The 66,926-nt window shown below is 41.9% G+C and overlaps 1 protein-coding gene and 1 non-coding gene across 2 annotated transcripts; both read right to left on the bottom strand.

Moving 5' to 3' along the window:
* Positions 1-5,566: 5,566 nt before the first annotated feature.
* On the bottom strand, positions 5,567-19,203 carry TMIGD1 (transmembrane and immunoglobulin domain containing 1). The gene is made up of 5 exons (XM_068979191.1): positions 19,122-19,203; positions 17,713-17,991; positions 11,400-11,675; positions 6,515-6,618; positions 5,567-5,611 (listed from the first exon to the last, which is right to left on the bottom strand). The coding sequence occupies exons 1-5, from the start codon at positions 19,201-19,203 to the stop codon at positions 5,567-5,569; spliced, it is 786 nt and encodes a 261-aa protein (XP_068835292.1).
* A 24,241-nt stretch (positions 19,204-43,444) lies between these two features.
* On the bottom strand, positions 43,445-43,600 carry LOC138084874 (small nucleolar RNA SNORA57). The gene has a single exon (XR_011145278.1). It is a non-coding gene; the product is annotated as a small nucleolar RNA SNORA57 (small nucleolar RNA).
* Positions 43,601-66,926: the final 23,326 nt, after the last annotated feature.

The raw sequence follows: 66,926 nt of genomic DNA on the forward strand, positions 1-66,926 counted from the left end.
AACTTTATGTAAACTTAGTTGATAAAGCAGTGGCAGAGTTTGAGAATATTGACTCCAAGTTTGAAAGAAGTTCTACTGCAGGTAAAATGTTATCGAACAGTATTGTATGCTATAGAGAAGTCATTTGTGAAAGGAAGTATAAATTGATGTGGCAAGCTTCATTGTTCATTACTGCCTTATTTTGAGAGATGGCTAAAAGCCACCCCAACTTTTCGGCAACCACCACCCTTATCGGCAGCCATTAACATCGAGGCCAGACCTTTCACCAGCCAAAGGAATATAACTTACCAAGAGTTCAGATGACAGTTAGCATTATTTAGCAATAAAGTATTTTAAAACTAAGGAATGCACATTGTTTTTAGACACAATACTGTTACATACTCAATAGACTACACAGTAGAGTGTAAACATAACTTTTATATGCACCAAAGGCCAAAAAAATTGTGACTCATTTTACTGCAATGTTTGCTTTGTTGCAATGTATCCACAACATCTCTGATGAGGTATTCCTGTACTACTACCTATATTGCTGATCTTGTTCGTGTCATCAGTTGTCTTGCTATTCACACCCTGCACACTGTTCATTGAACCCAGGGTAGGCAAAGCACAAGCTTAGAGGCTGGAGGAAGACACAAAGGGCCATAGGAAGTACGTGCTAAGTGTGCTAAGTCACTTCGGTCATGTCCAACTCTTCGTGACCCTATAGACTGTAGCCCATCAGGCTCCCCTGTCCAAGGGATTCTCCAGGCAAAAATACTGGAGTGGGTTGCCACGCCCTCCTCCAGGGGATCTTCCAACCCAGGGATCGAACCCAGGTCTCCTGCATTGCAGGCGGATTCTTTACCAGCTGAGCCACAAGGGAAGCCCAAGAATACTGGAGTGGGTAGCTTATCCCTTCTCCAGCAGATCTTCCCGACCCAGGAATCAAAGCGGGGTCTCCTGCATTGCAGGTGGATTCTTTACCAACTGAGCTATCAGGGAAGTCTGGAGGAACTGCAGGCATGTTTATTCTCTCCTGGCTGGCACAGCAGCCATACCACAACCTCTCTCCTCTCGTGGCTGACCCAACGGACACAGCCCTGCTGCAGGAGTAACGACCCCGCATAACACGGCCACGACACAACCAGAACACAGCATAACCTCAGTGCCTCAAAGCCTTCTCAGATGGTGCTTATACACGTTTACAGAACAGAAGTAGCCCACGGCCAAGCAAGTACTTCACGAGGCGCATGCACAGTGCTACAAATGCGCTCAACTGTTACGCAGTCGTTACTTATAAAAGGTGGAGTGAGAGAGACTGAACACACCATCCTGGCTAATTTACTCCACAAATAACTAACCACCCTCTGACTTGGTTCTTTGGGATCATGCTTGAGCTCTGGGGGCTAGCAGGCTACGAGTCAAATTTATGAGAGATGTTTCACAAGAATCTCCATGAGACAAGGAAAAACCAATCCATACCAAGCTGTAATAGCTTCCCTAGCAGAGAGCGACATATATTGGGGTGAGAGGATTCTTCTACTCCTTGACATGCATGATTTTAAAAAAGCTTGTAAAATTAGGCGAATTACACATGAAAATCCAGATTTGTGACTTCTCTTAAAGAATAAGATCTGTCCCCAGTGGTGGCGATTAGCCTTCTTTTACACATAGACGTGCTATTTGCCACGGTGTCTACCACTCCCTATTGTTTTACATCTAGCCTGCTTCACCCATTAATCAGCTTGACCCCTGTAAGAATTTGACTTTATGACCCCTGGCGTAAAGGTTCAGTAAAGTGGTCACCAACATGGTGATGACAAGGGTAAAGTTGGCTAGCTATCTGGTAATAGTTGTAAGCTATTTTCAGTGATTCAGAAAGCCTAATTGCAATGCTTATATTGTTAACCTCTAAAAGGTGCACAGGTTAATGATAGTATGGGATTTATTTTCTTTTAAATGGAATTACATCAACTGGGTAGTTGTGTTGCTATAAAAGAAGCTCAGACTGACAAGTAGATATCATTGATAAATGGTGTTTAAATTGAGAAAACTGATGACTATTATTTAATAAATAAAATTTGTTTGATAGGCCAGTTCTTTCAAAATATGGGGCCAAAAAAGAAATAATTATGAAAGGTGTCCTTATTAATAAAAAAGTTAAGAAGACAATGACTGGATTTTTCTGTCACTTTTCCACTGGTGTTTGTAGTCCAAAGGATTAAAATCAGATGAGGAATTGGAATTTCAGGAATCTCATAGTAGATAGAGAAAACATTGGGGAAAGTTTTTGGGACTTCTTTCCTTCTTTTAATTTTTAAATTATTTTTTAAAATTGAAGTATTGTTTATTTACATATGGGGTTTCTGCTGAGTCCTAGAAATTCATGTCTTTCTAAGACAGGCTCTAGGCTAAATTTTAATTGTAAATAATACACATAGTTTTAATACAGCCTCTGTGTTTCTCCAAACTGTAAGGCAAAATGAGAAGCAATGGCCATTTGTAATATTGCTGTGCTGTGTTAACACTAGTTAAGGTTCCCTGTCTGTGCTAATGTACAAGGTCACTGTATTTAATAAGGGTGAAGAAACTCTTTCTTGATGACCTGTAATTCTCAAGGATTGTTATATGTCCTAGTACAAAGCTGATTCATAAATCTACTAGGTGGGGCAAAGCTATTACATTCTCAGTATTACTTGCTAACTCCCTTAAACATTTAACTAAACTATGTATCTTTTGAGGATCATAGAATTTTCAAGCTCAGATGAAAATTAATTTCAATTCTCAATCCAACTTCCTCATTTTCCAGAGGCCCAGTCTCTAATCTTGCAACTTTTCACAATGCTCCTACCTTATCCTTACAGCATTTTCACAGGGCTTCCAAATTCTAGTTTGAGAAATCCTGAATGAAGGCTTCTCCACAAAACCTACTGGGGCCTCCAAGAAGACTGAGAAATCTGTGCACCACAGTCTTTAACAGTGTCTGTCTCTCTCCCCATCTCATGCTGACGTTTCCAAGGAAGCAAAGAGGAGCCTAACAGGAAGATGTGTCTATTTTTCTTAGAAACAAGACTGTGAAGATTTCATACATTCTTCTCATTTCTTCTCTTTACTTATATGTCAATAAAAGGGCTTTTAATCACCATCTGACAGAAGCTCTCTCTCTTTCACTGTGACACATTTAGCTACTGCAACGTTAGACAAAATAGTTTTTTCTAAGTTAGAGTGAGAACACAGCAGAGACCTCAAAGGTGCTTCTGGTCAGGGCTGGCTCTCCCCATGTGCGTGTGCACTGTGTCACTTCAGTCGTGTCCAACTCTTCGCAACTCTATGGACCATAGCCCATCAGGGTCCTTTGTCCATGGGATTCTCCAGGCCAGAATACTGGAGTGGGTAGCCGATCCCTCCTCCAGGGGATCTTCCGGACTCAGGGATTGAACTCGTGTCTCTAACGTCTCCTGCATTGCCTGGCAGGATCTTTACCACCAGGACTACCTGGGAAGCCCTACCTCTCCCCATAACCCACCCCAGTTGTGTGAGAAAGTGAAGCAGAGACGCTTAGGGTGGGGGGAATGAAGAGAGAATGGAAGTGGGAAAAGTCAGCAATAAATGATGAGAGCAGAAATTTTAGACGGAGATAGGGACTTCCCTGGTGGTCAGTGGTCAAGACTCTGTGCTTCTAGTGCAGAGGATGTGGGTTCAGTATGTGGTAAGATCCCATGTGCTATGCAGCCAAAAAATTAAAAATAAATTAAATTGAAGTATATGAGAAGACTGGGGCTTTTCAGGTGGCTCAGTGGTAAAGAATCCTTCTGCCAAGTGGGAGATGCAGGTTTGATCCTTGGGTGGGAAGATCCCCTGGAGAAGGAAACGGCAACCCACTCCAGTATTTTTGCCTGGGAAATGCTATGGACAGAAGAGCCTGGTGGGCTACAGTCTATGGGGTCGTAAGAGTCAGACATAACTTGGCAACTAAACAACAACAACATACGAGAAGAGTACAAGCTGATTCAAAATATTGCTGGATCTATGCAAAAGGGGCAAAGGATACTAGGGAAGCAAACATTCTGGCCAGCCTTTGTCCCTTGTTGTTTTCGTCTTCATCACTACATAAATCTCACAAAGTTTGTGACTGTCAACCACGATAAGATGAGAAAAATAAGGACATCTGTTGAGTTTTTTTTATAATACTGAATTCTTTCGTTTAAAGGAATATCTTATATTCTGAGATTATATCATTCCTTTTTTAGTCCTAGAACATTTCTCTTTTGAAATGACAGTGAAGGTAGATATAATTAATATTACTTATGTGTTTCCTTGGCAAGTTTATAAATTGATCCCTCTATGTTGTGCCCAACTCCTGTATTTTTTGGGGAGCGTACTGATTCGTGAAACCCAAATGTCTATTAATTTCCTACCTAGAAAAATACACAATAAATGTAAATGGTTGCCAACCTTTTCAGGACAAATTTCAATTAATTAACATATGCTTCAAGGAGAAGACTTTTAAAAAATCTTACTTTTCAATCTTAACAGCTTTCTTCCTGAAAGTGTTCTGCATGTATATCAAATTAGTCATAACAACTACTGCTAAGTGATTAATGAAACACTTCTTCAGAACCTCTGACAATTAGACAGGAATGAATTTAATAATAGCAATAAATACAGATGGGACTGCATAAATCAAGGAGGTCCTGATGCAAAACTCTTGCTGTAATAGATGGCATCTCAGTTTCCTCATCTGAAATGAATCAAGAAATTAATCATAAGGATGATCATAGCACTAAAGAAAAAACAAAACAAAACAAAATCATACTCTTGATGAATAGAATGGTAGATTTCTAATTTATATTTGCTCAAAACTTTGATACAGTTCCTTGCATTTTGGCATCTAGTATTACTGCTAAAATTCTAGAAACTTTATTATCTTAGTGATTTTTTAAAATTTGAAAAGTCATACTCTTGGAAAGAATGCCTCCATTCTTTCTACCCACCACTTAACTCAGGTATGCTGGAGCTAACAGACTAAAGAAAGCTCCAAAAAGAAGGCAGTATTTTGGATGAGGAATGTGGCTTCTGACCTGCTTGTGAAGGAGAAGGCAACAGTGGCTTCCCCCAGGCTAAACTCTCTAGGAAGCTTACACTGGATGGCAATAAAAGGCAGATGGACATGCATTAGCCTGAAAGGGCTTAAAGAGAGAGTAAGCTTGAGACCAAAAGTGGGGAGGCTCAGGAGGAAGGGGATATACCTCTACAGATAGCTGATTCACTTTATTGTACAGCAGAAACTAACACAACATTGTAAAACAATTATAGTCCAATAATAAAATTTAAAAAGTAAAACAAAAAACAAACAAACAAAAAGATCAAAGGTGTTCTCCATTCTAAGCAAGATTCCAACCTCGCCTCACCCGTCTTCCTCTAGAGTGAAGGCAGATTCTCCTCCACCCTCCATTCTCCCCTGGACCGCTTCACCTTCCAGCACCTCTCGTCTCTGGAGGAGTTTGCCCGCAATGGGTTTTATGATGCACATTATTGACTGCTATCCATCTGCTTATGGAAAATCATTGACCCCAGCCCGGAGTACTTACAGAGCTGTTCTGCACTGAGGGCCTTGATCCTTTCTGCAGAGCTGAAAGCAAACACAACCAGGGACAATGAATTTGCTGCTGTGCTAAGGGTAATGGATAAACATTTTGAATGCCTCGAGGTGGCTCAAGGGACAGGAAACCCAAATGTCTGTTAATCTTCTATCTAGAAAAATACACACCAATGAGTCTAGGTCTTATTTCTTTGGCCACATTTATCATTTTTGTTTAACCCAAGAAAATATAATTCCACACTGGCGTTTTAGAGATTTTCTGCCACCTTTGCCTTCCTTTGGGACTGGATTGACTGGTGGAGTCAAAGGCATAGCTTTAACCTATGCACTCTGCATCACGTACTATGCATCACTCTAACCAACAAGGTTAACCATTCAGCAATTCAAACTCCAGTGCACTGCAGCCAGGGCCTGCGGCTGTGCCCAAGAGGTGAGCAGCAAGTGCCATCTTTTTCACACAGAGCTCTGAATCCAGAGCTGATGTGCCTCTATATTTATTTCTTGTACCAAAGACACCATAACAACAATCAAGAGAAATTTTAAATGGAGAAAAATCAGCCCCTACTTCTAACATCACAACTATTTTCATTCAGGTCTGGTCCATATGCACTTCTATCCTTTGTACTCATAATATAGGTACAGCTTTTATTCCCTTGAGCCACTTCCAACTGAGATCTCATGGTACAGAGACAGGATTGTTCAAGTATGGTTCCTGACTCTGTAGTCATTTATAGCACCAGTTCTCTGCCTTTATTTAGATGACTTTATGGGAAGATTACCCTGGAGAAGAGCATGGCAACCCACTCCAATATTCTTGCCTGGAGAATCCCACAGACAGAAGAGCCTGATGGGCTACAGTTCATGGGGTCACAAAGAGCTGGACATGACTGAAGCAACTTAGCACGCATGCACATAGCTTAAATACTCAGATACCTTCATTATTTTTTTTCTTCTGGCAATCAATCCAAAGACCAAGGTCAGAAAGACCACAACACATGCAGCAATAATGGGTTCTATTGGTACAGTTGAGGCTTTATCTGTTGGGAATGCAGAGACAGGAAATAAGAAAGTAACATTTATATGCTTCTAATTTATGTACTCCAAGTATGTCCCAGCTATGATGCTTTGCACTTAACATTTTGCATCTTCTTAATTAAATTTCCAAACAATTCCCAAATGTATTATCATCTTTTTTTTACAGGTGAGGAACCAGGGGCTTTGAGAGATTAGAACGCTTGTCCAAGGCCACAGAATTAGTAACTAGCAGAGATAGGTTTTGAATCCATTTCTTTTTGGAAAGATATAATTTATTATCTATATTATTCATATTATTAATATGAGTAACTCCCCCAAAGTCAGATCTTTTTGTGCATGATCCATAACTTTTGCCATGCAGAAAGCAGAAGTAGGCTGAAATCAATGCTTTTTTTTGTCTTTTGCAAAACCCGAATGATATTGTGAGGATTCATTAAGGGAGAGAGAGAGAGGAGGTTTTGAGAGCAAGAAGAGGAAAGGTAAGGAAACTGCTGGACTAAGGAGAGAGAAGTCTGTGAGTCCCAGGAGCAGCAAGACCCTGGTAGCTGTGCTATGATGGTGCCCCAAGCAGGACACAAGACGTTATACAGGGTAGCTGCACGGTGCCCCTAGGGAAGAAGAACTCTGAGCATTAGCCTTCGCAGTCTTGGCAAAGGATTTCATCTCTCTCTCCAGGGCTTCCTGGGTGGTGCAGTAGTAAAGAATCCATCTGCCAATGCAGGAGATGCAAGAGATGTGGGTTCAATCCCTGGATCAGGAAGATCCCCTGGAGTAGGAAATGGCCACCCACTCCAGTATTTTTGCCTGGAGAATCCCATGAACAGAGGAGCCTGACGGGCTACAGTCCATGGGGTCACAAAGATTCAGACATGACTGAGTAGGCATGTGCTCACACACATTACATGATATGGAAGAAGAGAGAGTCTACTTTTAACTAGAACTAGGGCACCAGCTGCCTGAAAGTGAAAGCCCATTCCCTATTTTGTTTTCTGAAGATCTGGTAAACTCAGAGCTCTTCTGTATTATAGTACAGTGCTTGTATACTTTCTAAGAGCTTATGAAACATTTGAGATCTGAAAAAAAAGTATTGGCTCCTAAGTATGAAAATAAAGTGGCAAAATTAATCAGAACTAATAAACATTTGTGTGCTATGTGTGTGGTATGTGTGCTCAGGTGCTCAGTCATGTTCAACTCTGCAATTCCATGGACTGTAACCCACCAGTCTCCTCTGTCCATGGGATTTTCCAGGCAAGAATACATCCAGGGATTAAACCCATGTCTCTTGAGCCTCCTGCATTGGCAGGTCGATTCTTTACCACTGTGCCACCTGGGAAGCCTTTAATAAATGTTTAAGCATTTATAAAATCTAACTTTGCTTCCACTATAACCCAACTGTTAAATAATAATAATGTTTAAACCACAAGAGCCAAATTAATAACTTATTTATAATACAATTCAAAATGTATGCAAGTTTCAAATGCCCTTTCAAATTTTTAGAGCAAAAAAGTATAGTTATTACTTCATTTTAATGTAGTTGATATGGTATGAGATGAAACTTACAAATGCAAGCATGCTTAAAGTCAGCAAAGCTATTTAAATGACTCTGTCTAAGCTCCTGGATTCTGATGCCCACTGTAGGAGGGAGAAGGGCTCCGATCATGGCTGTGATAAAATTTTGGGAATGTGCTATCTACTGTATAATTGAGTTTGTGCAGTGGGTGCTATCAACAGATTTTTGCTAAATGATGACTATGCGCTAGGTGCTGTTCTTAGCCCTGCAAAAAATAGAACAAGTATGGAAGGATCCAGTCTCTGAGGATCTCATATTCTAGGAGGAGAGACAGACATTAAAGAAACAAAAACTAAAGATTGAGATAGTGTTTGTAAAGGACAAAGAGTCAAGAGATAGTACAATACATGAGGGATAAAAGAAAGAGACAAGGGGAAGAAGAGATTTTAGATTAATTCCAAAGTCCAAGCCCTATATGCCTCAAGGTTATGAAATGGGGTTTATCCCTTCATAATTTTATGACACACTATTAATTTTTTAATAATATTTTTAAAATTTCTTTGCCCAATTTATTGATTGATTGATTGATTTAATTTTACTTTTTGGCCACAAGGCACATGGGATCTCAGTTCCCCAACCAGGTATCCAACCCGTGCCCCCTGCAGAGGAAGCATGGAGTCGTCACCACTGGACGACCAGGGAAGTCCTACTATTTACCTTTTAATCGTTTTCTTCTCTATTATGTGTCTAGTTCTGGTTCTGGATAATTTTAGAGAGTAGATTAAGCATCTTTTACTCTTGCTCCCTTTTGGTTGTTGCTAATAATTATCCTTATGGAGGTATGGGTAGCATTAACCCTCTGGAGAAGCTCTGTTCAGCTGATTTCCTTGAAAGCCCTGACTCTGTAACAGCCATCCCTGGGATACACCAAAAGACCTCTTGAGGGGATACCTTATACTTGTAGTGAGTGCCAATGAAAGATGTCAAAATGAAGGGGAGGCAAAGGTGGGAAAATTGGCGGAAAAAATCAGAAATCAGCCACCGATCGGAATGTTTTTACCAAGCTGAATAACATGAAGCCACATATAACAGCTTTTACTCCATACACAAACCGGAAACAAACTGCCTGACCCGCTAGCTCACTCTGGATTCCAAGTTTCTGTTGAAAGTGAGTGGCAAATGTAACTGCATCTCTTCCCTCCACTCTCTTATTTATAACCAGATCTGGTATTCTCCCCCTCCCCCACCCCGCCCATATTCATTATGGTAAAATAATCTCAACATGTGGCTAAAGTCCTGTGCTCAAGAAAAGATCCGTGATGTCATTCCCCACTTTGTACGGCCTCATTTAGAAACTGCCCCCACTGAGGCATGAAGCTAGAAGAGCTCATGGCAAACCTGGCATTTTGCCTGGGCACCATCAGCGGAGCGCTTCTGCTCCTCGGGCACCCGACAGCCGGGGAAGTCATAAAGCAGCAAGAAATCAGAAAAGCCAGTTGGTTTGGAAGCGCTCCACCCAAAACAGGATACCGCCCACCTGAAAGCTAATTTGCCAAGCTAGCATCCTACTTGCTGCACGAGCTGCCTGTTTAATGTGACATGGAGCCATTATGATTCCTTTTTAATCAAAAGTTTGTGGGTTTGGTTTTTAAAGGAAATAGCCCCTGGGAATACTGTCACTGTTCCACAGAACAAATTACTGAACGTACCAGTAATCACAGTGATGGGCATTCAATTGGCAGCCCTTCCTCCTCACCATTCATTCTATTGATAGCCCAGTAAGCAATCCCTATGGTTACATGACCAACAGGGGTTCATTTGGCTTCCTGAGGCCTGGCAAGAAAGACATGAGGGGGCACAGGGAGGCAGGTGGCAAAGAGAATCACGTTCTATCAGGATACAGGAGCCTCAGCTTGTTTGACTGCTTCTAGCATCCTGGCCCCAGACCAGGAAATGTGTGCGTGAGCATTTTATCCACCTGCCCCACCAGGTATCTTGCCATTCTCTTTCTGTATGAAGGAGAAATACGAGGACTGCAAGACACTTGGTGCTTTATTTGTTCATTATTATCGCAGAGGTCATAAACCTGAGTAAAGAAAGCATGAAGCCAAGAGAAAGAACCTGTTTCCCTTTCCTTTCCTTTGCTCAAAAAGCAGTATCCTATCTGGAATGGGAATAATTCTGCTAAAAGAAAGGACTAGAATTCCTGGGGTGAAGATAATTCTCCAAAGAAAATTCTAGCTACTAATCATAATGGTCATCATTATTTGTTGTCCCACAAAAAAATATTTACCGAGTATCTGAGTTTTGTACTGTGCTGTGAAAATGTTAGTCGCTCAGTCATGTCCACCTCTCTGCGACCCCATGGACTGTACCAGGCTCCTCTGTCCATGGAATTCTCCAGGCAAGAATATTGGAGTGGGTAGCCATTCCCTTCTCCAGGAGATCTTTCCTGCCCAGAGATTGAACCTGGATCTCCTGCACTGCAGGCAGATTCTTTACTGTCTGAGCCACGAGGGGAGCCCTTTGTACTATGATAGATATTACTTAAAAAGAGTGTTACCTTTGTGGATGGACCTAGAGAGTATTATGCTGTCTGTCCATTTGACAGATAAAGACAAATAGTGTATGCTACTTCTTATATGCGAAATAAAAAAAAATGAATGTATAAAACAAAACAGAAACAGGCTCACAGATAGAGAAAACAGGCTAGTGGATACCAGTGAGGAGAGGGAAGAATGGAGAAGCAAGATAGAGGTATAAGATTATGAGATGCAAACTCTGTGCAAACAGCAAGGTATATTGCTCGACAGGGGCTCCCCAATTGGCACAGTGGTAAAGAATCCTCCTGCCAGTGCAGGAGATGCCAGAGACTCCCTGGGTGGGGAAGATCCCCTGGGAAATGGCAACCCACTTCAGTATTCTTGCCGGGGAAATCCTGTGGACAGAGGACCCTGGTGTACTACAGTCCATGGGGTCGCATAAGAGTCAGACAGGACTAAGTACACACACACATACTGTACAACACAGGAAAATATAGCCATTGTTCTGTGGCAATATTCGTGAAATAATATATATTTAATTATATATATATACTATTATATATAAATATATAATAAATAAAGAATAATAATAACACTATAATAAATTAAAGTGTAATAATGTGAAAGGGAGTATCGTTTATAAAAATATTAACACCATGCATTATACCTGAAACTAACATAGTATTGTAAATCAACTATATTTCAGTCAATAAATAAACGAGAGAGTTACCTTTGACAATAAGGTGAAAGTCCTTGGTCTTTGTTTCTATCAGTGAATTGGCAATACAGCTGTAAGTCCCATTGTCGGATTTCTTGACTTTTGTGATTAACAGTTGAAGATACTCGCTTGTCTGTTGGATTTGGTGATGGTTCTCTAAGTTCAAGATGCCACTGTTTCTATACCACATCATTTGAGCCTGGGGGTTGGATTTCACATTGCAAACTAACTTCACATCACTGCCTTCCTCAGCTGTTTGGAAGTCATTTCCACTTAGGAGAGGAGGAACTGCAAGATTGAAACATTTAGGTTTAATTAGCAGATAAGCATTATTGTCAGCATTCAAGATCTTCCTTCCAGCTATCTCATTCATTTTACAAACATTTATTGAGCACCTACTGTATGCCAAGCACTGGGCTAGGAACCAGGAATACAATGGTAAATAACATACATCCATTCTCTTTTTCTTTTTTGGCCATACCACACAGGATATGGGATCTTATTCCCAGACCAGGGACCAAACCTGCATCTGCTGTATTAGCAGCATGGAGTCTTTACCACTGGACAGTCAGGGAAGTTGCATACATCCATTTTCAAATTTAAGAGAGCTTTTAATGTGGTGGGGAAGATAAACCATGAAACAAATGTATATAAACATGAATCTCTGTCAAGGAGATGATTTGTAACACATGGAAGCATATAAGCCTTGAGACTTTGCTGAGAACTAATATTAAAAACTAATCTGTGCTACTTTGGGATAAAACAGTGTAATATTAAGAAAGCAGGTGCTGCAGTGAGCCCCAATTCTACCTACATTACTTACTGTGACCTAGAGAAAGCTAGTTAACTGAAAAGTGACTGTTTGGTTTTCTCATCTAAAAAGTGGGAAAACACCTTACGAGTCGCTGTGAAGATGAAAGGACAGAACGCCGGTGAAGAATTTACCGCAATGCTGGTTCCTGTTATTACTGTGGTGGTGGTAGAGGTGGGGCGGTCTGAGGGCTCCTCACACCCTCTATTTTCGCCTTGCATGTAATCACGCTTGCCCTGACCACAGATCTACCAATGCATATTTGCATTTCCATGATGATCGTCCAGAAATAATGTCCTTCTCTCAGAAGGCACTCCAGCTGTGGCAACTCTGGCATCCATGAAAGGTGAGCGTGACCTTGAGCCCCTCTCATTCCTCTGTGTGAACGACTGCTTTTTTTTTTTTAAGTCTTTATTGAATCAGTTACAATATTGCTTCTGTTTTATGCTTTGGTTTTTTGGCCATAAGGCATGTAGGATCTTAGCTCCCCAACCAGGGAGTTCCCTGTAAGCAACTTCTTATTCCCTTCATGATAAGGACATCTGTAGACCCATGTGTCAAACACATTTTTCTTCAGTTAATTCCAACCCTTACTCCCACCAGTGTTTTTCAACATCTAGAGGGAGAAATGGCCAAGCTGAGTCTCCCCTTTTGCATGCCCCTTGCATTTTTTTGGCCAAGGTACAGAAGAGTAATAAAATGCATGAAAAGTGGTGGGATTGTTGGGCCATATGGTAGCTCTATTTTCAGTTTTTTAAGGAAACTCCATATGTTCTCCATAGTGACTGTATCAATTTACATTCCCATCAATTGTGCAAGAGGGTTCCCTTTTCTCCACACCCTCTCTAGCATTCATTGTAGATATTTTGATGATGGCCATTCTGACCTATGTGAGGTGACACCCTGTTGTAATTTTGACTAGCATTTTTCTAATAATCAGTGATGTTGGGCATCTTTTTTTTCATGTGCCTCTTGGCCATTTGTATATCTTTTTCAGAGAGATGTCTATTTAGGTCTTTTCCTTGGTTTTTGGTTGGTTTGTTTGTTTTGTTGATATTGAGTTCCATGAGCTGTTTGTATTTTTTGGAGACTAATCCTTTGTCAGTTGCTTCATTTGTAAATATTTACTCCCATTCTGAGTGTGATCTTTTTTTTCATTTCTGGGTTCCTTTGCTGTTCAAAAGCTTTTCAGGGCAGGAACAGAGATGAAGATGTGGCGAAGGGATATGTGGTCAAAGGCTGGGAGGAGGAGGGTGGGATGAACTGGGAGATTAGGATTGACACGTATACACTGCTGCTGCTGCTGCTGAGTCGCTTCAGTCGTGTCCGACTCTGTGCGACCCCATAGACGGCAGCCCACCAGGCTCCCCCATCCCTGGGATTCTCCAGGCAAGAACACTGGAGTGGGTTGCCATTTCCTTCTCCAATGCATGAAAGTGAATAGTGAAAGCGAAGCCGCTCAGTCATGTCCGGCTCGCTATGACCCCAGGGACTGCAGCCCACCAGGCTCCTCCATCCATGGGGTTTTCCAGGCAAGAGTACTGGAGCGGGGTGCCATTGCCTTCTCCACTACCATGTGTAAGATAGGTAACTAGTGGGAACCTGCCATGTAGCACTGGGAGCTCAAATCTGCTCTGTGATGACCTGGGGGGTGGGATAGAGAATGGTGTGGGAGGGAGACCTAAGAGGGAGGGGATTAAGTATCAGTTCAGTTCAGTTCAGTCGCTCAGTCGTGTCCGACTCTTTGCAACCCCATGAATCACAGCACGCCAGGCCTCCCTGTCCATCACCAACTCCTGGAGTTCACCCAAACTCATGTCCATTGAGTCGGTGATGCCATCCAGCCATCTCATCCTCTGTTGTCCCCTCTTCCTCCTGCCCCCAATCCCTCCAAGCATCAGAGTCTTTTCCAATGAGCCAACTCTTCGCATGAGGTGGCCAAAGTACTGGAGTTTCAGCTTTAGCATCATTCCTTCCAAAGAACACCCAGGACTGATCTCCTTTAGAATGGACTGGTTGGATCTCCTTGCAGTCCAAGGGATTCTCAAGAGTCTTCACCAACACCACAGGTCAAAAACATCAATTCTTCAGCAGTCAGCTTTCTTCACAGTCCAACTCTCACATCCATACATGACCACAGGAAAAACCATAGCCTTGACTAGACGGATCTTAGTCGGCAAAGTAATGTCTCTGCTTTTGAATGTGCTATCTAGGTTGGTCATAACTTTCCTTTCAAGGAGTAAGCGTCTTTTAATTTCATGGCTGCAGTCACCATCTGCAGTGATTTTGGAGCCCAAAAAATAGCTAATTCACTTCACTGTACAGCAGAAACTAACATAACACTGTAAAGCAATTATACTCCAATAAAAAGTGCATGAAAAGTGGGCAGTAGGAAAGAGATAGAGGCAGAGAATGTGGGAAAAAAGGAGCTTGTATAATCTGCACACTGAATAATTAGACCCTAAGTAGGCTGTGTTATTAATAACTATCTCAGAAGAATGACATTTTGTTGCTCTTTGGAATGTGCTTGAATTCTGTATCCATGTCCAACAAGGATGTTATATGGTATTCAGATATGTAGGAAGCTATGAATAGAGAACATGATGGCCAACTATACCAGTTCCACTTACGGACAGGTCCTATTAGTTGTTCCTTTTCATTTAACTGTTTAAAATGAATTTTAAAGCACATCAGCTCTACATGCATGTTCCCTTTTAAAATTATTAGTACATTTCAGATAAAGCTAACGTCCTCCTTGACTCCATCCTGGTCACTTCCTGACTCCCCAGAGATACCCAATGCTGTGAGTTTCAATGTAAATGCTTGCAGATCTTTTTTTTAAATATTGTTTTAAAAATACATATGATATACCCATAGGAAATGTATTGGTTTAGGAGGGTGAGAAGGATTTACACAAAAACTTCATTCTCTCAATAGCTTGCATACTTTGAGAGATATTCATGTTGAACCACAGAGTTCTAACCCATCGCTTTTTAGAGTGCTATAGTATAATATCTGACTCTTTACTCATTTTATTTTGATGGGCATCAGGTTATTCTCATTTTTAAAATGCTGAACAATGTCTCAGTAATCATCCTTGTCTATGTCTTTTTGTGCATATGTGCGTGTATTTCTCCAGGGTTAACTAACATCTCAAAGCAGATCTGCTAGGTATTAGGGCTGCTGCTGCTAAGTCGCTTCAGTCGTGTCCGACTCTGTGCAACCCCATAGACGGCAGCCCACCAGGCTCCCCCGTCCCTGGGATTCTCCAGGCAAGAACACTGGAGTGGGTTGCCATTTCCTTCTCCAATGCATGAAAGTGAAAAATGAAAGGGAAGTCGCTCAGTCGTGTCTGACTCTTAGCGACCCCCTGGACTGCACCCTACCAGGCTCCTCCCTCCATGGGATTTTCCAGGCAAGAGTACTGGAGCGGGGTGCCATTGCCTTCTCCGTGTTAGGGGAGGTGCACTTTAAATTTTGATGGATATTGCAAAAGAGGTGGTCTCAGTTTACACTTTCAGCAATAACACATAAAAGAAGCTTCTGAACAGCCTCCACCAAATAGTGTATTATGAAGCTTCCATTTAGTTTTCAGTCTGCCATTTAGAACAATAATCCATAATACTTCCTCAAGATTGCACATGATATTCTTGCCACTTTATGACCTCACTTTGATTTATTGATTGATGAATTTATTGTCACTATGAATCACTGACCAATTTTTTTTATATGTGCAACAATGATATTTAAGAGGTGATTATAAAGATGATATTAAATACAGAATCAGGCTGGAAAACTGAAAATCATTTTTTTAAGCCACTGGATCATATTATCAGCATTTCTACTGTGTCTCTATTAAGAAGGTACAATGGGAAGAGGACTGGATTAGGAGACTGGGGATTTTGTGTTCTGTTCTCAGCCCCAGATGTGATCATTAGGGCTCTCATTCTGGGCCTCAGTTTCCTCATCTGTCATTTTATAAGGATTTCAAAACTTCCAAGGTAACCCTGATAGTCTTGGATTCGAACAAAGTTGCCAAGGGATAGCTTATTAAAAATCACATTTTATTGCGACTTCCCTGGTAGTCCAGTGGTTAAGACTGTGCTCCCAATACAGGGGGAACAGGTTTGATCCCTGGCCAGGAAACTAAGATCCTACATGGTGGAAAAAAAATATATCAGAGTTTATTTCCTATATTCATAGAAAATAAAAGCTCCATTGCCCAGGAACATGTAAGTGATTCATTCTGAAAGCTTCAGGATGCCAGCAGATTCCAGACCTGAATTCCTTGTCCTTTTCCCCACCCTTTTACCTCAGGGGCAATGGCATCAATTTTTCACAGAAAAGCTTGCTGAGCTCACGGGATCAAATGGCTTTGACTTTTTATTACCAGGTTCCAAGTCCAGAGCTTTTCCTACCAGACCATGCCATATTATTACCCTTACTCACATCACCCCTCACCACAGCAGCCACACCTGCCTCACATGGATCCAATTTTCCACCCAAACCACCTAAATGCTCACTTACATGAACGTATTCAAAGGACCCCAACCTCAGATAGTTCCACCAATGGGTTACCAATACCTGTAACCAACCATCAACGAGTTTCACCCTTGAGAGTTTAAGGTGATGCTAAAAGATCCCCAACGGGTATTTTTCTAAGTAGAACACAAACACTAGAAACCACAAAGGAAAAGACTGGTAATTTTAAATATGTAAACATTTTAAATTTCAATGTAGCAAAAAAAGTATTTTTAAATGCCCAAAATAAATAGAAGAAATACTTGTATTGTAATTCAAAACAAAAATGGCTAATTTCCTTAATGTATTGGATTGGCCAAAATGTTTTGCCAACATCTTACCAAAGAACCCAAATGAAACTTTTGGCCAATCCAATACAAAGCCCTTAAACAAATCAATAAGAAAAAGGCAAATAACCAAATAGAAACATGGGTAGAGTACATTAACAGGCATTTCATAGGAAAGAGACATGAAAAGCTAATGCAGTTATGAAAAGGTGAACACCCTCATTTTTAATTTAGAATATGAAAGTAAAATTTCAGATCAGGCTGGCAGATTCTTGGATTTTGAGGATACTCAGGCTCATGACACTATGGGGAATAGGTACCCTCCCGCGCTGTTGTGGGGTCATAAATAGGGCAGTTCGGCAATATCAAGCAAATGTTAAAATATGCATACTCTTTGGGTCTTCCCTGGTGGTCGAGCAGTTGAGAATCCACCTCCCAATGTAGGGGACTCAGGTTTGATTCCTAATCAGGGAACTAAGATCTCACATGCCATGGGGAAACTAAGCCCATGTGCTGGCAGCTACTGAGCCCAAACCCTAGAGTTCAGGCACTGCAACTAGAGAAAGCCCATGCGCTGCGACAAAGACCCAGTGCAGCCAATATATTGACACACACACACACACACATACTCTTTAGACAGAAGTTTCATCTACTAGTGTAGTACAGACCACACAGACTGATTAGCCGTCTCTTTCCCCTTACTCACAAGTGACATTCAGCACCACTGAGATGGACACCGACTGATTCCTCTGCAACTTGCAGGTAAAGGTGATGCCGTTGTCATCTTCTCTGATGCCCGAGACACAGACGGAGCTGGAGTTGATTTTGTTTCCAGACTTCAAATCCACTCTCCCCTCTTCGCGGTACCAGAGAAGTTCTTCATCTCGAGTGTGGTTTTCCACAGCACATTTCAGAGATTCTTGGAGGCCAGGCTCAGTGTCCAGAATATAGTTTTCAGTTTTACCATTCACACTTAAAACAGAACCTGGGAGTGCAGGAAGAGACTGTTAAGGTAGAGTGAACAGTCTAAATGGCCATCAGCAGAGAACTGGCTAGATAAATTCTGTTACATCGGTACGATGAAATGCTCTGCAACAATTAAAAATAGCCATATTGATCTATGTGATTTTACAAGGGAAAAGATTGATAATGAACTATTAATTAAAAAAAATAAAAGGTTGAAATGATGGTTACCAAATGTTGCTGCACATGGGAATCATCTGCCTAGCTCCCACCCCTAGACATTCTGATTAATTAATATTAGTGTAACCTGGGCACTGGGTGGGGGTTTAAAAAGTCTCCAGGTGATTCTAATATGCAGTGAAGTTTGAGACCCACTGGGTTAGAAAACAATATGTATGGAATTGTCCTATTTATACACACACGCACACTCTCTTTCATATATATATAAAACCTGGAAGGATACACATCAAAACATTGAGTAGTTATCTCTTAATGATGGGATTTTATTTTTCTTTATTCTTTTCTATATTTCCTAACTTATGTTACAATAACTGCTTATTACTTTTTAACTCAGAAAGGAAAAGATTTCTTTCAGGATGGGGTGGGGAACAAATGCAGAAAAGATTTTCACGTAAGTGGTATGCTCAAATAAACAGCAGAGGTTTATTTTAAATAAGATTAGTGAAAGAAAGTGAAAGTCACTCAATCATGTCCTACTCTTTGCGACCCCATGGAGTTTACAGTCCATGGGTTTCTCCAGACCAGAATACTGGAGTGGGTAGCTGTCCCCTTCTCCAGGAGATCTTCCCAACCCAGGGATCGAATCCAGGTCTCCCACCTTGCAGGTGGATTCTTACCAGCTGAGCCACCCGGGAAGGCCAAATATGATTAGTAATGAAATACACTAAAATGTGGGAAAATTCTGGCTGTGGCTCTGAAGAGAAGAAAATATTTCACCCAGTCTTCTACTGTTAGAACCATGAAAACAGTTTTCCATTTAATTTTTCACTGTTTTATCTGACTCCTCTACTCTGAACCATACCATCTGTATAATCCTTCCAGTTTGGATTTTCTCTTTCCCAATTCCCTTGATCATTTTATAATCTGAAATTTTCTTTATTTAAGTAGAGGCCCCAAAGAATATTAACTTACTTGTCATCACATGTGGCAGAAATAGAATCATTAAGAGAAGAAATCTGCATCTTTGTATTAGGCCGCTGGTCTTCTGTGCCATCTTTAATGAATTTACGTCTGACCTGCCAGGGGAAAAACGGAGCAGTTGGTTCTGCACTTTGGTCTACACTGAGCTTATGAACCTTCCTCTTGTCTATTATATATTTAAAATAAAAAGTCCCAGATGAGTCATTCCAGTTATAACGGTACTATTTCTAGTTTTTAATTAAACAATCCTGTTCTGACTACCAAGTTCAAAGTACTTCTAGTATTCAGAGTTGTTTTTTTTTTTTAAGACAGCAAGAAAAAGGAAACCACAAGGAAACAGGCTATGGGATAGAGGGCAGCTACAGAGCAAGCCCAGGGGAAGGTAAAACTAGAATGTCTTTTTTTAAAAAAATTATCTATTTTTTTATTGAAGGATAATTGCTTTACAGAATTTTGTGGTTTTCTGTCAAACCTCAGCATGAATCAGCCGTAGGTATACATATATCCCCTCCCTTTTGAATCTCCCTCCCATCTGCCTCCTCATCCCATCCCTTTAGATTGATGCGGAGCCCCTGTTTGAGTTTCCTGAGCCATACAGCAAACTCCCATTGACTATCTATTTTACACATGGTAACATAAGTTTCCATGTTGCTCCTTCCATACATCTCACCCTCTCCTGTTAGAATATCATTTTAACACAAAGAGAAGTGAAATTTACTTTCTTCTCAGATAGGGTCTACTGCACAAAGTAATTCTTATCTTGAAAGGCTTTCTTGACTCATTCTTGGTAAAGTTGCTCTCTGCTAATAGAGGGTTTTTGAGACTTTCCAGATCCCATAGATTCAAATGGTTTGTGCCTTAGGAAAGACTAAATTCCGACACAACTTCTAGTCTTAAACCACATTCATCTGTTTTCCTGCTTCCTTCCACTCTGCCTTCCCACTCCTCCCTCTTGACCCAATATAGGCTAAAAATAATGAGTAACGGAGTTCTCTTTTCTCCTTTCTGTGTTTTTGCTGCTGTCATCCCTCGCCTAAAGATACTCCCTGCTTCCATCTGGGAGAAACATGTATTTATTACTTCCTTCCAAGAGGACCACTAAAAATACAATAGCAACACACATGGAATGTTTTCTAAGCAACAGACATTGTGCTAAACACTTCACATACATTTATTTCAGTATTTCAATCTCAGTTAAGCCCCTAACAACCTTTTTGAGGTCATTTCTAAAGGTCTGGAGAGATCGTATAACTCGACATTTGGTAAAATTATATCATCTGTAAATATTAGGGTGAGGATTCCAACAGAGGACTTCTAAGGCAATGTTCTTAACCACTCTGCTGCCAATGTGAATATTTTCTTCGTTTAAGGCAGAGGAGAGGGTGGGACAAATTGAGAGAGTAGCACTGAAACATGTACATTGCCATATGTAAAATAGACAGCTAGTGGGAAGTTGTTGTATAACACAGGGAGCTCAACCCAATGCTCTGTGATAAGCTACAGGGGTGGGATGGAGTGAGGAGTGGGAGGGAGGTTCCGAAGGGAGGGGACATGTGTATACTGATGGCTGATTCATGTTGTTGTATGGCAGAAACCAACACAACATTTTAAAGCAATTATCCTCAAATTAAAAAAAAAAAATTTTTTTTAATCAAAGGAATTGCTGTCGGGTTTTCCCTGGCTGTCCAGTGGTTAAAACTCTGTGCTTCCAATGCGGTGGGGGGTCGGGGTGGGGGGCCCACAGGTTAAATTCCTGGCTGGGGAGCTATGATCCCACATGCTGTGTGGCCAAAAAATGAAAGTAAAAAAAGGCCACTGTTAATCCTTTCTGGTCCCTAGCCACTCCATGGGCCTTACCAACTTGGAGTTTTGTTCTCTTTACACAAATATTAACCTTCAAGAGCGGGAACGTACCTATGACAGTTGGGGGCTGGTTCTGCTCCTCCCCAGCCCAGGCTTGTCCTGACAGAAGCAAGTTTCATTCCTGCCAGGTTCAAGCTGGCAAGCTTGCATCAATCTTTCAGTAAGATGATATTAGAACTAATATTGATTCTTTTGTCATTTAAAATTTTTTCCAGTAAGATTTCTATCACGGCACTCTTAACAGTGATGATCTCAGAATCTGGTCATTAATAGAGTTTTCTCAAGCACTATCCACTATAGGTACTTAATAAAAACAGAGAGTGTGGGCTTCTGGGAAGACCTCACCCTACCCTTTTAAGGAAGAAGACTGCTGTCTCCCTCTCCCTCCTGCCCCATTAAGATAGCAGCTTTTCAAAATGAATTTCCCCCACTTGACTTGTTTTTAATTTTCATTTTCATGACACTCTACTTTCTATACAAGGCAAAGTCTTACCACTTATCTGCTGAGCTCTGAAAAACTGACTTCCGTGGCCAGTCGTTCCTCCATCTGGGAACCCTGACCTCTTTTCCTGTTGCCATGTTTATAATACTTGAATTCAAACACTTTATGACGGTAGGGTCCAGTAAGTCAGATACATTGGGTTCAAAGTCTGTTTCTCTCTGTGGGTTCTTAGAGAAGACAGTAATTGGGAAAGGAATCTTTTTGAGATCTAAGTTCTGCGTGCTTACATTACTGGGTGGGGCCAGATATTACTAACAGGGATGTAATTGTTCCAAGAAAGCCTGACCTTGTGCAAAAATGTGTAGCACATCTCATTGATGCTGTCATGCTCAAAATTAGGTAACTGTACTTGATAATCTGACAACTTCAGAACTGTAATGGAGCAAGTCCAAAGGGAGGTTTCATTTTCATGGTAGCTAAAACATTTGAAGATCCCACACATATTCTTCCACACATGGAAAAATATTACTTACCATTGGCAATGTAAGTACAAGCCATACTGAGGCAGCTATGGCCAGGAAAGTCTTATCCCTCTGAGGCTCTCAACTGACTAGGAATCCTTGCTTTACACTTTCAAGAATTAGCTGTTTGAAGATAACATTTTTTAATTGGTTAAAAATATGTATGTTTCTATAATAACTGGATAAATATTCAGTTATTTCCATTGACAGATGATCATAATGATTGATTAGGAAAAACAGCTTTCCTAAAGGCTATTTGAACATCTCTGATGTGGTAGTATTATAGTCAAATTTCTTGAAGTTTTATTTTTAAAAGTTTATTATAAAAATATTAAGTGAATAAAAATCAAACTTTTTCTGTATATAAAAAAAAATCATCCTAAAATATCCACCTCTGTCTCCAGAGAGACTCATAGCAGTATTATCTCTTTTTGCTTACATTGAGGGCAGTTTAAGATGGTTTAGTTTTAGTGGGATCTTAGATATTGTTGCTTTATTGTCCTTATTGAGTAGGGTTAATAATATTTTTCCAAAAGCGTTTGAGCTGGAAACCAGCAAGGCTGAATGGACATATATGCTGGTGATGGAGAACCCAGAGCAAGGATCATGAACTCAGTCTGCAGATCATTTAAAAGCATGAACAGGACTACACATAAAATAACAATTTAAATTTAATTTTATTCTGTGCAAGCTAGTTCATTGTTGTCTGGAAGACAAAAGGTGTTTAAATATTTAGATAAATAGTAATTACAGCATTTATGTCTAAAAGACTCCAGGTTTTTTATGAGATAATCTGTTTATCTCATTTAACTCTTGAAATCTCCCCTCCCCAAAACAAGGAAAGATTTTGCAGAGAAACAGGTAAAGTAGCTTGCTCAATTTCGATTAGCAAAAGCATTTTTACTGTAATATGTCTTTTATGCTAGTCATACTAGCTGGCTGAAGGCATAGAGAAAAACAATAAAAGACGAAAAGCTGCATATGCTAAAATTAAAAAGAAATGTATTCATCTGGAAACAGCTTTAAATCTAGAAATGCATCTTCATGACTAACTTATACATAGGCTATAATTATTTGGTAATTAATACTCCCAAATTAATCCCTTTCCTAAAGAACCTCTAGTGGTTCTTACGTTTCAGTTGACATGGAAAGCTAGATCTTAGGAGGATTTCCCTCTAAACTCAGAGAATGTTCATCCATGCAAGTTTCCAAGGGCCTAAAAATAAAATCTGATCAGGTCTGAAAGCAATCAGGTCCAGCCAATCAGAAATCAAGCTGTGGGGCAGCAAATCAGAATTTAAATAAAAGTTGCAATTAGAACCACCAGAACTGGCATGACACTCATTTGAATTCTTAGTGCTCTGGGACAGTATGGAAATTGCCTCCACAATAGGAATAAGAAGGCCTGGTGAAGACTTTTGCCTCCTGATAGAATATTGAATATTCTCTTCATCAGTGGTTTATTGGCTTAATTTTCCTTCAGATGGTAACTTCCAAATGCTTGGTCTTAATCAGCACGGGTAAATGAGAAATGTAGGTGATTCACACTTTGCCCTTCTCTTCTTCTCTAGAGATTTCCATTCGCTTCCCTTAAGAACCTGAAATGGCTGAGGGCTACATTGATTAAAATAAATTACATTGGTATTTTACACCAGTAAAAAATGTAGCTGGAATTCACTCATGCCTGGTCCATTGAAACAGTAAAACCCACAGATATCATAAAGGAGAAAATCAGTGTATGGTACTTAAGAACATTGTATTTAGAATGTTAAAAATTATAAAACTATAATTTTAAAATGTTGTGTTAGATAAGGTATGATGTTCAACTGAGAAAGTTAAAAAAATAGGCACTTTGTGTATTTAATAAAATACGTGTGAGGGAAAGCTCATAGAGGACAGAAGAATAAAATGGGAAATATATAGATTGTTTTTCTTTGGTCATTTTCTTTAATTCCCCTTTAGCTCAGATCTAATTCCCAAAACTTCAGATTTACCTCTAACAAAGAGATAATCAGCACCAAATACTGCTTTTAGAATCTGCAAACAATTTTTATCTTTATTAACTATCATGCATTATATAATTGCTTTCCTTTTTCATATTAATCAATATTTTATTCTAAACATGTTATCTCTGATTTGTAACAATCTCTGAGATTGTGAAATATGAACTAGAAGAATACAAAGGAACAGTTTCAGTTATTTGGCCCAAATATATTGTGTAATAGTATCTGAATTTAGAAAATTAAATAGCTACATTGTACTGTGACACTTATATAACACTTTCTGTAAGTTATCTAGCAAACTTAAGGCTTTCTCATTTCATTTCTGTTTGATTCACATATGGAAACTAATCAGGGTGATAATAAAGTCAAGAATTCATTTCAGAAAGTTTAAAACAAAATTGATTTTAAAATTTAATATAGTTGTACTTTTTCTTCCGTTGCTGCTGCTGTTGATGCTGCTAAGTTGCTTCAGTAGTGACCGACTCTGTGCGACCCCCATGGACAGCAGCCCACTAGGCTCCTCTGTCCCTGGGATTCTCCAGGCAAGAATACTGGAGTGGGTTGCCATTTCCTTCTCCAATGCATGAAAGTGAAAAGTGAAAGTGAAATTGCTCAGTCATGCCCGACTCTTCAGTTCAGTTCAGTTCAGTCGCTCAGTCATGTCCGACTCTTTGCGACCCCATGAATCGCAGCATGCCAGGCCTCCCTGTCCATTACCAACTCCCGGAGTTCACTCAGACTCACGTCCATCGAGTCCGTGATGCCATCCAGCCATCTCATCCTCTGTCGTCCCCTTCTCCTCCTGCCCCCAATCCCTCCCAGCATCAGAGTCTTTTCCAATGAGTCAACTCTTCTCATGAGGTAGCCAAAATACTGGAGTTTCAGCTTTAGCATCATTCCTTTCAAAGAAATCCCAGGGCTGAGCTCCTTCAGAATGGACTGGTTGGATCTCCTTGCAGTCCAAGGGACTCTCAAGAGTCTTCTTCAATACCACAGTTCAAAAACATCAATTCTTCGGTGCACAGCCTTCTTCACAGTCCAACTCTCACATCCATACGTGACTACTGGAAAAACCATAGCCTTGACTAGACAGACCTTAGTTGGCAAAGTAATGTCTCTGCTTTTGAATATACTATCTAGGTTGGTCATAACTTTTCTTCCAAGGAGCAAGCGTCTTTTAATTTCATGGCTGCGATCACCATCTGCAGTGATTTTGGAGTCCAAAAAAATAAAGTCTGACACTGTTTCCACTGTTTCCCCATCTATTTCCCATGAAGTGATGGGACCGGATGCCCTGATCTTCATTTTCTGAATGTTGAGCTTTAAGCCAACTTTTTTGCTCTCCTCTTTCACTTTCATCAAGAGGCTTTTTATGTCCTCTTCACTTTCTGCCATAAGGGTGGTGTCATCTGCATATCTGAGGTTATTGATATTTCTACCAGCAATCTTGATTTCAGCTTGTGTTTCTTCCAGTCCAGAATTTTCATGATGTACTCTGCATAGAAATTAAATAAGAAGGGTGACAATATACAGCCTTGATGTACTCCTTTTCCTATTTGGAACCAGTCTGTTGTTCCATGTCCAGTTCTAACTGTTGCTTCCTGACCTGCGTACAGATTTCTCAAGAGGCAGGTTAGGTGGTCTGGTATTCCCATCTCTTTCAGAAGTTTCCACAGTTTATTGTGATCCACACAGTCAAAGGCTTTGGCATAGTCAATAAAGCAGTACCTACATAAATAATAATTAAAATTAAACTTCTAATTTTATTTTCATGTATTATAAAATTTGACATAAAAGCAAGCAATTATGCATTTTTATAATTTTATTATATAATTAATGAAATTCATGTTTATGTGTTTATAATAAAATTCACATATTATGAAAAAACTATGTATGTTTCTGATATCACTTAAATGCAGAATCTAAAATATGATGCAGATGAAGTTATCTACAAAACAGAAAGAAACTCACAGAGAACAAGCTTGTGGTTGCCAAGGGTGGGGGGAGGCTGGATTGGGGGTTTGGGATTAGCAGATGCATACTATTATGTATAAAGAACAAGGTCCCACGGTATAGTACAGGGAACTATATTCAATATCCTGTGATAAACCATAATGGAAAAGAAGATGAAAAAGAATGTACTTTATATCTATAACTGAATCACTTTTCTGTACAGCAGAAATTAATACAACATTGTAAATCAACTACACTTCGATAAAATTAAGCTTTAAAAATACACATATTTAGGGGGCTTCCTTGATGGCTCAGTGGTAAGGAATCCACCTGCCAATGCAGGAGGCGCGGGTTTAGTCCCTGCTCTGGGAGGATCCCACGTGCTCCAGAGCAGCTAAGCCCATTCACCACAACTACTGAAGCCCCATGCCCTAGAACCTGTGCTCTGCAACAAAAGAAGCCACTGCGAAGAGAAGCCTGCACACTGCAACTAAAGAATAGCCTCCACTTGCTGCAGCTAGAGAAAAACCAGTGCAGCAATGAAGACCCAGCACGGCCAAAAAATTTTAAAAAAAAAACCAAAAAACTTGTTTATGGTGTTGTTCCAACATGAATTTTATCTGGCAAGTACTATTGTTCCCATTCATACAAGAATAGAATAAAAAAATATTTATGGTTATCTGTACATTTTTTAAAACATTGGTTAAGAACATCAGAGACCTGCTACTTGCTAGCTGTGTGACTTTATAAAGTTATTTTACTTCTATGGGCCTTAGGTTCTTTGTCAATATGATGTGATTAATAATAGTGTCCTCCCTACGGGGTCATTTGAGGATTACATGAGACAAAGCATTCAAAGCAGCTACATAATTAGCTCTTATTAAGCAGTAGCTATTATTATTATTAACATAGTCTGAGTAAGGCATAATAAACACAGCCACACTGTAGCATTGTTTCAATAAGAATCATAACTAAGAGCATTTCCTGTTGTCTGGGTTGCAAGTGCTGTCTAAGCAGGTTTTATATATATATATATATTTATTTATTTGGCTGTGCCAGGTCTTAGTTGCAGCACGTGAGATCTTTAGTTGTGGCATGTTGGATCTAGTTCCCTGACCAGGGAGAGAACCTGGGCCTCCTGCATTGAGAGTGTTGAGTCTTTAGTCACTGGACCACCAGGGAAGTCTTGAAGCAGGTTTTGAGTTTGTTTCTGTATGGATCTAAGGGCACTGGGTTTTACTATTATCATTTAGAACTTAACAGAGGATTGATGTCTTGGTTCTGGGTCCCTCCAAAGCAGACCTGAAGATAAAATTTTGCATGCAATTAGTTTACTTAAAGGTGACCTTAGGAAGCACAGAATGGAAGTGAGATGAGAAAGGAAAGAAAATAAATAAAGGATGTGTTAATGAACGGGTTACTGTGGTCAACTGTTGCTATGGACCCTTTGACAAGCTCTAGGGAACACACTTCAGAATCCTTTCAGAGTACATCATGAGAAACTCTGGGCTGGAAGAAACACAAGCTGGAATCAAGATTGCCAGGAGAAATATTAGTCACCTCAGATATGCAGATGACACCACCCTTATGGCAGAAAGTGAAGAGGAACTAAAAAGCCTCTTGATGAAAGTGAAAGAGGAGAGTGAAAAAGTTGGCTTAAAGTTCAACATTTAGCAAACAAAGATCATGGCATCTGGTCCCATCACTTCATGGGAAAAAGATAGGGAAACAGTGGAAACAGTGTCAGACTTTGTTTTTTGGGGCTCCAAAATCACTGCAGATGGTGACTGCAGCCATGAAATTAAAAGATGCTTTCTCCTTGGAAGGAAAGTTATGACCAACTTAGATAGCATATTGAAAAGCAGAGACATTACTTTGCCAGCAAAGATTCGTCTAGTTAAGGCTATGGTTTCTCCAGTGGTCATGTCTGGATGTGAGAGTTGGACTGTGAAGAAAGCTGAGCGCCGAAGAATTGATGTTTTTGAACTGTGGTGCTGGAGAAGACTCTTGAGAGTCCCTTGGACTGCAAGGAGATCCAACCAGTCCATCCTAAAGAGACCAGTCCTAGGTGTTCATTGGAAGGAATGATGCTGAAGCTGAAACTCCAGTACTTTGGCCACCTCATGCAAAGAGTTGACTCATTGGAAAATACTCTGATGCTGGGAGGGATTAGGGGCAGGAGGAGCAGGGGGCGACAGAGAATGAGATGGCTGGATGGCATCACCGACTCGATGCACATGAGTTTGGGTGAACTCCGGGAGTTGATGATGGACAGGGAGGCCTGGTGTGTTGCGATTCATGGGTTGCAAAGAGTTGGACACAACTGAGCGACTGAACTGAGATGAACTGAAGGAGAGGAAGCTTGAGTATTTATCCACCAACTTCTCTCCATCATTGGTTAAGGGGCATTCTTGGTGTTGGCTCTCCAGCACTTCCAGCCCACTCTGTAAAGGTACAGTGCACTCTCCTGGTCTGGTTGTGAATGTCCAGGCAGATAGAAAGTCACTGGGCATATGGGAACTGTTTGCAGGTGACCTCTAGGCAGGCCAAAAGGATGTGAGAAAGGTAACAACATCAACTTCTAGAACTGGGTATTAGATGACGTTGGAAAATAGTGGTTAATTTACTCTTAGATGTGATAATGCTATGGTGGGGTTATATAGGAGACTGTCCCCATTCTTAAGGATGTCTGCTGAAATATTTGAGTTAAGTGTCATGATGATTGCAGCTGATTTTCAAATGATTCAGCAAAAATAAATAAACACACGCACACATAACAACAAATACAGCAAAATGTTAACATTTGTTGAATCTAGAGTCCAGGTTGGGGTATATAGATCTTCATTGTACTATTCTTCCTTTCTGTATGTTTGACATTTTCTTTTTTCTTAATATTTATTTGTGTGTGTGTCAGGTCTTAGTTGTGGCTCGTGGGCTTAGTTGCCCTGTGGCATGTGGGATCTTAGTTCCCCAACCAGGGATTGAACCCACATCCCCTGCAGTGGAAGGCAGATTCTTAACCACTGGACCACCAGGAAAGTCCCTCACAGTTTCATAACTGAAATGTTGAGGGAAAGTATTTTGCACACTTTACGGAGTGCCCACTATATGCTGAGTACTCTAAGCCTTGGGGATGCCTGTCCCATCCAAACCAAGATGGGTTTCTTTGTTATGATTTAGTAAGACTTGGCTTTTCAAGTCACTCAACTGCCACTGTGGAGAACTGTTTTAATAACTAAAAATCAATGATGTCTATAAAAGGAATGGTACCCTTTCAACTGCACAGCATTAGATGGGTACCCTGGATGATACTAAGAAGCTCCTAATCTTCTAGGCTCTTCCATTCTAGAGGGGAAAGGTAACTATGGTCAGGAACCAGTTAGGGTGCTTTTTCAGATTAAAAAATGGTATCATGGCACCCCTTCTGGAGAAACAAAGAAGTGATATAAATTGCCCAGGACCATGTACATTGTCCCTGGAACATTCCTCTTTCTTTCCTAGGACTGACAAGCAAGAAGAAATCATTCAGCCCTTAGAAGTTAAGCTTAATAGTTAACCATTAAGCCTAAGTAATTCAGCTGGTTGGAATATTAACAGAGTCCAGTATTCCATGTCCTCCGCAAGTATCTCAGGCCCAGAGGGAGAAAAGACAGGCAACCTCGAATGTGGAAATTTCCAGGAGTAGAAACAATTCACTCCATATCAGACTTCCGTACTCTGGACAGAGGAGGGTGTCCAAGACCGGGCAGCCCTGGGGGTCTGAGCTAAGCGAGCGCCGAGAAGCACCTGGGGAGTCTCCGGCCACCTTTCCTTCGTCAGGAATCTCATCTTTAACAAGCTCCAGGGTGACTGACACCGTGGTTCAGGGGTCCCATTTTGAGAACCATGGCCTATGAGACTAGGCATTGATGAGGGCGATGCAGGTGGGAGCCCCTTAGCTCAGGATAAGTGCCTAGTACAGTGCCTAGTGCTTGGTGGGTACTCGAGAATTCCCTGGTGGTCCTGCGGCTAAGACTGCATGCTCCCAGGGCAAGGGATGTGGCTTCATTCCCTAGTTGGGGAACTAAGATCCCACATGCCATACAGTGTGGCCAAAAAGTAAAAAAAAAGTAGCGGGGGGGGTGGTTCAAGAGGGAGGGGACATACACATACCTATGGCTAATTCGTGTTGTTGCATGGCAGAAACCGTCACAATATTGTAAGTCGTTATCCTCCAATTAAAAATTTAAAAAATTTTTTTAAAAAGGAAAAAAAGAAACAGTAGTTAAAGAAGGAAGGAGGGAAGGGAGAAAAGATGGGAGGAAGGTGCAAGGAAAGAGGGGAGGAGAAGGGGAAAAATGGGGAGGGTGCTCACTTGGAGATGAATTGAGTGCTCTGGCCCGGAAGAGAATGCGTACACAGGACTGCCCTGGGGGGAACTGACCCTGCTGGGGCACAGACCTCACAGTACGTCCGGTCATGTGGGGATGGAGAACAGGGAGGAAAACAACCAGAGGGAAGACGGGGTGCAGCGCAGCAGGGTGCTGACCATCCCATCCCCAAAGGCCTTCGAGCTGCATCGGCATCTGCTGTCACCAACTTGATGCAACAGAGGCAGCAGCTCAGCAAATGGCAGGAGGGTCACAGGTCAGCAGGGTCAGGCCAGGTCGCAGGGAATACCACTGAGGGCTTTAATGTAACAGAAAAATGAGAAAGCTAGTCATCACAGCCTTGTAATGATAGAGTGGTTCTTTGAGCCACTCAGGGACCCAGCGTGGTGCTTTTTCATCCAGAATTAGACACAGTATTTACCAAACTGCTTAAAATTGGTCATGGAACTTCAGAATTTCCAGCTTCTAAACAGTGATTAGTGATCCTCTAACTTCTCATCCTCTATTAGATTCCTTCATCACCGAAAATCTTGGACCTTAAATTAAGACCTGAAAGGCTGCCTGTCTAGGATTACCATATTTAGCAAATAAATATCCAAGACATGTACTGCATTTGAATTTCAGGTAAGTAACAAATAATTTTTTAGTATAAGTATGTCCTGTGCAACTGCCATCTGTTAATTTATGACAAAGCCAATGTTTGGAATATGCTTACACTAAAAAAAAAATCATGTGTATCTGAAATTCAGATTTAATTAGGTATTCTGTCTTTAATTGGGCAACTCAACTTCTGGCTAATCCTCCTGTTTTTTAACAGGAAGTGAAGTTCAGAGACATAAAGCGACTTGTCCAAAGTGACACGGGGTTAGAATCCATTCAGGATTCCTTGCTGCCACAAGGTTCCTTTTCCCAGTGTCTTGCTTCAGAGTTTCTTTACACTGCTTCTTTGCTCTTTTGTTTTGTTTGGGGTGTTTTTTGGCTATGTTGCGTGGCTTGTGGGATCTTAATTTCCTGACCAGGGATGGAACCCCAGACTCAGCAGTGAAAGTGCAGAGTGGACCACTGGACCACCAGGGAATTCCAAACTTGGCTTCTTGATTCACTAGGGTTGAGTTTCGGAGAAGGCAATGGCACCCCACTCCAGTACTCTTGCCTGGAAAATCCCATGGATGGAGAGGCCTGGTAGGCTGCAGTCCATGGGGTCGCTGAGGGTTGGACACGACTGAGCTATTTCACTTTGACTTTTCACTTTTGTGCATTGGAGAAGGAAATGGCAACCCACTCCAGTGTTCTTGCCTGGAGAATCCCAGGGACGGGGGAGCCTGGTGGGCTGCTGTCTATGGGGTCGCACAGAGCTGGACACGACTGAAGTGACTTAGCAGCAGGGTTGAGTTTTAAAATGTTTGTAAAGTCCCTGAATTTTAGGCAAAAACATGTGTGTGTGTGTGTGTGTGTGTGTGTGTGCGCGCGCGCACGCGCGCGCGTGTGCAAGTGCATGTGGGTAGTTTTCTGGGGAGATAGTCTCTGCTTTTATTTATTTATTTACCAAAATATCAACTTTATTACTGAAAAAGAATGTATTGGGAAATGTGGCTTGTATTTATAGGCAAATGGGTTTCCAGTAGGAGCCTCAGAGTCAGAAGAGATCCCCATCCCATGAGAGGTACTGCTGCACCTCTAAAGATGGTACTCCACCAGATACCTCCTGCCAACACTGGCAGGGCTTCTCCTGTTACGCCCATTTAGAGACTAAGAGCAGTTAAGAGTGCATGATCTCTTCAGACAAGAAGTCTCTGCTCTTTCAATTAGCTTCTCAAGAGTCATGATTTTAATAAAATAGTAAATTGTGCTCTTTCATAGGACTATGTTCTGCTTTCAAAATGCAGAACATCTATGACTTTGGGCTGAAATTGCATTTCTGCTTCCCCTACGTCCCTTCATCCCCTGCCTTCCCTTCATTCCCTGGCACAGCACTGGGTCGGAACATTCTAGGAGATGGGTAGATTTTGTGTACACAGAAAAAATATCCACTACATCTTCTTTTTTGGCCGTACCGCGCAGCATGCAAGATATTAGTTTCTCAACCAGAGATCAAACCCACACTCTCTACAGAGGAAGCAGAGTCTTAACCACTGGACTGCCAGGGAAGTCCTTCCGCTACATCTCCTATGTGCCATGCAGTGGCACCCACCCTCCACAACCTACCTATATCAAAACCCCAAATCCCTCTTGTTGTTGTTATTTAGTCGCTAAGCTGTGTCCAACTCTTTGTGACCCCTTAGATTGCAGTTCCTCTGTCCATGGTATTTCCCAGGCAAGAATACTGGAAGTCGGTTGCCATTTCCTTCCTCCAGGGGATCTTCCCCACCCAGGGATCAAACTCACGTCTCCTGCCTTGGCAGGCAGATTCTTTACTTCTGAGCTACCAAGGAAGCCCAATTCCTCTTATCTATCATGTGTCCATAAAGAAAGCTGAGTGCCGAAGAATTGATGCTTTTGAACTGCGGTGTTGGAAAAGACTCTTGAGAGTCCCTTGGACAGCAAGGAGATCCAACCAGTCCATCCTGAAGGAAATCATTCCTGAATATTCACTGGAAGGACTGATGCTGAAGCTGAAACTCCAATTCTTTGGCCACCTGATGCGAAGAACTGACTCATTAGAAAAGACCCTGATGCTGGGAAAGATTGAAGGCAGGAGGAGAAGGGGATGACAGAGGATGAGATGGTTGGATCGCATCACCGACTCAGTGGACATGAGTTTAAGCAAGTTCTGGGAGTTGGTGATGGACAGGGAGGCCTGGTGTGCTGCAGTCCATGGGGCTGCAAAGAGTCAGACACGACTGAGCAACTGAACTAAACTGAACTGCATCTTGTATTTTCCTCCCTCCACTTCTTAGACTGGCAACCCAGAGCTGACAGGTCAGAACACCTTTCAGAGAACAGGTAGAAGGGAGCAGGGATGTGACCTTTGAGATTGACCACTAGAGGTCCCTTCTCATCCACAGTGATCCTGAAGTTAGACTGCCAGAGGTTGACAAAGAAAAGTGGAAGTGAAGTCGTTCAGTTGTGTCTGACTCTTTGCGACCCTATGGACTGTAGCCCACCAGGCTCCTCCCTCCTTGGGATTTTCCAGGCAAGAATACTGGAGTGGGTTGCCATTTTCTTCTCCAGGGGATCTTCCCGACCCAGGGATCGAACTTGGGTCTCCTGCATTTCAGGCAGACTCTTTACCATCTGAGCCACCAGGGAGAGAGGAAATTTCCTTAGACTAGAGGGGCTGATCTCTGTCTGTTACAAGCATAATTGGGGTATTCTGTATCAAGCAGTGGGAAGAAGCCATGTGATCCAGCACAAGTTATGCAGAATAAAATGGTTTTCTAAGAAGCTGGATAGTGTCTTCCAGTGTCAGGCTCGAAGGCAGAGTGTTAAGCAGAAACAGGGGCCTGGAGCTTCCTCTTCAACCAAAAGGGAAAAACACAGGTCATTCGACCCCTCACCCGCTCCAGGCAAACATCCAATTTCCTTCTGAGTGTATTCTGGCTCCAGGGACATATTTACTGGAAGTTAGGGATGCTTCTGCAAGAGACCCTCATTTGGGGCTCATTCTACAAAGGCCTTGACCTCGGCAGCTTTATAGTTGTAATTTTGTATTCTTTTCCTTAAAGAAGGCCCCCATGTATATAAACATTTAGGCCTCGTAGGGCTTGGATCTAGCGCTGTCTGGCTCCCAGATACAGATTTCAGGGAGGAAGGAGGTGTGGCAGAGTTTCAAAGGGACGTTTCCCTAGAGACTAATAAGAGAGCGTTTCCTGTGGGATGAGGAAGAGTTTCATACATGTGTCAAAAAAACAGATAGCCTCCTAATCTCCAAAGAATTGTAACTGTTGGGGCACCTGAAGTCAGGGAGCCCCCTCTTGCCTGCTCAGAGCTTTCCTTGGCCTGTGGAAGTTCGCCAAATCTTTAGGTGAACTCACAGACCTGTAGCATCCTGTTGGCTGCTTTCTGAATAAATAAATGCTCTTGCCAACCATTGTGTTAGATTTTGGAGAAAAAAACCCAACCAAGCAAAACTACGGTTCCAGAATTTCTGTGAGTTGTGATGAGCCATGAACTTTACAAAGGATTAAATAATCAACGAGGGTTGAATGAACAATTCTGTTTGGGATGTACGGATTGGATTTGGTAATAAAAGGCAAAGCAATATCCACAACTTTAGAAGCAGATGAGTGTAAGGAGATTTTTCTGTTTCTGAAATAGAATGTTCTGGAAACCTGCAGCCAGCAATGTGCTGGAACTGCTAGTACCAACTAGCAGAGCTGACACTGCGCTTCTCTTCTCAACTCTGCATTCAGTGACTTCAACTTGGTAGCCTGAAATTGGCCCCAATGGGAGAATTTACACCAGCGAAATTAACAACCATTACAAATCAGGGCTCTTCTCTCCAGGACGGGTGTTCTTTACCAGAACATCACTACCTGCACCCTATCCCTGAGGGCTTCCTAGGTGGCACAGTGGTAAAGAATCTGCCTGCCAATGCCAAAGATGCAAGAGACGTGGGTTTGATCCCTGAATTGGGGAGACCCTGTCTAGTAGGAAATGGCAACCTACTCCAGTATTCTTGCCTGGAAAATTCCATGGCCAGAGGAGCCTGTCAGACTAGAGTCTAGGGGTCACAAAAAGTTGGACACAGCTGAGTGACTGAGCATGCACCCTACCCTTAATCTCCTCTTCCCATCCCCCGCCCCGTCCCACCCACTCACACATCACAGAAGTTACCTGCGGGCACATCCATCTGTGTACATGTGTAGACACACAGAGGATCACCTGTGTACACTTTCCCCTTTTCAGGCAGGTTAGACGTCAGCAATCCCCCTTGCTCTGCTGTGCTGACATCTTTAGCGCTTTTCTACTAATTACTTCCTGATCCCAGACAGTGATCTCTCTCTCTCCCTCTCTTGAATTCACAATTGTTCTCTCCCTTACGTCATGAGGCCCAACTGTGAAAGTTCTGAGGCAATAATACAGTCAGGACAACAGATTTTCCCAAGCGGTCCCTAAGTGAGCAGTAAACATGACATCAGTGGCTGCACAGCTAAGTGAAAAGCATGTTCATATGTGGCCGGTGTTCTTTTGAGATGCTCAGTTTTCACCAACGGACAGCCTGCTCTTGTAGCACTTACAGAAACTGAAGATGAGAAGCTTTGTGTCAGATGCACAGACGCAGGCAGAGAAAAGTCATGCGGCTTTCTCAGGCCAGCCAGACCCAAGAATGGATGTCACTTCTCAGCCTGAAGACCTTGAGCTACAAAATATTACATGGGAGACAGAGGGAAGGGGACTGACATTTTCCTGGCTGCTTTATATTAGGTATTCTTGTAATTAAATCATCATTATTCCCAATTTCTGGACAAAAAGAACAGAGACCTGGGGGATTTAATCTATTCAAGGATACATAGCTAGTAGGTAGTAGAATATTTTGTTGATAATTTAAAAAATTTTATATCTAAGAATGTGTGTGTACATGCATATCCTAAATCCACTCCTCAAAGCAACTCTTTTCAGACTTTTGCAGTTTCTTCTGGTAGTGTTGCTGTCTTTAACCAATAGACTTATTAGTATAGAATAATGAAGACAGTGATTTTTTTATTTAGTATTTTATATTTGTATCATGAATACCTAGAACAGTGCATCATAGCATATCATACATTTTTGTCAAAAAATACCAGCATTTCTTTTCAAAAAATTATTTTCTATTATAGTCTATTACGAGACATTGAATATAGTTTCATGTGCTATAACAGTAGGATCTTATTGTTTATTTTATACACAGTAGCTTGCATCTGCCAATCCCAAACTCCTGATTTATCTCTCCACTTTCCCTTCGGTAACCACAAATTTGTTTTCTATGCCTATGAGTCTGTTTCTGTTTTGTAAATAAGTTCATTTGCATCATATGTTAGATTTCACATATAAGTGATGCCATATATTTGTCTTTCTCTGACTTACTTCATTTAGTATGATCATCTCTAGATCCATCCACATTGTTGCCAATGACACGATTTCGTTCTTTTTTATGGCTGAGTGATAGTCCACCCAACTATATATATACCACATCTGTATCCATCCATTCATGTTAACGGATGTTTAGGTTACTTCCATGTCTTGGCTATTGTAAATAGTGCTGCTATTAAAAAAATGCTGTTGTAAAAAGTGCATGCAACTCTTTAAATTAAAGTTTTCCCAGATATATGTCCAGGAGTGGAATTGCAGGATCGTATGTAACTCAATTTTTAGTGTATTTTTTTTTAAGATTTTTGTTTTAATGTGGACCATTTTTAATGTCTTTAGTGAATTTGTTACAATATTGCTTCTGTTTTATGTTTTGGTTTTTTGGGCACTGGGCATGTGGGATCTTAGCCCTGACCAGGCTAATACAGGCACCTCCTGCATTGGAAACATAGGCTCTTAACCACTGGACTACCAAGGAAGTCCCTCAGTTTTCAATTTTTTAAGGAACCTTCATACTGCTTTCCATAGCAGCTGCACCAATTTACATTCCCACCAACAATGCATGTACACCATCATTTCTTGATTTATTAATTGACCTCCTGTTGTGACAGAGAAGGATTTAGTGCACTAATGTTTCCTTTTCATCTCCCAAGTTACTTCCTGCTAAGGTTTCTTTTTAAGAGTGCAAGTTTGTATTTGTTTATTTTTAGATTTATTTTTAATTGGAGGATATTTGCTTTACAATATTGTGCTGGTTTCTGCCGCATAGCAACATGTATCAACCCATAAGTGCATGTATATCGCTTCCCTCTTGGCCCTCCCTCACCCCTCATCTCACTCCTCTAGGTCATGACAGAGCACCGGGCAGAGTTCCCTGTGTTATACAGCAACCCGCTAAGGTTTTGTCAATATGTATAACTCCTCAGTTGATCATCTTTGTAATTAAGTAATGTGTGTACTCTTTCATTTCTTGTTCCATAACTATGGATCATATCTTTGGGCTCCATCATGAGAGTCTTGATCTCAAAGAAGATCTGCCTGACTTGAAGACCCAAACACTTTGCAGTCCACGCTGAGCCTCCCACACTGACTCCTTCTGGGCCAGTGAAAGTGTCTCTGCCTGACTGAGGGGATATATTTTAAAATAATTGGCACTGGGAATGGATTTTTATCTACAGGCATTCTTGGACCAGTGTATACCCGGATAGAACAGTCTGAAGATAGTGGAGTAAGTTTATCAAACTAAAGTTTCTCAGTTCAGAAGCATTCCAAAAAATGTGCACAGTTAAGAATTTTGATGGCAGCTTATAAAACTGCTGAAACTTTCCTGTTCCTTAAGGTGAATTCCTGCCTTTCCCACAAGGCTGGACTTGCATTTTACAATAGGGATACTTTGAGCCTAAGAAACTGGTGGGCATCTTGGATTCTCCACTGCTCTCCTTGGCACAAAATGCCCCAGAAACACCCTATACGTATGCCCTGAGGCAAGTCATTTCTTGGTATGCCATGAAAAGGAGAGTGGGAGCTAAGCGTAGCCCTGGCATAAGCCTGGGTGTGGGTTTCACTAGAGAGGGTCATTGATACCGTGGAGCAGAGGCCGTGAAAGGAAAACAGACATGGCCTTTGTTTCCCAGGGGCCTCTGCCTGGCATTGACCCACACAACACAAACACTGTCCACGTTGGTGCTTGATACGGGTCTTTTGTTTGTTTCTTTTCCCTGCCTATTTTCAGAAGACAGATTTGCTTTTATCTGTACTTCCTTGTCCCTGGCAGCTCCCACTCCCTGTTCTTAAAGTCTTTGCTGGCTCTGCATATCTGAGTCAGACGGACACTTGACCTACAGATCGTAAACCTGTCAGGCCTTTGGACTTAGGCAGCACCCATGGCAGACAGCAGGAGTGCTCAGGGCCCAGCCATTTCCTGCTAGTTCAGTGACCTGAAGAGAACCCCAAACACTAGTCCTTGCCCTGGGCTTCCCGGGTGGTCCAGTGGATAAGAATCAGCCTGCCAAAGCAGAGGACATGGGTTTGATTCCTGGCCCGGAAAGATCCCACATGCCACACAGAGCAACTGAGCCTGTGTGTCACAACTACTGAAGCCCGTGTGCCTACAGCCTGTGCTCCACAACAAGAGAAGCCACAGCCATGAGAAGCCAGTGCACTGCAGCTAAAGAATAGTCCCCGCTCTCCACAACCAGAGAAAGCTTGTGGGCAGCAAGGAAGACTCAGCACAGCCGAAAATAAATAAAGCAGTGTGTACGTGTCGAAAGGAAAACAAATGAATGAGAAGACACAATTTGAAAAAAAAAAAAAGTCTAGTTCCTGTCCTAACCTAGCTCCGCCTCTGCAGTTCAACAGGTGCATCCATAATCTAGACGCAGCCAGTCAAGACACAGCCATCCTAGGTCCTCACCTGTTACCGGTGGAAACCTGGCAACGTTTGCTAAAGCTTTTCACCCTGTACTTAAGAGACGTTGTGCAATTCACTATGACCTGAACTGCAGCTCAGGTCACAGCAGGACTAAATGTGAATTGTACATGTTTAGGATCTGGACTTGAACAAAGTCACATCATCAGTTAGGAGTAACAGGAAAAAGTAGGCATGACTCCAACAAAAAGGCACATTTATTTCTCTTCTATACATACAAAATCCAAAGATAGTCATCCCAGGATTGGTGTGGACTCTCAGAGGGTCCTTCTTTCATGTTGTTTCATCCTTCATGAATTCTGCCCTCAAGGTTACCTCTTGGTTCAGTTTGGCGGCTGGAGTGTCAGTCATTACATGCATGTTCTAGCCAACACAAAAGCCTATAGAAGGGTGCACTGCTTTCCCATAGGGCTGCGTCCTCAAAATTGCTCACACCGACTCCTTACTTTGCTTGTACCAACTACTGCTTATACTTCATTGACCAGAACAGTCACATGACCACATCTAACTGCAAGAAAACAGATCACTGTTGTCCTTACTCCAGGTAGCCACGTGCCCAGTTAATAAATGGGAATTTTGTTACTAAGGACATAGAGGGAAACAGATATTGGAGGGCAAACAACAGTCTCATTCCTGGTAGAGCAGATCAATAAAAGACTCACTGCCCTAATTCAAACCTCTTTAGGTCTCCATGAAGTGAAATGTTAGTCCCTCAGCATCCAACTCTTTTGTGACCCCATGGACTGTAGCCCGCCAGGCTCCTCTGTCCATGGGAGTCTCCAGTATTCTCTTGCCTGGAGAATCCTATGGACAGAAGAGCCTGATGGGCTACAGTCCATGGGGTCCCAAAGAGTTGGACCTGACTGAAGCCACTTAGTACTCACGCATGCACACATGACATGTGGGGTCTTTAGTTCCCCGACCAGGGACTGAACCTGTGCCCTCCGGAAGTGGAAGCTCAAAGTCCTGTGGACCACCGGACCACCAGGAAAGTCCCCTGACACATTTCTAACAAAGCGATTAGGGCAGAACGGATGGACATCACTTCTGAGATTAGGTTACAAAAACACTCCGGCTTCTATCTTGCTGGCCTTCTATCAGCCTCTTACTTGCTCTGAGGGAAGCCAGCCACCTTGTTGTGAGATGCCCTGCGGAGGGGAGGGGGCAGGTTGTGGCAGGGAATATGTGGCAGTGAAAGAACTGCCATCTCCACTCCACAGCCAGGGATGACTGTCTTGCCAACAGCCACCCAAGTGAGCTTAGAAATAGATGCTTCTCCAGTCAAGCCTTGAGACTACTACTCCAGTGAAAAACTTGATCACTACCTCATGAGCAATCCTGAGTCAGAGTCGCCCAGCTAACCTGCGCCCAAGTTCTTGCCCCAGAGCAACTATGAGATCATAAATGCTTATTGTTTTAAACTGGTAAGCTTTGCGGTGATTTGTTATGTGGCAATAAATAATTCATACAGCTTGTTTGGATCTTCTTAAGAAATTCTCCTGGTTTATTCTTAACTTTTAAAACTTGCTATATGCATCTTGAAGTGGCAGGTTCAGGCCTTGCAAGAATGTGAACACAGAGCTGAGATAATCCACTTGAAAACAGAGAAATATCTCTGCAGGCGTTGTGAGCATCGTCGGGAAGAAATACTATAAATCCCTTCCTTTATTTAAAAGAATGTGTGGGCGTGCCTTCCTTCGACAGACAACATGCCTCCATTTAGAAAAGCAGAATCTTGTTCCTCCTCACTAAGAAGACATTCACTCAGTGCTGTGACCGGATCATATCTGCAGTCTTCACTCTTCCCTTTATCCTTGATTCAGGGTCAGGGTGCATGCTGTCTGCTAATCATTCTCTGGGAATGAAGCAGCAGATTGGCATTCAAGTGCAGCCATTTGTTCTACCGTCACGCCTTTCTTTGCTAAACATACGGCCAGGTTTCCATCAGTACTGGCTCCACCATGTATTTTCTCACAAGATAAGTATTATAGATGAAAAGTTTCTTTTCCCATAGCATGCATCTGGAGTGATAAATAGAATTAAATGTCATGGAGCATTTTCCCCTCATATATGTAGCAAACATATGTCAAAGGCTGATTTGTACATAGCACACCAGCCATTTCCTTCCTTTTGTGGTGGGAAATAGCTTCCGGGATGCACAGATGATAGTAATTGTTCTTTCACATCATATGCTGTTGAGTTTTTACAACAGCTAGACTGTATTTTCTTGGGCTCCAAAACCACCCCAGGTAATGACTGCAGCCATGAAATTAAAAGACGCTTGCTCCTCGGAAGAAAAGCTATGACAAACCTAGACAGAGTATTAAAAAGCGGAGACATCACTTTGCCGACAAAGATCTGTATAGTCAAGGCTGTGGTTTTTCCAGTAGTTGCGTAAGGATGTGAGAGTTGGACCATAAAGAAGGCTGAGCACCAAAGAGTTAATACTTTTGAACTATGGTGCCGGAGAAAACTCTTGAGAGTCCCTTGGACAGCAAGGAGATCAAACCAGTCCCTCCTGAAGGAGATCAACCCTGAATATTCATCGGAAGCACTGTAGCTGAAGCTGTAGCTCCAATTCTTTGGCAACCTGATGCAAAGAGCTGACTCATTGGAAAAAGACTCTGATGGTGGGGGAAATTGAAGGCAAAGGAGAAGGGGGAGGCAGAGGATGAGATGGCTGGATATTAATGGGATCATAGACTCAATGGACATGAGTTTAAGCGAACTCCAGGAGATGATGAAAGACAGAGCAGCCTGGCGTGCTCCAGTCTGTGGGGTTGAAAAAAGTCAGACACAACTTAGCAGTTGAACACAACAAAGACTTTGTAAAGGACTTTTGTTTACTTTCTCTTCAAGCATGAAATGTGTCATTAGCTTCACCTTTGGATTCCTATCTAGTTGGCAATAGAATGATTTATAGCTTTGTTTGGCTGAAGAAAGGTAGATTTCATTACTATAGAAACAATGTTGCCATAGTTCTGATATTTTCTGTCTGCCTTTAGAAGCAAAATTCAATTTGGAAAGTTCTTCTTCTAGAAAAGAAGTACTATTTCTTTACTAGGTCACATTTGTTTGAAAATGACAATTAAAAAAAAGGGTGGCTTTATGCTCAGATATGAACAAGTTCATAAACAATACACTGAGAATAGAGATAAGTAACTTGCTAGCCCAGAAATAACCAATTTCATACACTCATTCTTTTCTATGATACACACTGTTATCTTTGGCTTACTTGTGCAAATTAACCATATTTTCAGATGCTTATTCTATAATATACAGAGTCATACCTTTTCACGAGAGTCCTGCTCACTATTTGACTTTTTAATTCTATTCTGTTTCATGGTATCACATTACTATATTAATGATTTTTTTAAAAACTTCAATAATAGGTTTATTGATATATAATTCACATATAATTTGCCCTTTTAAAGTATGCAATTCAGGGACTTCCCTGGTGGTCCAGTGGCTAAGACTCCACGCTCCCAGTGCTGGGTGCCCAGGTTCAATCCCTGGTCAGGGAACTGGATCCCACATGCCGTCACTAAGTGTTTGCATGCTGCAACTAAGACTCGGCATAGCCAAATAAATAAATATTTTAAAACAGTGTGCAATTCAGTGCTTTTCAGAATATTCACAGAGTTGTACAACCATCACTATCTAATTGTAGGGTATTTTTGTCACTCCAAGGGAAACCCTGTGTGCCTTAGCACTCACTCCCATCTCCCCTTTCCTCCAGCCCCTGAAAACCACTAATCTACTTTCTGTCTCTATGGATTTGCTTATTCTGGACATTTCCTATTAATGTAATCACTGTATATGTGACCTTTTATGTCTGACTTCTTTTACTTTGTATAATGGTTTCAAGATTTGTCCATGTTGTAGCATGTATCATTACCTCCTTTCTTTTTATGGTTAAATATTGTTCCTCTGTGTGGATATACCACATATTGCTTATTCATTCATCAGTTCATGCACAATTGGATTGTTTCCACTTTTTAGCTATTGTGATCAGAGCTTCTGTGAATATTTATGTACAAGTTTTTGTGCAGAAGTATGTTTTCATTTCTCTTGAGTATATAGCGAAGAGGGGAATTGCTGGGTCATGTTTAACATTGTTTAACATTTTGAGGAACTTTCAAAGTGACTGCATCATTTCATAATCCCACCAGGCAGTATGACGGTTGCAATTTTTCTACTTATTAGTCATCATTTATTACTGTCTATTTTTTCTCTTTTAGGCATCCTGGTAGGTAGAAAGTGGCATCTCATTGTGGGTGTTTGGTAACAGCTTTATTGACTTATAATTCACCTGCCTATAATTCACCCATTTAAAGTGCACAATTCAGTGGGTTTTAGTACATTCACAGTTGCGTAACCATCACCACAATCAGCTTTGGAACATTTTTGTCATCCTTCAAAGAAACTCTGTACCTTTTAGCAATTTCACTGTGGTTTTCATTTGCATTTTCCTAATGAGTAATAATGTGGAATGTCTTTTCATCTTCTTATTGGCCATTCATACATCTTCTTTGGAAAAATAGCCATTCAAGTCTTTTGCCAATTTTTCAGTGAGTTATTTTTCTCTTTATTGTTGAGTTGTTAGATTCTTTATATATCCTAAACATGAATCCCTTATCAGATAAATGATTTGCAAATATTTTGTGGGTTGTCTTTTCACTTATATTTATTTACTTATTTTTCTTTTTTCTGCTTCTTTTCTTCCCATGTTCTGGTACCTGAGAACAGAACCAGTAGACCAGAAGCCGCTGGTACCAAAGACATGATGCCGAGGGGACCAGAGTCTTACCCCTTTCCTTCTACTCCAATACTACAGGAATAAGGACTGCAAGCACCATCTCTGCCAAGACATACGTGGAGGGCACATTTCACTTTCTTGGTAGTGTTCTTTAAAGCACAAAATTTAAAAATTTTGCTGAAGTCTGATTTACTGATCTTTTTCTTGGGTCATTTGTGCTTCTGGTGTCATGTCTAAGACAGCACTGCCTAGCCCAAGGTCACAAAGATTACTCCTATGCTTTCCTTTAAGAGTTTCACCGTTTTAGGTCTTATATTTAGGCCTATTATCCTTTGTGAGTTAATTTTTTGCATACTACGGTGTGAGATCAAAGTCCAAATTTTCATTTATATATGGATATCCAGTTGTCTGAGCACCATTTGTTGAAAAGACTATTTTTTCCCCATCAAACAGTCTTGGCACCCTTGCTGAAAATCAGTTAGCCAAAAATGAGAAGGTTTATTTCTGGACACTCAGTTCTAGTCCATTGAGCTATATGCCTATCTGTATGCCATCACCACACTATTTTCATTACCATAGTTTTTAACTAGGTTTTGAAATTAGGAAGCATGATTCCTCCAGCTTTGTTCTTCTTTTCAAGATTGTTTTGGCTATTCTAAGTCCCTTGTATTTCCATATGAATGTTAAGATCGTCTCACCAATTTCTGCAAAAAACGGATGCTGATATTTTGATAGGAATTTCACTGAATCTGTAAGGCAATTCAGAGTAATGACGTCTTAACAATATTAAACATTTTGATTCGTGAGTATGATGTCTTGCCAATCATTTAGATCGTCTTTAATTTCTTTCAATATTTTGTAGTTTTGATGTACAATTCTTGTACTTCTTTTGTGAAATCAGTTACTAATTGTTTTAATTTTTTGGTGCCATGGAAATGGAAACTGTTTCCTTATTTTCATCTCCTTTTCCTTGGAATCAGTCATAAATCTCTGTGTTTTGCTGTAGCTTTTAAGCCATTTCTGGTTCCCAGTCTACTTTCATATTTTAGCCCCCAACCAGTGCCAGTGTTTCTGTCGGAAGCAGAAGCAGGCAGAAGCAGCACTGCCTCATATTGAACTTGGGACTGGCTGAAAGCCGTCTAGCTTAGCACTGCTTCTCCAGCCCTGTTATAATAATCCACGATGTGTTACATGAAACAGGGCAGAATAATCAAGTGCTCTAAGAACAAGCTCTGGAGTTTAATCACCCAGACTCCAGTCCACCCTCTTCGACCATTTACTAGATAGTGACTTTGGAGGAGTTATATAATCTCTGTGTCTGTTTTATCTTCTGTAAAGAAAAGGGGATAATAATATTATTTCAGAAAGCAATGAAGATTAAATTAATATATGTAAAAACTCAGAACAATACTAGGAAGAAGTAAGCTCTGTAGTATTTGCTTTTATTGTTGTTGCTATTATTTTTCTATCCATTTATCTATCAATTTATTTTAAATCTGAGACGCAAACCCGAGCATTGATGAATGAGAATATAAGGTAGGAAAGCCATAACTGGCAACTTAGCTGCTAAGGTCAGGCCACGTCCTGTAGAAAGAATGGCCCAGGCCAAACACTAAGTTACTGACATTGGCCTCCTGGCAGGAGAGGATCTGGATCAGAGCAATACTTTACTACAGTGACCTTCAAAAGGGCCTGTGTGCTCTGTCCTGGGGGTGCAATAGATGCTGCCCTGGGGTACAGAAAAAATACTACAATTTTTTAAAATTAAACTTTACTGATATCTAACATATGGACTGATACTGGTAGCCAGATGCTGTTAGCTAGCTTCTCTGTACACGAGTTGTGTCTTAATGATAAGAGAAATCTGAGAGGAATTTGTGTGCTCTAGTTTATCACTGTTAACACCATTTTCATAAAAACAAAAACACGGACTTCCTCGGGGGTCCAGTAGTTAAGAATCTGCTTTCAATGCGGGGGATGTGGGTTTGGTCCTTGGTTTGGGAACTAAAATACCACATGCTTCGAAATACAGCTAAGACCTGACACAGCCAAATAAATGAACATGTTAAAAATGTTTAAAAAAATCCAACCCCCGAGATTTTTAAGTGATAGAGTCCTTATAATATTGTGTAGTGAGATGGGGAGCAACAGTAAAAATCAACTGTATCAACTAGGTTTGGGACTTCACTGGTGGTCCAGTGGTTGGGAATCTGCCTTCCAATACAGGGGACGTGGGTTTGATCCCTGATCCAGGCAATGAGATCCCACATGCCACAGGGCTACTGAGCCCATGCTAAGACCTGACACAGCCAAATGAAAGAAACAAAAAAAACCAAACAAAAGAATAGATTCACCAGTCATTTGAGGGTGAAAGTGAGAGTGTTAGTTATTCCGTCATGACTGACTCTCTGCTACCCCGTGGACTGTAGCCCTCGAGGCCCCTCTGTCCATGGAATTCTCCAGGCAAGGATACTGGAGTGGCTAGCCATTCCCTTCTCCAGGGGAATCTTCCTGGCTCAGGGATCAAACTCGGGTCTCCCACACTGTGGGCAGATTCTTTATCGTCTCAGCCACAAAAGACTGTGCTACCTAGCAGCTATTAAAATAATAAATACATTTATTTAACCAGTACCTTTAAAGATAAGATGGTGTTAACAAGGAATGTTACTGCTTTTTCAAAGACACACTTTTTATTGAGAGAGCATTTTATTTAAAATGCCTGGAAATGTTTCCATTTTTATTTTATTCCTGAAATTAATACAACTGTACCATTGCCTATGAAAAATTTAATTCATTTGCTTAAAAAAATTGGAAACAGAATCTTCTAACCTATTAATATTCCAGACATAAACTTATAATACCTTGCCCTTTAAAAAAAAATACTTTATTTGACTGTGCCAAGTCTTAATTGTGGCATGCAAATTCTTAGTTGAGGTATATGGGATCTAGTTCCCTGACCAGGGATTGAACCTGGGCCACCTGCATTGCGAGTGTGGAGTCTTAGTCACTGGACCATCAGGGAAGTCCCTAGAGGTGACATTTTGAATGAAAAGGAACAGATTCAGGAAAATGAGGGAATGAAAAGACAGAAGCAATAATTTTGATGACTAATAGAAAGTGGAAAAAAAGGAAGCTCTGAGATGTCAATGACTAAACTTGGAGGAAGAAAAAGTTCTTGGGGGTGAAACAATGGGTTTCACTTTAAATACATTGAACTTGAGTGCCTTTTGGAACATGAACTAAAGGATCTAAGGAGCAGTTGTGAAAAGACTGAGTGACAGTGACTAAAAATGACTTTTTAGAGAAGTTTTACAGTCCATATGTTTTACGATTCTAACATATATTGCTGTAAAGATAATATGCATTCATGGGAACCAACAGATTTGACTTCTTAAAATATGAATACTCTTTAAGACACACACAGCTCTTTTTTTCCTTTCAGAACTTCCCACTATAGCAAAAGATGGGTGAGAGAGAGGATTAATGTGGAAACCCTGCTTTGGGAAACTTTGGTTCCAAACCCACTCTACCATATAGCAGTGAGGCAACTCTGGGGATTCATTTAACTCTTCTGAGGCTTGGTCTCATCTTTATTGAGTAATGGTCAAATATTTGTCTGTATAGTTACTGTGAGCACTGAATGAGCTAATGTGTAATAAAGTTCTTATGTCATTGCTTTGTACAGTCCTGAAGCATTAAGGTTAAATAAAAACTAGTTCTAACTATTGCTTGGTCCCTGTAGTTCTTGGAAAACAAACGGACTACTGTGTTATCTTTTATCTCATTCTACTGTATCATTATCTACACATTCACATGCTGTAAAACCTGGACCTTGTGGTATGTCTGTTCCTAAATAAATATTATTTTCTCCCCTTCAACATTGCTGTAAACAGTGGCACCCATGTAGCATATGTTTGATTTCTTTTACTGTTTCATCAGAAATGTATATACTTATATGCTTAAGTGTGTACACATACTCAAAGACACACACCTAAAGGTCACTCACAAAGATTTTGGTATTTGAAACTTGAACTGAAAAAGCACATTAAAATTCCCATATTTGGATTATACTTATAACAATAATTAGTATGCTTATGTTCTGGACTCAATATTTGTGTCCTTCCCAAAATTCATATGTTGTCATTTTAATCCCCCATATGATGATATTAGAAGGTGGGGCCTTTGGGAGGTGATTAGGTCAGGAGAGTGGAGCCCCCATGAATGGAATTAATGTTCATATAAAAGAGACTCCAGGGAAAAAAAAGAGAGAGAGACTCTAGGGGTCTGGTGGTCCATTGGCGGGGACTGGTGGTCCATTGGCGGGGACTCTGCTTCCAATGCAGGGGTCTCAGGTTAGATTCCTAGTCGGAGAACTAGGTCCTGCATGACAAAACTAAGACCTGTGAGCGCTAAGTAGCTTCAGTAGTATTCCACTCTTTGCGACCCTGTGAACTAGCCCGCAAGGCTCCCCTGGCCATGGGATTCTCCAAACAAGAATACTGGAGTGTGTTGCCATTTCCTTCTCTAGGGGATCTTCCTGACCCAGGTATCGAACCCACAACTCTTGTCTCCTGCAATAACAGACAGGTTCTTTAACACTAGTGCCACCTGGGAAGCCCAACTAAGACCCAGCATAACCAAATAAATTTTAAAAATAAAAATAAAAAAGATTTCAGAGAATTCTCTTGCCCCTTTGGCCATGTGAAGACACAGAGAGATGACCACCTGTGAACCAGAAAGTGAGATCTCATCAAACACTAAATCTGCTGGTGCCTTGACCTTGGACTACCTAGCCTCCAGAACTATGAGAAACAAATTTCTGATGTTTATGAGCTACCCAGTCTATGACAATTTGTTGTGGAAGCCTGAACTAAGACATCTTACACCTACATGGAATTTTGCAGTTATAGAGATTGTATACATTAATGAGAGACAAGAGAAATCTACTATATAAATACATTTAGTGTCCCTGAGGTAGTACATGCATGCTCAGTCCCTTGGTCATGTACGATTCTTTGTGACCCCACGGACTGGACCCCGACAGGCTTCTTTGTCCGTGGGATTCCCCAGGCAAGAATACTGGAGTGGGTTGCCATTTCCTTCTCCAGGGGTTCTTCCTGACCCAGGGAATGAACCCAAGTCTCCTGCATGGGCTGGCGTGTTCTTGACCACTGAGCCACGTGGGAAGCCCATAAAGTTCCTGAAGTAGAGAGCCCAGAAAGTGGAGAATAAAGTGTTCAAAGAAAAAAAGTATACTTTGCTGAAATGAAGAGCAGGATCTACAAATTTAAAGGATACACTCTGTTGTAGGAAAAATTAGCACAGATGCACAGAAACGTGACATGGCCATATACAATAACTAAACTCATGAGTGAAGTGAATAATCCTTCATATATCCAGACAAAAAGCACGAGTCATTTGTAACAGGAAGAGGTAAATCTGGTTTCAGACTTATTCACAGCAACGACCCATGTTAGAAGATGTTAGAGCAATATTTATAAACTTCTAAGGAAAAATGAGGGGGATCCAAGAATTTTATACCTGTATGAAGGCAGCCGACAAATAGTCTCAAATACGCAAAGGCCTGGCTCAGGTAAGGCACACGCAAATACTTGAAAACAATTTTTTTCCTGGTTGTTCTTTATCTATTTTTGCCTCTGCTGAGTTGTGGCAAGTGAGGGCTACTCTCCTGTTGCAGCATACGGGTTCTAGAGTGTGGACTCAGTGGTCGTGGTGCACAGGCCTAGTTGCCCCATGGCCTATGGGATCTTATAGTTTCCAGACCGGGGAGCGAACCCATGTCCCCTGCACTGGCAGGCAGGTTCTTAACCACTGGACCACCAGGGAAGGCCCATTCATTACTTTCCAGAAAAGCTACCTAGTGAAGAAATCCAGCCAATTAAGACACTTCACAGTGAAAGACTAGGGGACAGGGAAAATAGGATATAACAAGACTAGTCATGAAGTCGAATCTACGTACATTTAAAAATAAGGCAAAAGAACTGCAGGCATCGCAAAATACGACCTCCATGTGTGAACAAAGAAGAAAAGCTGGCCGGCAAAGGGAGAACCACATCCACGCAGTGGGGTGGCTCAGTACGGAGTGTCAGAGCTGGTGGAGCAAGGAGGGCGTTCCCTCAGGGGGACAACTCAGCACAGTGGGTGTCCAGCCAAATCTAAGCAGGGTGCCTGTATTGGAGTGCAAGGAGTTGGAGCCTGTGCAAGGGAAGAAGGGTGTCCACATGGCACAGTGCTGGTGCTGGCGGTGAAGACTCACTGCAAAGTTTAGACTCTGAGCCAGACGAAGAAAATGTCCATGCATGGGGTGACCTAGTGAGGGTATCAGAGCCCAAATAGGGTGGAGGCGGCCTCCTCAGGGGTGCACAGACTGGCATAAGTTGTGAGACTGGCATCCTGTGAGAGTAGGCTAAAGAGGAATCCCCAATGGAGGGACATAAAAGATTTTATTATGATTTTTCGGAAAGTAGGTTCTTAGTTTTTTAAATGTGCTTTAACTATCAGACCTTTTTTTTCCCCCTGATATTGCAGCTACTTACCTGGGAGGAAACAACACAGAAAATAGATTTAAAGTCTTATTACTGAATGTCTACAAATGGTGGGATTAACATATTAGATCACATGACACTGATTCCTTTCTTGCCTTCAGTTCAGCTCAGTTCAGTCGCTCAGTCGTGTCCGACTCTTTGCGACCCCCTGAATCGCAGCCCACCAGGCCTCCCTGTCCATCACCAACTCCTGGAGTTCACTCAGACTCACGTGCATCAAGTTGGTGATGCCATCCAGCCATCTCATCCTCTGTTGTCCCCTTCTCCTCCTGCCCCCAATCCCTCCCAGCATCAGAGTCTTTTCCAATGAGTCAACTCTTCGCATGAGGTGGCCAAAGTATTGGAGTTTCAGCTTTAGCATCAGTCCCTCCAATGAACACCCAGGACTGATCTCCTTTAGGATGGACTGGTTGGATCTCCTTGCAGTCCAAGGAACTCTCAAGAGTCTTCTCCAACACCACAGTTCAAAAGCATCAATTCTTCAGCACTCAGCTTTCTTCACAGTCCAACTCTCACATCCATACATGACCACTGGAAAAACCATAGCCTTGACTAGACGGACCTTTGTTGGCAAAGTAATATCTCTGCTTTTTAATATGCTGTCTAGGTTGGTCATAACTTTCCTTCCAAGGTGTAAGCGTCTTTTAATTTCATGGCTGCAGTCACCATCTGCAGTGATTTTGGAGCCCCCCAAAATAAAGTCTGACACTGTTTCCACTGTTTCCCCACTATTTCTCATGAAGTGATGGGACCAGATGCCATGATCTTCGTTTTCTGAATGTTGAGCTTTAAGCCAACTTTTTCACTCTCCCCTTTCACTTTCATCAAGAGGCTTTTTAGTTCCTCTTCACTATGTTTTCTTGCCTTAGCAATACATAAATAATTCTTGGTGTATCAATAAGGAATCTATTGTGCTAATTTAATAATAAAATATTTTAACACTACTTAAAGACTGTAAATTTAGTAGGCTGCATGCTGCTGCTGCTGCTGCTGCTAAAGTCACTTCAGTCGTGTCCAACTCTGTGTGACCCCATAGACAGCAGCCCACCAGGCTGCCCCGTCCCTGGGATTCTCCAGGCAAGAATACTGGAGTGGGTTGCCATTTCCTTCTCCAATGCATGAAAGTAAAAAGTCAGAATGAAGTTGCTCACTCGTGTCTGACTCTTAGCAACCTCACGGACTGCAGCCTACCAGGCTCCTCTGTCCATGGGATTTTCCAGGCAAGAGTGCTGGAGTGGGGTGCCATTGCCTTCTCCGAGTAGGCTGCATAGAGACCCTGAAAATTCCTGGAGCACCTCACTTTGCAATGCCCTGTTCACATCTTTCCTAAATAGCCCCATGAAACTCAGTCAGCATTCAGGGTTTTCTGGGACACCACCCACTGCAAAGTTTGAACTTTGGAACCAGTTCTGAATTTCCTTGTGGTTTCACACTTACTGCATTTTCTTCTCACCTTGCCACTACCCACACAGACTCAGCCTTCTTGGCTGCATCAACTTTGGGTTGCTTCACTTCCTGGCTTCGGGGAAGCTACAGCTGTAAGAGCTTTCGCAGGCTAAGCAGGTGCCCTATATAAGGCACACAAATTAGAGCAGAGATGCAGAAAAGCCACAAGGGCACTTTCTGATGATGCTGGGATGTGAAGAATCTTACTCCCCCAGACCTCACTGTCAGCCTCCGGTGAGGTCTCCCTGATCTCCCATCGTTCACAAACAGTCTTGGAGGTATTTTGAGGGTGATAGTCTCTTCATGTGAATGAAAACTTGTGTTCAGGACACCAGAAGCGCCATTCAGGATCAGAATAATGGTTCAGTGGGCTCAGGGTTTTTATTATGGCTTTCAGTGCTATCAAGCTCCATCAGCAGCAGTTCCAATCTCTGGCCTCTAAACTGGTGCTGATATGAGAAGATTTTAAAAGATTAATCTGTAATGAAATAAAACAAGTAAGAAAAACGTGGGAGAACATGTCCAGATGTTTTGGGGGAAAAGAACTGTTTATCCTGAGACTATGTCCTTAAGTTTTGGGGTTTGTTTTCACTTGTTTTTGGCTGCACTGGATCTGAGTTGAGGCACAAGGGCTTTCTCTAGTTGCCCCTAGGCTTGTGGGATCTTAGTTCCCTGACCGTGGATCCAACCTTGTCCCCTGCACTGGAAGATGGATTCTCAACCACTGGACCACCAGTTAAGTCCCCTTACATTTTTCTTTACAGTTTCAGAAATATCCCTTCTTTTGTGAAATGCAGGTGATAGTAAATGGTGGGTTGTTTGCTGTTTTTCGTGTGTGTCTTGTTTGGAAAAATAAAAAGGAGACAATCATAGTCTCTGTGAAACTTTTTCCAGTACTCTCTTTTTAAAAAAATTGTGCTGAGATACACATAACTTGAAATTTACCATCTGAACAATTTTAAAGCATACAGTGCAGTGGTATCAAGTACATTCACAATGTTGTGCAACCCTTACCACATCCATCTCCGGAACTCTTCTTTGTCTTACTTTACCCATTAAACACTAACTCCCATTCCCGCCTCCCCTTCCCAGCCCCTGGCTGCTGTCATTTACTTCTGCCTCTATGAATCTGACTACTCTAGGTACCTCATGTAAGTGAAATCATACAGCATCTGTCTTTTTGTGACTGGCTTCTTTCACTTAGCATAATGTCCTCAGAGTTCATCCGTGGTGTAGCGAGTGTCAGACTTTCCTTCCTTTTGAGAGCTGAATAATGTTCCATTGTACATAAACATCACTTTTGTTTACCCATTCTTCTGTCAGTGGATATTTGTATTACTTCCACCTTTTGGCTATTGTAAATAATGCTGCTATAAATACAAGTGTACAAATATTCTTTTTTAAATTGATGTATGATTTACTTAAAAGGTACAGACTTTAACGATGTTTGGTGAGCTTTGACAAACAAATAGATCAATATAGCTGCCACCATATAGAACATTTCTATGACCTCAGAAAGTTCATCAGTGTCTCCTCCCAAACAAAATCCTCCTACTCTCCTGATCTTGATCACCATAATCAATTAGTTTTGCCTGTTCTAGAACTTAATAAAAATGGAATCACACAGTATGTATTGTTTTGTGTCTGACATCTTTTGCTCAATAGAAAGTTTTTTGAGATTCAGCCACATTACTGTAACTCATTATCTTTCATTGCTAAGTGTTATGCCATTGTATAAATATATATACAATTTGTTTATCCATTCTCATTTGGGTTGCTTCAAGTTGGGAGCTAGCATGAGTAAAACTGCTAAGAACATTCTTGTATATCTTTTTGTGGACATATATTTTCATTTCTCTTAGGTAAAGGCCTAGAAATGGAATCTCTCTCATAGGAGAGTTGTATGTGTAACTATTAGAAAATGCCGAAAAGTTTTCCTAAGTGTTTTATTTTGTTTTAAGTTTACCATTTTACCCCTTGGCCGTCAGCAATGTCTGAGAGTCCCAGTTTTTCCACATTTTCACCATTTGGTATTACCAAATAAAATTATTTTAACAGAGAACGGACTTATGGACACATGCGGGGGAGGGAGAGGGTGGGATAAATTGAAAGAGTAGCCCTGACGTATTACATTACCATATGTTAAATTGATAGCTAGTGGGAAGGTGCTACATAACACAGGGAGCCCAGACAGGAGCTGGATGGGATGGGGGTGGGGAGTGGGAGGGAGGCTCATGAGGGAAGGGATATATGTATATTTATAACTGATTCACATTGTTGTATACCAGAAACCAATGCAACATTGTAAAGCAATTATCCTCCAATTTGAAATAAATTTTAAAAAAACCTACCCTGACTTGGCAGTTATACCAGCTTTTCCTCCCTCACACAATAAAACTGATGAAAAGAGAAAATTAAAAAAAAATTTTTTAACCATTCTATTTGATGTATAGTAGCCAGGGATGGGGGAGCATGGTGGGCTGCCGTCTATGGGGTCGCACAGAGTCGGACACGACTGAAGCGACTTAGCAGTAGCAGCAGCAGCAGTGATAGGGGCAGAATGAAGGGACAAAATAGGTGATTAAATAGTTAATCCCACTAGGGGATTGTAAGTAAAAACATATGGAGAGACCCTGAAAGTTAATGATTACTCAAGAAAGCAGGTTTGCTTAACCACAAAACCAAGCAGGCTTGCTTAGCAACAAAACCATGCAACAGAAGCGTGAGCCATGCCCCCAAATAATAAAATGATGCTTACATAAGACTTACATCCTGCCCAGTGAGCCCAGTGAGGTAGTACCTCTAAAACATGTTCTTTAGCCCCTGAGACATGTTCTTTGCACAATACCCCCCAAACAATAAAACAATAGTAGAAAATAAGGCCTACAACCTGCCCAATGGTGTTATCAAGTTAATGACCCCCAAAATAGGCTCTGTGCCCACAAAAAATCAATCATTTATGGGAAGGTGACTTTTCAGAATCAAAGACCCTCATTTTACTGAGACCTAAAAATATTTTTCCAAAGTGCTATGACAGTCCTGGCCAGACCATATAGGGAGGGACAAGTAAACTTCCCTGCCCTACCTGTGGGAAGGAACTGATGATGGAAATGTGATGTCTACTCAAGAAAGACAAAGTTCATCTCCCCCTCCCCATTTTTCCTTTGATTATAAAACTGTAGCCCAGGAAGTTCTCAGGGCACAGCATTTCTCGCTCACCTTCTTGTGAGCCTCACAAGCATTCTATTCTAATAAAGCATTCACTTCTTACCTACCACTTTGTCCTCGGTGAATTCTCTGCACTGAGACATAAAGAACTATGATACTAGAGCTCTTTATTTTCTTGGGCTCCGAAATCTCTAGATGGTGACTGCAACCATGAAATTAAAAGATGCTTGCTCCTTGGAAAAAAAGCTATGACCAACCTAGACAGCATATTAAAAAGCAGAGACATTACTTTGCTGAGAAGATCCATCTAGTCAAAGCTATGGTTTTTCCAGTAGTCATGTATGGATGTGAGAGTTGGACCATAAAGAAAGCTGAGTACTGAAGAATTGATGCTTTTGAACTGTGGTGTTGAAGACTCTTGAGAGTCCCTTTAGACAACAAGATCAAACCAGTTAATCCTAAGGGAAATCAGTCCTGAATATTCATTGGAAGAACTGATGCTAAAGCTCCAACACTTTGGCCATCTAATGTGAAGAACTGACTCATTGGAAAGGACCTTGATTCTGGGAAAGATTGAAGGCAAGAGGAGAAGGGGACGACAGAGGATGAGATGGCTGGATGGCATCACTGACTTGATGGGCATGAGTTTGAGCAAGCTGTGGGAGTTGGTGATGGACAGGGAGGCCTGGTGTGCTGCAGTCCATGGGGTTGCAAAGAGTTGGACATGACTGTGTGACTGAACTGAACTCTTTGGAGTCCCCCTGAAATGACACCAATCCGTTTCAGTAGCACCTGTGCAACTTAACTTCCTTCAGGAATATTCTACCAGATGGCTTTGCTAGGACAGGATTCTTTAGATAAAAGTTAAAGAAACGCAACTTAAACCAGTTTAAGCAGGAAGCAGAAAGTATTGCCTCCTGCAAGCAAACGATGGATGGAGAGGTGGAGCTGCCCTTAGGAGTGACTGGTTCTCTTCAGATCACTTTCTGGCATATCTTCTCCTCTCTGCCTCTCTTTGCGTGTTGGCTTCATTTTTGAAATTCCATTGTCCCTGTGAAATCAGAACTTTGTCTTCAAGCAAGTCTAGGCTTCCATCCACATAGCCTTCCAACTGAGCAGAGAAGAAAGCACTTTCCCCTTAGTTGCAGCTAGAGAACTCTGATGATCCTGGTTTGGGATTCATGCCATCCCTGAACCAATCACTGTATTTATGGTGGAGATCTATCTGGATTGTGTGCCTGCTCTAGGGCTGGAGATTGGAGAAACTGTGATTGGGCAACACTACCATAGGTATGTTTGGAACAGGGAAGGACAGTTTCCAGAGGAGCAGAGTACCTTTGAGACAGATAAAACAATAAATGGCTATATATGTATGCCTGACTTTTAAGGAAAATCTATATTTCCATGAAATACAAATGTCTTCATTCTTCAATTCACTGAAACTACAAATCAGTGATATAGCCCAGACACTTAAAAAAAATTTTTTTTAATTGAAGTATAGTTGATTTACAATGTTGTATTAGTTTCAGGTGTACAGTAAGTGGTTCAGGTATATATACATACATAGGTATATTCTTTTTCATATTCTTTTCCATTATGGCTTATTACAGGATATTGAATCTAGTTTCCTGTGATATACAGTAGGACCTTGCTGTTTATGTATTTTATACATAGTAGGCAACCCACTCCAGTACTCTTGCCTGGAAAACCCCACAGACAGAGGAGCCTGGTAGGCTGCAGTCCATGGGGTCGCTAAGAGTCGGGCACGACTTGAGCAACTTCACTTTCACTTTTCACTTTCATGCATTGGAGAAGGAAATGGCAACCCACTCCAGTATTCTTGCCTGGAGAATCCCAGGGATGGGGGAGCCTGGTGGGCTGCCGTCCATGGGGTCGCACAGAGTCAGACACGACTGAAGTGACTTAGCAGCAGCAGCAGCAGCAGCAGTTTTTATCTGGTAATTCCAAATTCCTGGTTTATCCCACCCCACCCCTTTTCCGCTATGGTAGCTATTACTTTGTTTTCTATGTCTGTGAATCTGTTTGTTTTGTAAATAAGTTCATTTGTATCATAGTTTTGGTGGCTCAGAGGTTAAAGCGTCTACCTCCAATGCAGGAGACCCAGATTCAATCCCTGGGTTGGGAAGATCCCCTGGAGAAGGAAATGGCAACCCACTCCAGTATTCTTGCCTGGAGAATCCCAAGGATGGAGAAGCCTAGTAGGCTACAGTCCTAGGGGTCCCAAAGAGTCGGACACGACTGAGCGACTTCACCTTCACCTTTAGATTCCAAATATAAGTGATATCATGTGGTATTTGTTGTTCTCTTCCTGACTTATGTCTCTCAGTATAATCTTTAGGTCCATCTGTGTTGCTGCAAATACATTATTTCATTCTTTTTTATGGCTGAGTAATAGTACACTATACATACACACACACACGCCTCACATTTTCTTTATCCACTTGTCTGTTGATGGACATTTATGTTGCTTCCATGTCTTGGCTACTGTGTAATTAGTAGCATTACTAAGTAATGCTGCTATGAACATTGGAGTGCATGTATTTTTTTGAATTAGAGTTTTCTCTGGATATATGCTCAGGAGTGGAGCCCAGGCACATCTAATCTCACTCAATTTGTTGTACATCTCTCAGCCACGTGCGTATCTAACTATCCATGAACCAATTCGATTTACGTTTTGGCTTCAGTACAGTTCAGTTCAGTTCATTCACTCAGTCCTGTCTGACTCTGTGACCCCATGGACTGCAGCACGTCAGGCTTCCCTGTCCAACACCAACTCCTGGAGTTTACTCAAACTCATGTCCATTGAGTCGGTTGATGCCATCAAACCATCTCATCCTCTGTCGTCTCCTTCTCCTACCTTCAATCTTTCCCAGCATCAGGGTCTTTTCCAGTGAGTTAGTTCTTTACATCAGGTGGGCAAAATATTGGAGCTTTACTTTCAGCATCAGTCCTTCCAATGAATATTCAGGACTGATTTCCTTTAGGATGGACTGGTTGGATCTCCTTGCTGTCCAAGGGACTCTTAAAAGTCTTCTCCAACACCACAGTTCAAAAGCATCAGTTCTTCGGTGTTCAGCTTTCTTTATAGTCCAACTCTCACATCCATACATGACTACTGGAAAAACCATAGCTTTGACTAGATGGACCTTTGTTGGCAAAGTAATGTCTCTGCTTTTGAATATGCTATCTAGGTTGGTCATAACTTTTTTCCCAAGGAGCAAGCATCTTTTAATTTCATGGCTTGTATGTCCTTTTAGGCAAACTTAAGAACTGGGAGAGAAGCGCTACTTAAGCAACTTTCTGTTGTGCTCGGTAGCCAAAATCCCATCTGGGGAATTTCCCAGGTGGTCCAGTGGCTAAAACTCCACATTCTCACTGCAGGGGGCCCGGATTCAGTCCCTGGTCAGGAACTAGATCCCACAGGCCTCAACTAAGAATTTTCATGCTGCAATGAAGATTGAAGATCCTACATTCTGCAAGTAAGGCCTGGCACAGCCAAATAAATAAATAAATACTAAAAAAATTCCTTTCTCTGTTGCCAAATTATCCTCCTTCTACTCATTAACAACCACTGAAGTTACCAAAAATTGGGAGAGAGAAAATCTGCCACGGTAGTGAGAAAGGCAAATATCATCCTTCCTCTTAAGAGCTTTTTAAGGGTTGGGAAGGTGCCCACAGCTAGGGCACCCCTTAAGGCACCAGCAAAGCAGGAACATCAGAATGAGAGAAACATTCATCTTTCATGTCATCTGAATTTTGTAATCCTTAAATCCAGAAGGAAGTTATTTTGATTCTAGAACATATGCAAGGTTTGTGTCATTTTGAAAAATAAAATTTGAATTTGAATTTTATTTTGGGAATGGGAAACCATAATTTCTTTAGTTCTTGAGGCTCTTCTTAATCTGGCCTGAATTGTGTTTTCCTTACTTCTATGTCCAGAGCTTGGATTTGGATCTGGCATAGAGACAGTGCTTAGTCAAGTTCTATTGGATGGATTAATAAATGGATGGAAGACCCACAAAGAAGAATGAAATGCTAGAAAAGCTTTGGGAATGGGTGTACAGCTGCATTGGGAAGCAGCATTAGAGAACCTGCTGGAACATCTGCTCTGGTGCCCCTAGAGATTTGCTATAATTTCCATCTGTTCTGTCTTGTCTTTGGTTGCATGGGTTCAACCTGGTTTTTGAATTATTTTGTGTGTTTATTTGTTTTGGTCCTGCTGTGCAACACGCAAGACCTTAGTTCCCCAACCAGGGACTGGAAGCATACAGTGTTAACCACTGGACCGCCAGGGTAGTCCCCATTTCAGATTGTTTTTATCTGACTCCGTTGTTCTTTCCTTTTTGTGTAAAGTGTTTCCCTTCTCTGTTGAGCAAATGAGCTAGTAATTGCTTCTTATGAGGATCATTTTGCAAACCCACTGCTTTATGCTGTGTCCCTGGCACTCGGGGTCTCCTGGGGAGTGTTGGCTTTTGTGTGGGCTTGCAGCATTTCAGCAGCGGCCTTCTCCTTGTCACTGATATCCTTCTTTCGCCCCGTTTCCACCCAGACCTCTAACAGAGAGAGGACTGCAAATTGTTCCCATAAATAGTATCAGTCTCTTCACCTTCTGGAGCTTCGTCTTGTACTTTTGAGATACAGTCCAGCTGGCTGGGTGTGAATGTGCTTTGTTTGTGCCAATTCAGTCTCGGCAAGTATTTTCATCAAAATTAGAGGCTGAAATTGCTGACTGCCAGAGCATCCCTGGTAACTGAATATGTTTCTGGCTGGGAGGTGTGAGTTGTGCTCTGGGGCCTTTATGCAAGAGCTCACAGTCTCAGTTTATTGCTGTTTATATTGGAGGATGTCTTTGGATCTGGGCAGACTTGACTACATCTGGGCAAGAGAATGCTTAGTCCCTTTTGAATTTGTTGTTAGACTCTAGGACTAGCTTTGGGCAGAACTAGAAAATAAGTATGAGGATTTCCCTGGTGGTCCAGTGGTTAAGAATCTGCCAACCAATGCAGGAGACATGGGCTAGATCCCTGGTCCAGGAAGATGCCACATACTATGGGGCAACGAAGCCTGTGTGCTGCAACTACCGAAGCCCCCAGTACTCTAGAGACCATGCTCTTCAACAAGAGACGCCAATGAGAAGCCGATGCACTTCAACTAGAGAATAGCCCCTGCTCACTGCAACTAGAGAAACCTCATGCTCAGCAATGAAGACCCGGTGCAGCCAGTAAACGAATCATTTTTTAAAAAAAAAGAAAATAAGATGTAACCCAAATAAAACTAAACTATACTCAGCCCTATCTCAGCACTGTCACATCCAAAGAAATTCAAGTGGAACTCCCATAAAACACGTGAGAAGTAAAGCATGGTAAGTCTTTACAGAAGTTATCTTTAAGGTGTGTCTCTCTTAAAGTCTCATATTTCTCAAGACCTTCCTCCAACTTCTTATCTTTATGAAATTCCTCCTTCCTCATGCATGCTCTTTATTACTCTCCTCACTCTTAAGGAAGGCAGAGTGCTAGTTTTTTTAAAAAATTGAGATAAAACTCACATAAGGTAAAATTAACTATTTTAAAGTGTACAGTTCAATGGCATTTAGTACACTCATAATATTGTGCAACCATCAGGTTTATCTAGTTCCACAATATTTCCACTGCCCAAAAGGAATCCCTGTGCCCATCAAGTACTTCCCATTCCCCCTTGCACTTGCATTTTCAAAACTGGGGTTGACATGTATCCACTACCGCATGCAAAATAGTTAATGGGAAATTGCTGTAGAGCACAGGGAGCTCAGCTCCGTGCTCTGTAATGATCTAGGGGGTGGGATGGTGCGGGTGGGAGGGGAGGATATATCTATACATATAGCTGATTGATTCACTTCCTTGTACAGCAGAAACCAACACAACATTGTAAAGCAACTATATGTATGGCAACACACACACAAACACACACCCAGAGCCTCCCTGGGTGATTTTAAAGGGTAAGTGGTGTTGAGAACCATCAGTTTGATACAATCTAGTCTCTCCGGAACTTCCCTACTGACATCTCCACTCTACCCTGTAGGCTAAGCAGTCAAGCCAAAGAAATGTGGGGGCAAGTTCTGTTTTTAGCCCCAGTCCCACGGCAACCCTGTTCATCCCCTTTCAGCATTTTTCTCTCTCTCTCCTGTCCCTTCCACCTGTATGCCATTCTCATGGGTCCATATCCTCAAGCAGCTATTACACAAGTCCATCCTGGTGTCAGCTGACAAAACTCTGAAGATCCCTGGTGTGTTTTCCTTTAAATTGAGGAGAAAGCCTTTTAGACACAGAACAACCTCTGTCTAGGGTTACCCTTTAGGTACTAGACAGATGGGAGAGAAAAGGACTGTTTCATGAATGAATGAGTCTTTCTCAGGTTCTCTGTTACCTCTGAAAGAGGCAGCTACTAAAACAACTATGGGGTTTAAAATTAGAAGATAGTGCTGTTGGTCTTCCCTGCTGGCTCATTTTATAAATGCTTAAACATTTGTTAAGGGCTTCTTACGTGGCACAGTGATAAAGGATCCACCTGCCAATGCAGGAACTGTGGGTTCAAGCAGGGGGTCGAGAAGATCCCCTGGAGAAGGAAATGGCAGCCCACTCCAGTACTCTTGCCTGGAAAATCCCATAGACAGAGGAGCCTGGTAGGCTACAGTGCATGGGATCACAAAGAATCAGACGTGACTTAGAGACTAAATAAATGATACTAGGTGCGTGTGTGTGTGCTCACTCAGTCGCATCCAACTCTGCAACCCCACGGACTGCTAGGTACAAGATACTTAATCTCTCAGAGCCTGTATTCTTATCTGAAAAACGAGGATGATGATACTGACCTCAAAGTATTGTACTAATATTTCAATAAATTGCAGCCTCAGAAACTGATTCTGATTGAAAATTGGTTTATTGGAAAGATATTGGCTGACTCACAGAATTGCTAGAAGAGTTGGAAAATCAGAAAGTGAAAGTGTTAGTTGCTCAATCATGTCTGATTCTTTGTGACCCCATGGACTGTAGCCCACCAGGCTCTTCTGTCCGTGGAATTCTCCAGGCAAGAATACTGGAGTGGGTTGCCATTCCCTTCTCCAGGGGATCTTCTCGACCCAGGATTGAACCCAGGTCTCCTGCACTGCAGGCAGATTCTTTACCATCTGAGCCACCAGGGAAGCCCAGGGACAATGCCCCAAAGTGAGTGGCAGAACTTGGGAGAGTGCTGCCACTGTCACCAATACCAACCATTGCAACTTGTCTCCCCCACTGCCCCGCCCCCCACCACTGGTGCTGAGAGCTGGATGGATGCTTTGTCTCCTGTGTCACCCCAGAGACTGTATGTTGCCGCCACCCTTACCCATCACAGCTAACAAGAATCATCCACAGTCTCTGCTTCTTTGCATTGTTGTTGTTTAGTGGCTAAATCCTGTCTGACTTTTTTGCAATCCCATGGACTGTAGCCTGCCAGGCTCCTCTGTTCATGGGATTTCCCAGGCAAGAATATTGGAGTGGGAAATTGCCATTTTCTTCTCCAGGGGACCTTCCTGACCCAAGGATCAAACCCACATCTCCTGCAGTGCAGGTGGGTTCTTTACGACTCAACTGCCAGGGAAGCCTGGCTCCCAATTCAAAGCCCGTCACAGGTTCATCTACTTGGCCAAACTGAGGCCCATGTTCCAGAAGGCATTTTCAGACCCTGCCATCCACCAAGACCCCAAAGGTGGAGGGTTCCCCAAATGAGGGGGAAGGGTTTCAGATGCTAGACAGTCAAAAATAAGGACAAATATTCCTTTTCTAAATTAAGAGGATTAGTGAGACAAACTGCCTATTGTAAACACTAAAGCCCTGTACAGGGATTATTTACCGGCACTTTGTATGTAGTTACTTATTTCACTGTGTTGCAGCACTTCCTCTTCCTTATCCCTTTTTTCTTCCTTCATATGCCTCCACCCCCATCCCAGTGCCCGCAGACATACTTCATAATGTTGAATACATAAAACCTGCTGCTGCTTAGGTTTGGTTGGTGAAACAGTTTGGTATTGACTGGCCATAGTATTGGTTCAGACCTAGACATGTGACCTCAAGTGATCAGCAAACCTGATTGCACAAGGCCATCCTCTGTTGCTGAGTATGAGTAAGAAGGGGCTTCTTAGGTGGCTCAGCAATCAAGAATCCGCCTGCAATGCAGGAGGCGTGGGTTCAGTCCTTGGGTTGGGCAGATCCCCTGGAGAAGGAAATCCAACCCACTCCAATATTCTCATCTGGAGAATCCCATGGATTCCAGGAGACTGGAGTCCCATGGCCTTCCACCCAGAGGAGCCTGGTGGGCTGAGGTTCATGGACTCATAGAGTCGGACACAACTGAAGTGACTAAGCACAGCACGTGAATAAGAAAGCATGTGGCTTTAGGAGCTTCTGGCAGCCCTCTTGGGACCACAAAGAGAATCAGAATAAAGTGAACATTGTATTATAGAAGGCAAGGGTCAAGGACAAAAAGAAAGCAGGTGGTTGGTGACCATTTAGCCACAGGAAAAAGCTATGCCTGAATCCAGACTTCTCTGGACTTCTCAGTTACGTGAGCCAATACATTCCATTTATTATTCAAACTAGAATGAGTCAGGTTTTCTGATATGTACAACCGAAAGTAACTGATACTTGCTTCCCTCCCTCTCTACCTCATGAGAATAGAACTGCTGTCCATTTGGTGCTGGCAAATAGAGAGGGTTATTTTTTAAATACAGATGAAAATCATTATTATGGCCTCATGTTTGGGCAGCAGCCTATCTATGCCCTAGAATCAGGCCTAAGACAGAAGGGGCTGACCTAATCAAGGGCAATTTTTGAAAGTGATTTCAATAAACATCTTTCATTTCTCTTTGACCTGGAAAGATAAAGACTCTGAGGAAGTAAGAGCAAATGCTATAAAAATGAAAACAAACCAACAAAACAAGCCAACAAACCCCTCTGTTCCACATCCTATTAGCAGGTCTTGATGACATGTTAAAACACTGCTGGTCCCAAAAGAAAACAAACAAACAAAAAGAAACTGATGGTCCCTATGGTCAATGGCTGAAAACTATTACTCTCCATTTCTCTCTCCCACACCTTGTGATGATTATTTCACATCTTTCTCTCTTTCCTCAAACCTCCAACAGCTATTACATCATCCTTACCCTCAACTGATGGCTACAACATCCCATTTCATTTAGAAAATAAAAGCAATCAGCAGAGAATATCTACCAGCTCCCAACAAGTCATCTACTCACTTAATTGTACTTACATTCACACATCCTGCCTTTCCATTTGTGAATACAGGGAAAGTGTCATTTAGTCACTAAGTCATGTCCAGCTCTTTTGCGACACCATGGACTGTAGCCTGCCAGGCTCCTCTGTTCATGGGATTTCCCAGGCAAGAATATTAGAGTGGGTTGCCTTTTTCTTCTCCAGCGGCTCTTTCTGGACCAGGAGTTGAACCCGCATCTCCTGCATTGGAGGGCGGATTGTTTACCATTAAGCCACCAAGGAAGTGTCTGTGTTCTTACCTAAGACCAAGCCTCTGTTGGTGTATTTGATCCTATGCCCTTCCTTGTCTTGGATACTGACAAGGACATTTACCTGGTCACCTTCACTAGCCTGTGAAGTTGTCTTTTACTTCTTCCCTTTTACCCAAGTAGTTGCTAAATCTTGTCAATCCAATAACCCAAACGTCATTCTAACATATCTTCTCCTTTCTATCCTAATATTGCCAGAATCAGCTCTTGTCTAGAGGGCAACTGCTTTTAAGTCTGCCCCACACAGCCCCTGGAATTCTCTCGCTGAAACACGGATATGATCCATACCACTCTCTTCATAAACAATTCTGTAAGTTTTTCATTGGCTGTGAAATAAAGTAAAACTCCTTTAGCATACTTGAGGCCTTTCATCATCTGGCGCCATTCTCCTTTTATAGCTACGGCTCCTGCTGCTCCTCCCAACACACCTTATATTCCAGTCACCGTTACCCTCTGTTCTCACTGGTCCCTCTGCCTTGACTGCTCTATTCTCCATTTTCTTCCCTGTTTGAGAATTCTTATTAAACACACACACACACACACACAAAAAAAAATGATAATTTCTGAAAGCTTGTTATATGCCAAGTACCAAGAATTACATTAACTATTATACCTGTATTATCTCACTTAATTCTCAGAAAAATGAAATAACTTCCCCAAGTTAAAACAGCTAGAAAATGGTTGACCTAGAATCTGAACTCAGTTCATGAACTCAGTATTGATGAAGTTTTCTCTGATGCCTCATCACAATTAGTTGCTTTCTCCCCTGGGTTCCGATAGTGAGGTTTTTCCATTTTTGTTTCATTTTGTTTTAGTTCACGCCATAGAAGCAGTCTTATTATTGAGTAAACACACAGACTCTGGAGCCAGACTCCCTGGGTTTGAGTCCTGGATCTGTGGTTTGCCAGCTGTTAGATCTTGTGCCTCAGTGTATCTATCTTTGAAACAGGAGAGTTAATAGTACCTACCTCTGGATTGTTGTGAGGATTAAATGCATCAACCGATGAAAAGGTATAGTGCAGTGGCTGTTACATAGCACTGGCCCCGTGGATGCATCCGGTCCTGCCTGTGTTCTCTCTCACTAGACTCTGGCCTTCTAGCAGAGGACAATCCTTTATTTATCCCCCAATCCTCTGTCACCCATAGAGCAGACCTTTAGCTAGATGGATGCTCCATAACCATTTGTCAAATTGAACTTGTCAGTGGGTGGGTGTTTCTGCCAGACCATGTGACATTTACAAGTTCATAATCTATGCTGTGTTTCGGTTACCTATGAGTCTTTTAGAAAAAGTCGTTACTGAAGACCATCAGGCCATCTAACAAGCTCTGCTTTGTTTTTCAAAAGCCAGGTCATTACCACTCAGCTTCTGAGAACTGGAAACTTTTTCCCAAGTTCCTTCACTTGTGAAGCCAGGACTTTCCTTGTGGGAAAGAGAAAAGGGACACCTGTCATAGGTTAGGATTTCTCAGGCGCAGCTGGAGTTATTTAGTTGGAGGCTTCCCCTCCAGTGAGCAGTGACCGGGTCAGGAGCTTTGGGTTTCACTTCGAACCACCAGCATAGAATACCTGCTTAGGATGGAGGCTCCAAACCAGAAAGAGGTTGAAATTGCGAGGCGGGAGGCCTGGGGATTCTTGGGAGGGCGCTGGCTCAAGTTACATCACATTATTTCACAGCCCTCACATGTTTATTTACTGCCTCCCTAGGTGAGGCTGCAGGAGTGCGTTGGCAGGAAGAGGCTTCCAAAGAGAGTGAAAATGGTAGAAAAGGAAATATTTGATTAGAGGTTAACATGCCCCCTGGGGCCGCTTTGATTTGGATTATTGTAAAAGTGCACGGAGTAATGATTAAGGACTCCCTGGGGTAGCGGGGGGGAGGTGGTCTCTGTGCAGAGTTGGGGCTTTGCTTCTGATGAGTTGCAGCTGGTGTGTAAGAGGCACATGAAACCAAACGGGCATGGAAGAGAAGAGATGCTCAAAGGACCACAGTGACTATGCTAAATTCATCATCCTCACCTAAGCCCGAGCCTTCTCCTGTCCTCTTCCTCAGTGAAAGCTCACAAGTTGCTTTGGCCATAACCTGAAGTCAGCCTACAGCTTCTCTTTCTGTCACCTTCTCTTTCCTGTCTACGTTCGCTCCTAAAGGTCTTTCAAATCCATTTCCTCCTTTCCATCTCCACTGGCACTGTCCTCAAGGGTTCAGAGCCTCATCATGTCTTTTTGGATTATATCTTCTTTACAGGTTTCTCGGCCTCAAGTCTTAGGCCTTCCACTTCATTTGCCACTGTTACTACTTTTTTTTTTAAAGGAGCTCTTTATTCTTGCCTGGAGAATTCCATGGACAGAGGATCCTGGTGGGCTACAGTCCATGGGGTTGCAAAGAGTCAGACATGACTGAGCAAATAACACCTTCACTTTATTTTTTATTAATTTATTTTTGGCTGCGCTGGGACCTTGTCCTGGCACATGGGTTTAGCTACCCTGTAGGGTGTGGGATCTTAGTTCCCTGACCAGGGATCATACTTGCGTCCCTTGTGTTGGAAGGTGGATTCTTAACCACTGGATTGCCAGGGATGTCCTGGGATTTTTCTAAACTCGCTTAACATCTGTCAATGGCTCTCCATGGTCTTATGGATCAAGTGCTCCCCAGAGCCCAGCTTGTGAAGCTGTTTGAGTTCTGATTCTGCTTCTCTGGT

Source organism: Capricornis sumatraensis, chromosome 8, assembly GCF_032405125.1.
Source record: "Capricornis sumatraensis isolate serow.1 chromosome 8, serow.2, whole genome shotgun sequence".
NCBI classification, from domain to species: Eukaryota; Metazoa; Chordata; class Mammalia; order Artiodactyla; family Bovidae; genus Capricornis; species Capricornis sumatraensis.

Coding starts and splice junctions, on each gene's coding strand:
- TMIGD1 (XM_068979191.1), bottom strand. CDS start 19,203: ATGGCACAGAAGACCAGCGGCCTAATACAAAGATGCAGATTTCTTCTC. Junction 17,992..19,121: donor TCTGCCACATGTGATGACAA/GTAAGTTAATAT, acceptor CTGCACTCCCAG/GTTCTGTTTTAAGTGTGAAT. Junction 6,619..11,399: donor CTTTCACCTTATTGTCAAAG/GTAACTCTCTCG, acceptor CATTCCCAACAG/ATAAAGCCTCAACTGTACCA.